We start from the raw sequence: 63,066 nt of genomic DNA on the forward strand, positions 1-63,066 counted from the left end.
GATAGGCTGGGAATATGAATTGACCTGTTAACATCCATGTTCAGTGGGGAAGCAATTACAGAAGCCAGACCTTCCACCTTCTGCACCCCATAATAACCCTGGGTCCATACTCCCAGAGTGATAAAGAACAGAAAACTATCAGTGGAGGGGATGGGATACAGAGTTCTGGTGATGGGAATTGTTGTACCCCTCTTATCCTATGGTTTTTGTCAGTGTTTCCTTTTTATAAATAAAAATTAAAAAAAAAAACTCACAATATTAATTACAGAATTACAACCTCTTCTCATAGCTCCCTGTTCAGAGTAAACCCCACTTTCTTGAACACAAGCCTATATCCTCAACAAGACTCTCAGAAGACTTCATGATGAGATGTCCCATGCCTCGCCAAAGCAATCAGTTTCCCTTTCTGCCACAAACATCAATAAACCTGAGTTTGTTGCATATACCCAGTGGTTTCTGATTAATAGACATCAAAAAGAGGGAACTTTTAGTTAGGATGGCCAGGGAAGTCTTCAGTGAAAAGGTGTCCTTGTGCCAAAATCTAATGGGTAGGGAGAAAGCCATCTGAATATCTAAGGGAAAGAGCATTTTCATCACAGCGAAAAGAATGTGACTTTTATTTTTTATAACTTTAGCTCCCTCTAGCTCTCCCTTCCGTCTTGATTTCTGGCTGTCTCTATCCAATCAGTAAATAAAGATAATAATAAAAAGAACAATGGCATTGAGCATGGGAGAGACTTGGGCTGATGTTCAGTGCTCAGAAGAGTTTACACCAGGACTCCCCCTCTCCCATTCCCACCCAGTAATCTCTTCTCTGTTGACTGTGACCCAGTCTTCCCTCAGGTTTTCACAAATAACAACCGATAACAATAGATTTGCTAACTATCTTTTTGGGAATACACTTAAGAAGAAATTCCTTGACAATAAAAAAAAAAAAAGTTAAGAGCTAGTATTGTCAATAAATGGAATTCAAGGTCCCTTTTAATACTGGACTAGACATTTATACAATAGGTGACACAGTTGATAAGGCATTGGACTCTCAAGCATGAAGTCCTGAGTTCTATCCCAGGCAACACATATACCACAGTGATGTCTGGTTCTTTCTTTCTCCTCCTCTCTTTCTCACTAATAAATACATAAAATCTTTAAAAAATAAAAAAGTTGTACAATATTGACCTTAAATTGTCACCAACATGAGGCAGAATGTTAAATGGTGTGATGGCTATTAAAAGAGTACTCCAGGAATTCTACAAGATTTTAGGAAGTGTATATGAGGGGGAAAAATCAAGTTCTTTGTAAAAAGCTGCTTATTATCCTCTCTCAAGATTTACATTGCACATTAGAATGTCAAGAGCTTCAACAATATTTATACACCTTTCCCCTATCAGGGAGCTACTCTCTTCCCTGATCCACCTTTCTGGTCCTTTTTCCAGCCATGACATCATCTCTCCAAACAATAACTTGGGTCCACCTGCATATCAGATGTCAGGCTCAGAGGGAAAAAAACACACAACAAAAACAAACTAGTATAGCCACAGGCCCTTTGGAATATAACTAAAATATGCCTACTAGCTATCTACAGAACAGACCCCCCCCCCCCAACTCTTTATCTGCACGATTCCAGCCTTTAGGTTCATGAGTAGTCAACAATTTGTTTGGCTTTATGTTAACTCTCTTTTTAGCCACCAGGTTCATGATGCTAGCATGATGCTAACCAGACTCCCTGGACAGACAATCCCACCAATGTGTCCTGGAGCCCCACTTCTCCAGAGCCCTGCCCCACTAGGCAAAGAGAGAGAGACAGATTGGGAGTATGGATTGACCTGCCAACACCCATGTTCATCGGGGAAGCAATTAAAGAAGCCAGACCTTCCACCTTCTGCATTTCACAATGAACTTGGGTCCATACTCCCAGAGGGTTGAAGAATAGGGAAGCTATCAGGGGAGGGGATGGGATACAGAGTTCTGGTGGTGGTAACTGTGTGGAGTTATACCCCTCTTATCCTATGGTTCTGTCAGTGTTTTCTTTATATCTATAGAGGGGGGAGAGAAGGAATGTCAAGAGCTCTGAGAAATGTGACATAAAATTATGAGGAAGTTTTTTTTTTTTTTTTTTAACAATGATGATAAACTAGACACCACAGAAGACACTCCTCTTCCCCCTTAATCACTTCATACTTGAGAGACTGATTTCTAGAATATATGCATTTGGACACACTACTGGGACATCAACCACTGCCTCAGGGATTATTAAAAGAGTTTCACGAGAGTCGGGCGGTATCACAGTGGATTAAGTGCAAGTGGTGCAAAGCACAAGGACCAGCATAAGGATGCCGGTTCAAGCCCCCAGCTCCCCACCTGCAGGAGAGTCGCTTCACAGGCAGTGAAGCAGGTCTGCAGGTGTCTATCTTTCTCTCCCCCTCTGTCTTCCCCTCCTCTCTCCATTTCTCTCTGTCCTATCCAACAAGAATAATAACTACAACAATAAAAAAACAAGGAAAACAAAATGGAATAAACAAATAAATAAAATAAAAAGTTTCACACCTTAAGTTAGTGCAGGTACTTATTTCTGAAATGGGAATTACAATTAGATTGGTGCTCTAAGTTTCTTTTCACCTCATTCCAGTATAGGTAAGCTCTATCCTCTCTTAGGCATTGTCATTCCATTCCTTCAGACTTCCAAAATCAAGAAAATGTTTGGTATCATGTTTCTTGTTTTCTTTTTTCCTGACTACTACTTATATATCTGACAGCTAATTTCCCATTATCTGTAGTGTTACTTATGGTGACATCATAAAACTCAAGGATTTTCTCCTTTTCCTATACTTGCTAATTTTTACTGTTTCCTTGAGTTTATCTCTGACAGATCTTCCCCATAGAACATATTTAATAATCACTATGTTTTTCTTCTTTTGTACCTTTATCATTTTTGTTTTTCTTTCCTCCAGGGTTATCGCAGGGGCTTGGTGCCTGCACTGTGAAACCACTGCTCCAGGAGGCCATTTTTGCCCCTTTAGTTTTATCATTGTTGTGGTTATTATTATTGTTGTTGTTACTGATGCCATTGTTGTTGGATAGGACAGAGAGAAGTCGAGAGATGAGGGGAAGACAGAGAAGGAGAAAGAGAGACACCTGCAGGCAGGGCTTGAACCCGGATACTTACACCAGTCCTTGCGCTTTGTATCATGTGCGCTTAACTCAGTGTGTCATTGCCCTGCCTCCCACTTTTTTGGTCATAACTGTTCCAACTGTTGCCCATGATATGAATAAATGGCACAGGGAGAACCAATAGCCTCAGCACTCACTGGCTTCTCATCTGTCCCGCTGCCTTTCACTAGCTAGGAGAAGATGAACACAGAGAACAGAAGAACTCATTATTAGTACTGTGCACACTTTCTTTCTTGATTATTTAAAGACATGTTTCCCTGAGAATAATCTTTCACAAACAAACTACTGTTAAATTAACACTTCATGGGCAGAATTTACCTGTTAATAGTTCTTGTTCACCAGAATCCTGGAGAGGTAGACACCAAAATAAGATCCCATACCAAGCAATTTCTTCCTACCATTTTATTAGAGGGTTAACGTTTTATGCTACAGTTGTTGCCACAAATACAATTTCTTGTCTCCCTGCAATAGGTACCTGCAAAAAACTTTCAGTCACAGTTTGGGTCCTTTTCAAAAGTCACGCACCAGGACCCCAGAGCCCCAGCACCTCTCCCTGTCCCCCTTTCGAATCCTTGGTTTCACCACTGCAATACAAGAAATGCAGTCCAAGTTTGACTTTGTGTTTTTTACTTCTGTCCTTCTTTCTTTCTTTCTTTCTTTCTGCCTCCAGGGTTATCACTGGGGCTCCGTGCCAGCACTAGAATCTACTGCTCCTGGAGGCTATTTTTTCCCCGTTCTGTTGCTCTTGTTGTGGTTGTTATTGTTGTCATAGCCATTGTTGCTGTTGGATAGGACAGAGAGATATTGAGAGAGGAGGAGAGAGACACCTGCAGACCTGCTTCAGCACTTGTGAAGTGACGCCCCCCCCCATAGGTGGGAAGCTGGGGGCTTGAACTGGGATTCTTATGCCACTCCTTGCACTTTGTGGCATGTGTGCTCTGCTGCGCTACTGCCCAGCAACCCCTAAAGTACTGCCTATGAGTGAGAGCATTCACATTCATCCTTTTTAGCTTTTCTCACTTAACACTATTCATTCACTGAGGGAAATATGTACTGAGAGTAAAAGAAGGGGATGCCTGAAAAAAAAAACAGGGAGGCTTTGGACAGATATAAATCAGACTTTAAATTAAAGGGAGGAAAAATCCCAAAAGATGGGGAAGATAATATGACAGGCATGGAAGTAATTCTAAGGAAAGTTCATTGAAGGAATGGTTTGTCTCCAGGAATGGACCTCCTTGAATCTTTCTGCCTGGCTTCTTCTGGCTGTTCTCAGAGCTGAGGAGTTCAAGTACAGTAACTGGGACTCAGCCAATTCCTCTGCCTTCTCTCTAGGATCTTGAGATGTGCTTTCTTAGGGTCATGATACAGAATTGTCAAACTTTAATGTTGCTTACAAATCACCCCCAAGACTCTTAACATATAGACTCAGTAGCTTTTGGGATGGGGTATATGCTTTTGTATTTTTTTTGGGGTGTGTGTGGTTGTTGCAAGACCTTTGTGATTCTACTGTTCCATATGGATCCCCCCCCCCCCCTTTCTAATTTCAGAAAGAGGCAAAGGTAGGGCAGGGGGAGGCTACAGCACAGCCCTATCTTTCATGAACTTCTCCTTGTGACTTCCATGGTATTCCTGTGTAGTGCTAGGGTTCGAAGCAGGGTTCCCATGCATGGTAAAACTCTATCAGGTGAGCTATCTTCTGGCCCCCAAGTGTTTCTTTTTTAACAAGCTATATGATAATATGCTGCCTTTGTCCACAGACTGCACTTAGAGTAGATAGAAATCCTAGAGAATATTTTCTGGAATATTTGTATTCAAACTAAACAGGTTTGATACATTTCCCTTTATTTGACAGCCACTTTTTTGAATATGGGCCCTAGATCAAATTGATGGGGTTTACAGTCAACAATATTTATATACCCTTCCCATATTTAGGAGCTACTCTCTTCCCTGATCCAGCTTCCTGGTCTTTTTTCCAGCCATGACATCATCTCCCCAGACAATAACTTGGATCCACCTGCAGAAACTAATAAAGTCATGGGCCCTTTGAACTATACCTAAAATAGACCTACTAGCTATTTCCAAAACGGAGACCCCAAATCTTCATCTGCAATATTCCAGCCTTTAGGTTCATATTAGTCAACAATTTGTTTGGCTTTATATGTCAACTCTTTTTCAGCCACCAGGTTCCAGATGCTAGCATGATGCCAACCAGACTTCCCTGGACAGACAACCCCACCAATGTGTCCTGGAGCCCCATTTCCCCAGAGCCCTGCCCCACTAGGGAAAGAGAGAAGCAGACTGGGAGTATGGATCCACCTGTCAACAACCATGTTCACTGGGGAAGCAATTACAGAAGCCAGACTCCATAATGACCTTGGGTCCATACTCCCAGAGGGATAAAGAACAGGAAAGCTATCGAGGGAGCGGATGGAATACGGAGTTCTGGTGGTGGGAACTGTGTGGAGTTGTACCCCTCTTATCCTATGGTCTTGTCAGTGTTTCCATTTTATAAATAAATACATTTAAAAAAAAGGAATTTGGCTTCAAATCTTCTCTTATATTCAAGTCTGTTACTGATCTGGGCGGGAGCAGATAGCATAATGGTTATGCAGAGACTCTCATGCCTGAGGCTCCAGAGTCCCAGGTTCAATCCCCCGCACCACCATGAGCCAGAACTGAACAGTGCTCTGGAGCTGTGTCTGGTAATAACAACAACAATAATAATACAGTAAATTTTTTTTTTAAAATAAAGATTACAGCAGACACCCTCCAAACCCTGCCTTGAGGTGCAGCCTGGAGTCATGGGCAGTGGTCGCCATCTGTTCCGGGCAAACATGCAGAGGGTTTCGGTGGTCAGGAGGAGCTGGTGGGCGGGTGGCAGCGCCTCCCCGGCGAGGGCCGGAGCCCGAAGGCAGACGGTGTCCTCAGCGCCCCAGGGAGATATGTCTTCCTCCGAGTCCAGCGGAGCCGAGGAGGAAACATGGCACGACCTCAGCAACAAGCTCGCAGCATCTCTGAGGGCACGGCCCCTAACCCGGAAGCAGATGCAGCGGTGCAGTGCGACCCGGATGCAGTCCTGGATTTGGCACCGCTGTGCCCGTTGCTTTCTTCCTGGCTGCTGCGCCCCGCCCCCGCAATCTGGACTGGGCTTGCGGCTGCCGCCGCGGCGCTGGGGCAACATGGCTGAGGGGGACACAGGCAGCGACCAGAGGCAGGTGAGGCCCGGGTGGGCGCCGACCTCCGAGCTCGGATCAGCCTGGCCTCGCCGTCCCGGGCCTCCGCCAAGGGGCCCACGTGGGGCCTCCCCGAACCCCGTCTTCGTATCCCGCGCCGCCAGTCCCGCCGGGTGTCAGTCTGAGGCGCTGCTCGTCTGCGGGGAGCTCCGGGGCCGCGGCTCCGCGTGCTGGCCCCCCCTGCCAGGGGTGTCACGGTGCTGGATGCCCCCCTTCCCCGGGGTGTCACGATGCTGGATGCCCCCCTTCCTTGGGGTGTCACGGTGCTGGATGCCCCCCTTCCTTGGGGTGTCACCGTGGTGGCCGCCACCCTGCCCGTGGGGTCACTGTCCACCTCGGGCAAGCGATTGAGCATCGAGGGCCCAGAGAAACTGGGTTGTGGTCGCCTGCGGGTCACCTGGGACCAGCCACCTAAGTTCTCAAATGGGCAGAGCTGATAACTCAGTTCCCACTGAAACGTGTTCCCTTGGGTATTTGAGCTTTGTCCAGTGTCTGGTTCATTCGGGCCAGCCGCCTAAAGCTTTGACTGCTGCGTTTGAAAGCAGAATGAAATGATGAAAATTGAATGCGATTGTTGCTTCCCATTATTTCTCTTTTTCCCCTACCCCAAACCAAAAGAGTTAAGAATGAAATGTGTTGAGGATTTGAGTAACCCCGGCCATCAAAACAGTCACACAGCCCCATGCCCAAATTATGAGAGTCTATAGCTTGTGACAATGCAACTGGCATGGTTAGGGATTATTATTGTTGTTGGGGAAAATATCAACAGCAAGGAAGTGGAAGGGACAGAAATTTATTTCTCCACTTTATGAATCTCAATACCGGGCATTTGTGATTTGACTCAGGAGTGACCAAAATCACTGTCATGTAGCAGCAAGTCTGGTTGCAATTATTATGACAGTGGCTACCAACCATCCACAGGGTAGGTAGAGTGTGATGACCCTCAGTGTTCATTCAGGGGGGGTCCTTTATTAGCACTAGTATTTTTAAATGCAAATAAATAAATGGAATAAGGTTTGGGGTATATGCAAATTGATTGATTCTCCTGCCCCCATCATGATCTTTCAGAATGAGGAAATTGAAGCAATGGCGGCTATATATGGTGAGGAATGGTGTGTCATTGATGACTGTGCCAAAATATTTTGTATTAGAATTAGTGACGATATAGATGACCCCAAGTGGACGCTTTGCTTGCAGGTATTTTTTCCCCTTCTCTCTAGTCACTTTCCAATTATAGCATTGACTCTATGTGATTGCTGTTTTGTTCTTTTAATGATTATTGTGTGATATGTTCTACATTTTCACTGTACTGTTAATCAGTTATCAGAACGTACTCATTAAATCTCAGGTCACTCTCAAGAGGTAAATGTTACTTGATAGCCTCAGTTAAATCTTTTTTTTATTTATAACATTTTATTAATTTTTTTAAATGAAAGAGATACAGAGGTAAAGATACAGGGAGAGGGGCACCAGAACACTGCTCAGCTCCAGTTTAGGTGGTCCTGGGGATTGAACCTGGGATATCCAGAACCTCAGGCATGATAGTCTTTTGTCTGACCATTATGCTGTCCTTTAACCCCCTAGTCAATTCTTTTCTGTTCTTGTAGTTACCTAATTGTTCAATAATTTTCCATTAATTCTCTTGAAATTCCACATTAAAAGTGTTGAGTTGCATGCATATATATATATATATATATATATATATATATATTCTTCATTTTAGAGGACCTTTTATCCCCCCTTACAATATCTTAAAATACTGGACCTGTCAAAATAACACATGTGGTTAGATTTAAGGAATATGTGTAAAATGAGGAGAAATGTTTTTCTTAAGATTTAATAAAGTAATAGCATTACTTTTTATTTGGCAAGTTAGACATTTGTTCAGTGACTAGCTTTATAAAGTTATTTTTATGTCATGGTGAAATATATGTGTTTTACTGCCTTGTAGGTAATGCTGCCTAATGAATACCCAGGTACAGCCCCACCCATTTATCAACTCAAGTAAGCTATATTTCTATATTTGTAAAGAAGTTCTATTTTACAAAAAATATATTTTCTATATTGTACATTTTGTTTATGTAAAATGCTCTTTTGTCAATATGTTTATGTTGGTTTGTTACAAGTGGCTTTTGGGTTAGCATAGGATATCTAAATTAAAGAATTAAATTACCTGGGCCAGGTGGTAGAGCACCGAGTTAAGCACACATAGTGTGAGGTGCAAGGACATGCTCAAGGATTCCAGTTTGAGCCCCCGGCTCCCCACTTGCAGGGGTATTATTTCACAGGCGGTGAAGCAGGTCTGCAGGTGTCTGTCTTTCTCTCCCCCTCTCTGTCTTCTCCTCCTCTCTCCATTTCTCTCTGTCCTATCCAACAACAATAATAACAGCAACAACAATGGAAAAAGGAAAGATAGTTTTCTAGGATCAGTGGATTCATAGCACTGGCACCGAGCCCCAGTGGTAACCCTGGAGGGAAAAATAAAAGTTAAATTACATAAAATACACAGAAGCTTAGTAAAAAGAATCACAGGATTCATAGAAGTAGAATAGCTATAGAATTGTCTTTAGAGGTGGGAAAGGAAACTCCTCTTTTAAGACAGCATAGTAATGTAGAAACTCTGGGACTTCATGTGTCTCCTCCACTGGTTCTGCTGACATAGCTACAAAAACCTACACACCTCTGCCTGCATTTCAGGAACGACCCATTGGTGTTTCTGATGATTCTCCCTGGCCGCTGTCAATATTCTGGAGGAAGCAGCTCTTCATTAACCTAGTTTAGTCTTTATGAGTTTTGTCCTGCTGATTGATCTGTGATCAACCTTGTCCATTAGTTAAACCTACTAAGCTGTTTAAAATTTCTGGAAGCAAGGTTGCATAAAAATCTCAATTACTGAAATTTTGACCTACTGGTGGGATGATATTTTACTCGTAGACTTGGATCCTTTTTTTTTCTGAGTTTTTTTTCCTTCATTTTATTGGGGGTTAGTGGTTTATAATATCATTGTTGGCATGTGGGCAGTTCAGTACTACCCCTGACCCTTTTCACCCCCTCCCAAACCCTCCCTCCCTAGAGTCTTCTGCTTTTTGCAGTTACACCCAGCCCAGTCCAAGGTTCACTTTGAGTTTTCCTTTTTTGGTTTATCCATACAGTCCACCTATAAGTGAGATCATCTTTTTTTTTCTTTTTTTTTTTTGCCTCCAGGGTTATTGCTGGGGCTCAGTGCCTGCACCATGAATCCACTGCTCCTGGTGGCCATTTTTACCCCTTTTGTTGCCCTTGTTGTTGTAGCCTTGTTGTGGTTATTATTATTGTTGATGTCGATCATTGTTGGATAGGACAGAGAGAAATCAAGAGAGGAGGGGAAGACAGAGAGGGGGAAAGAAAGATAGACACCTGCAGACCCGCTTCACTGCCTCTGAAGCGACTCCCCTGCAGGTAGGGAGCTGGGGGCTTGAACCTGGTTCCTTAAGCTGGTCCTTGCGCTTTGCGCCACATGCATTTAACCCGCTGCACTACTGCCTGATCCCCAGATCATCTATTTTTTGACCTTCTTTTTTTGACTTATTTTACTTAATATAATGCCTTCAGGTTCCATCCAAGATGAAGGAAAGGAGATGATTTCATCATTTTCATCTGAGCAGTATTCCACTGTGTATGTATTACCACAAAATTCTTAGCCATTCATCTGTCCTTGGATATCTTGATTATTTCCAAGGTTGAGCATTTACAGATTGTGCTCCTATGAGCACAGGTGTACACAGATCTCTCTGCATGGGAGTGCTTTCTTCCTTGGGATAGATCCCCAAAGGAGGAATTGCCAGGTCACAGGGTCAATTTTTAGTGCTCTGAGAAGATTCCAGACTTTTCCACAGAGGTTAGACCAAGTTGTATTTCCACCAGCAGTGTAGAAGCGCTTCTTGCTCTCCACATCCTTGTCAACATTTGTGTTATGGTCACTGAAGTCAGTAAATACTTGTTTTATTTACATATTTATTTATTTAGTTTTTATTCTTTTATTGGGGGGGTTAATGATTTACAATAAATATCCTTGGTACATGTATAACATTTCTCAGTTTCCTGTCTTTCCTTTCCTTCCTCCCTTTCTTTCTCTCTCTTCCTTCCTTCCTTCCTTCCTTCCTCTCTTTCTTTCTTTCTTCCTTTCTTTTTTTCCTAATGAGTATAGTTTCCCACCTGCCCCATAACCACTATAGCTCATCCATAGTTTTACATATGAGTTGACTATTTTTTTACATTCATGTGTTCAATTCTCTATATTCTACATATGAGTGAGACCATTCTGTAGTTGTGCTTCACCTCCTTACTTCACTGAGCATAATTTTCTCCAATTCCATCTACTTTATTCCAACAGATCTTTTTATTATTATTTTATTATTATTATTATTTTATTATCATCTTTTTTATTGCTGAGTTAATACTCTATTGAGCATATGTCCCATCGCTTTAAAAAAAAAGTTTTATTTATAAAATGGAAATATTGACAAGACCATAGGATAAGAGGGGTACAATTCCACCGCCAGGAATTTTGTATCCCATCCCCTCCCCTGATAACTTCCCTATTCTTTATCCCTCTGGGAGTATGGACCCAGGATCATTATGGGGTGCAGAAGATATAAGGTCTGGCTTCTGTAATTGCTTCCCTGCTAACATGGACGTTGACAGGTCAATCCGTACTCCCAGACTCTCTCTCTCTTTCCCTAGTGGGGCAGGGCTCTGGGGAGGCCGTGCTCCAGGACACATTGGTGGAGTTTTCTACCCAGGGAAGTCAGGTTGACATCATGGTAGCATCCGGAACCTGGTGGCTGAAAAAGAGTTAAGACATAAAGCAGAAGAAATTGTTAACTAATCACGAACCTAAAGGCAAGAATACTGCAGATGAAGATTTAGGGTCTCCATTTTGGAAAAAGCTAGTAGTCGGTCTATTTTAGGTATATTCCAAAGGACCCCGTGACTTTATGAGTTTTTGCTTGAGCTGACATCTGATATGCAGGTGGACCCAAGTTGTTGTCTGGGGAGATGATGTCATGGCTGGAAAAAGATCAGAAAGCTGGATCAGGGCAGAGAGTATATCCCAAATATGGGGAAAGTATATAAATATAGTTAACTGTAAATCCCATCGATCTGATCTGGGGCCCATAGTCAGCACAGGAGCCCATGTAACCACTGCATCCCTGTAAGTCTGAGCTCACATTTTGTGGTCATGGCTAGGAACATTCCAGGCTGCACTAATTTCAGAACCCATCTTCCTCAGGTGATAGGTAGAGGATGTTGTCTAACCTCCCTTCAGAGAATGGAACATTCCCTACCATTGTTGATCTGCATTGAGGGCAGTGTCCTATAGGGGCCCACAAAGGGGTCCATTATATAATGTTGTTCCTAATGGAAATGACCAGTGACAGTGGCGAGAGGTGTCCGTTAGAGGTCTAGGTCCATCCTGTCTGTGGGAATCCCAGGGATTCCTGACTAGGGCCCCAGGTGGTCCCATCATATTTTTATCCAGTCATCTGTCAAAGGGCATTTTGGTTGTTTCCACATTCAAGCTATTGTGAATAATGCCGCTGTGAACTTGGGGTAGGGTACTTATATCCCTTCAAACCAGTGTTGCGTCTCGAGGGTAAATGCCTAGGAGTGGAATTGCTGGGTCATAAGGTATTCCCATTGTCTTTGAGGATTCTCCGTACTGTTCTCCATAATGGCTGTACCAGTTTACACCTTGACTCCCAGTATAGTGGAGTTCCTTTTTGTCCACATCCTTTCCAACACAGTTCTTCTCTTCTTTTGTTGATGAAGCCCATTCTCACAGGTGTGAGATGAAATCTCAGTGTGGTTTTATTTATTTTTTTTAAAATTTTTTTATTAATATTTATTTCCTTTTGTTGTCCTTGTTTTTTTATTGTTGTAGTTATTATTGTGGTTGTTACTGATGTCTTTGTTGGACAGGACAGAGAGAAATGGAGAGAGGAGGGGAAGACAGAGAGGGGGAGAGAAAGACAGACACCTGCAGACCTGCTTCACCGCCTGTGAAGTGACTCCCTTGCAGGTGTGGAGCTGGGGGCTGGAACCGGGATCCTTATTCTGGTCCTTGTGCTTTGCGCCACGTGCGCTTAACCCGCTGAGCTACTGCCGGACTCCCAGTGTGGTTTTATTTTACACTTCTCTAATGATAAGTGATTTGGAGCATTTCTGTGTTTGTCTGTGAACCAAGTGTATCTCTTTGTTAGAGAACTGTCTGTTGATACCTTCAGCCCACTTTTTTATTGGGTTGTTCTTTCTGTTGTTTTGAGCTGTATGAGTTGTTTATAGATGTTTGTTACTGATGCTGGTCTGCAGTGCAGTGTGCAAATAACTTTTCCATTTTGCTGGGCTTCCTGTTTATCCTTATGGAATTTTCTTTAGATATGTAGAAGCTTTTAAATTCGATGTAGTCCCATGTGTTCAACCTTGTTTTTGTTTCTCTTGCCCGTGGGGTGGAGTCTCCAAGTACATTTCTTCCTTTCTTTTTTTTTAAATTTTTATTTATGAAAGGAAACATTGACACACACTGACAAAAACCATAGGGTGGATGTGAGGGTGATCTGGCTGTGACATCTGTCACCCCATTTATCACCAGGGTTGATTCAGCTGATCTGGCTGGCTAGGCGGGTGTCCTGTACCTCCCTCACCACTCTATGTGTGTCACTCCCGAAGGGGCACGCTTGGTCGAAGAGGACCACCTTCCCTGAATAGAGACGGACCGGTCTTCGGTCGAGTGTATACAAGTAGCTGCGCTCCCCTGCTAGAACCTCCAAACAAGCTCTCAAAAACCATAGGATAAGAGGGATACAACTCCACACCATTCCCACCACCAAGCTCCGTATTCCATCCCCTCCCCTGATAGCTTTCCTATTCCCTTTGGGATCATGCACCCAGAATCATTATGCGGTGCAGATGGGAAGTCTGACTTCTGTAATTGCTTCCCCGCTGAACATGGGTGTTGACAGGTCAATCCATATTCCCAGCCTGTTTTTCTCTTTCCCAAGTGGGGCAGGGCTTTGGGGAAGTGGGGCTCCAGGATGTCTGCCCAGAGAAGTCTGATTGGCATCATGTTAGCATCTGAAACCTGGTGGCTGAAAAAAGAGTTAAAAAGAGAGTCCAGGAGTCAGGAGGTAGCGCAGCGGGTTAAGCGCATGTGGCGCAAAGCGCAAAGACTGGCATAAGCAACCCAGTTCAAGCCCCCGGCTCCCCACCTGCAGGGGGTTCGGTTCACAGGCGATGAAGCAGGTCTGCAGGTGTCTATCTTTCTCTCCCCTTCTCTGTCTTCCCCTCCTCTCTCCATTTCTGTCTGTCATATCCAACAATGAAGACATCAACAACAATAGCTACAACAACAATAAAAACAACAAGGGCAACAAAAAGGAAATAAATAAATAAATATTAAAAAAAGAGAGAGAGAGAGAGTACAGCAGTAGCACAGCAGGTTAAGCAGGTGGTGATAAGTGCAAGGATCCCAGTTCGAGCCCCCAGCTCCCCACATGCAGGGGAGTCACTTCACAATCAAGGAAGCAGGTCTGCAGGTGTCTACCTTTTCTCTCCCCCTCTCTGTCTTCCCCTTTTCTCCATTTCTCTGTCCTATCCAACAACGATATCAAGAATAACAACAATAATAACTACAACAATAAAACAAGAGCAATAAAAGGGAATAAATAAATAAATAAATAAATTTTAAAAGTTAACATATAGAGCCTAGCAAATTGTTGACTAATCATGAACCTAAAGGCTGGAATAGTTCAGATGAAGAGCTGGGGGGGTCTTCTTAATACATTTCTAATGTTAAGGTCCTGAGATGTTTCACCGACATGTTCTTATACCTACTTTATACTTTCAGGTTTAATACCCAAATGTTTGATATATTTCGAGCTCATTTTAGTGTTAAGTGGTAGTCTAGTTTCATTTTCCTACATCTGGTTGTCCAGCTCACCCAGCACCATTTGTTTCAGAGAATTTCTTTTTCCCACTGGGCAGTTTGGCCCTACTGTCAAATGTCATGTGCCTATGAGTGGCTTTGGTTCTAGGCACTTGGAGAATTTTGTCTGTTGGTCTTTTGGATCTCTTCTTTGGCCCATATCTTCTCCAAATTTTTTAAGATTTTTTTTCCCGGGAGTCGGGTGGTAGCGCAGCGGGTTAAGCGCACGTGGCGCAAAGCACAAGGACCGGCATAAGGATACTGGTTCGAGCCCCCGGCTCCCCACCTGCAGGGGAGTCGCTTCACAGGTGGTGAAGCAGGTCTGCAGGTGTCTCTCTTTCTCTCCCCCTCCTTTCTCCATTTCTCTCTGTTCTATCTAACAATGAACAACGTCAATAACAACAATAATAATAACTACATCAATAAAAAAAAGCAACATGGGCAACAAAAGGGAATAAATAAGTAAATATTAAAAAAAGTTTTTTTTCCCCGAGTTTGGTGAGCTCTTTATATATTTTGCTTGTTAGCCCTCTGTCTGATGTGTGACATGTAAAGATCTCCCTATCTGTAGGAAATCTTTCTGTTTTGGTCATAATTCCTTTTGTGGTGCTGAAGCTTTTCAGCTTGATGTACTCCCATTGGTTTATTTTTCCTTTTGTTTTCCTTGAGATTGGATCTGAGCCATTGAAGATGTTTTGAAAGTTTACATTGAAAAGAGTTCTGCCTCTAAATATTCACTAGTTTCTGGTACAATATCCAGATCTTTGATCCGTTTGGAGATTATGCTTTGTTCATGTCCACCCTGTTTCTTAAAAACTATTCTATTTAAATTGAATAATGTTGGCTTTGCTATAATTTCCTTGGAGGATTAGGAGGATAAGTGGCCATGAAAGCGTTTTCAGAACTGTATAGGTTCATACAAATATTGTGTATTATTTTAATCAGGATATATTTCAAAAAGTTAAAGCCAATTTGTGATTCTACAGCAGTTTTTATTTGACATATAAACACAGATCTTGAATAATCTTTGTGCTTTATTTAATTTTAGTGCCCCTTGGCTGAAAGGACAAGAACGTGCAGATTTATCTAATAGCCTTGAGGAAATATATATGTAAGTGACGTGATTTAAAAAATAATTCTACTAGTGATTTTATTGATTGCTTTCATTAGATGTGTTTTGTGTTAGTCCCTTTTTATTAACTTTGTGTTAAGAAAAGCTGTTTTTCCATTTAATGGAAAGAGTCCTTGAAAGAGTGACGAGAGGGTCCAGGTGGCGTTGTGCCCAGGTGAGCACACACAGGTGCAAGGACCCAGGTTTAACACCCCCCACACCCATATCCTGTCCCCATTTGGAGGTAGGAAGGAAGCTTCATGAGGGGTGAAGAGCTGCATGTGTCTCTCTCTCTCCTTTTCAGTCTCTTTCTCCCCTCTGAGTTTCTCTGTTTTATAAAATAAAAAGAGAGAAAGAAAAAGCTTGATTATATACTTTTTAAAAAATATTTATTGATTGATTTATTCCATTTTTCTGCCCTTGTCTTATTGTTGTTACTGATGCCATTGTTGCTGGATAAGACAGAGAGAAATGGAGAGAGGAGGGGAAGACAGAGAGGGGGAGAGAAAGATAGACACCTGCAGACCTGCTTCACTGCTTGTGAAGCGACTCCCCTGCAAGTGGGGAGCTGGGGGCTCAAACCTGGATCTTTACTCAGGTCCTTGCGCTTTGCGCCACATGCGCTTAACCTGCTGCGCTACTGCCCTACTCCTGGTTATATACTTTTATATATACATTTAGATAGCTTACCTGTAGGTTGAGTGCACTGTTCATCATTAATGAAGACCGTGGCTCAAGCCGTCAATGCCACATGTGAACACCATGGGCAGGGGAAGCTTCACCAGTGGTGGAACACTACTTTAGTGACTCTCCTCTTTCTTTCGATCTGAGATTAAAAGGAAGAAAGAGTTCTCCAGAAGCAATAGAATCATGTAGGTATGGAGTTAGAATGATGCCACAGTAACAAAGAGGAAGAAGAAAAAAGAATAGGTGCAGGACATTAATTAAAAGACTAATAGTGGGGGCCAGGTGGGGGTGCACCTGGTTGATGGTTGAGCACACACATGTGTTACAATGCTCAAGGATCCAGGTTCAAGCCCTTAGTCTCTACCTGCAGGGGGAAGCTTCACAAGTGTTGAAGCAGGGCTGCAGGTATCTCTCTGTCTCCCTCTCTATTTCCCCCTCCCCTCACAATTTCTGTCTCTATCCAATAATAAAAATAAATTTAAAAAAAGTAATTACGCAAAATTATTTTAAAAAATGCCAGGGGGTTGGGTGGTGGCATACCTGGTGGAGCAACACAGTACAGTGCTCAAGGACCCAGGTTCGAGCCCCCGGTCCCCACCTGCAGGGGGGAAGCTTCACGAGTGGTAAAGCAGGGCTGAAGGTATCTCTCTGTCTTTCTTCCTCTTTCTCTCTCAATTTCTCTGTCTCTATCCAAAATAAGTCAAGATTTAAAAAAAAAAATGATAATAGTAATCCAGAGAAGATAAGACTGTGATTTGAATTAACTTTAATGAAATATTGTTAATCCCATAAGAAATAATGGGATTATTCCACAGGCTGGAAGGGTTGTATCATATATCATATATCCTAGGTAGCCACCCCATTTGGGTAGAATGCTTCCTTTGTGCTATGTTCATTTTGTTCCCAAAATATGTGATTAAAAAACAGCTATTTTTCATGAAATCACACCGATTTGTCCTTTATGATAAGTATGGTCCTATTTTGAGCCTTCAGGTTCACACTTGACTTGAATAAACCAATAGGGCGTTCCATGACTTAGTGATTCTGTCATGCTCACCATACATATTATTAGCTTCCTCAATTGAATGTTAATCTGTTACTAACTGTTCCTAGAAAACTGCTTTTCTGTGACTCTGTGCTAATTTATCTGCTCATCTTCCCCTTTAAAGCAGAATAAGATCAATGTATCCTAACTTTGTTCACCGGTAGTTTTGCAAACAGACATGCTATGGTTAGTCTTCAGTTCTTATCTTACTTGACTTGTGTAACTTTTCGTGGCATTGAACACTTCCTCTTTCTTGTAAGTCTCTCCATACTTGACATCCATCTTGTTAATCATTGTCACCAGGTAGGTTTCTCTCCCACCTTGTGTTCACTGTCCTGCACACTGAAATAACCTGTCGCCCACATTGTCTGTTTTCCAAAGACCCTCCCCTTATTAAGAGATGCTCTCCTGTAGGATTTATCAATAGCTTGCTGTTCATAACTCATTCATTTGAGGTATCTGAGGATTAGGAAGAACTGGACACTAGGAAGCAATACTAAATATAAGATATGGATCACGCTCTTGTTTATTAAAAATGTTGAAGTAGGATCTTGGAGAGAGCTCACGTGCTTGAGTTCACAGGCCATTGCATGGGAGCATCATACACAGGGGACATAGCTTCATGAGCAGTGGAACAGATCTGTGGTGTCTCTCTTCTCCTTCCTTCCTTTTTTCCTTTCTTACTTCCTTCTTTTCTCTTCTTTCACTTTTAGTTTAAGAGACAAGAAATATGTAGAAAGACCAGAGCACTGCTCAGCACTGGCTTATGGTAGTGCTGGAGATTGAACCTGGAACCTTGGGTCTTTCGGCATGAAAGTCTTTGCATAATCATTTTACTGTAACTATTTTGGTGGGGAAAAAAAATTCCCTTGTGAGGAGCAGAATTACTTGGGTATGAAGGCCCAGCAAAAAAAAGCCCTGGTGGAAAAAAAAAGAACAAAAAGAAGAGGGGTGGGGAAAGGAGGAGGAGGAAGAAGAAGAGGAGGAGGAGAAAGAGGAGGAAGAGAAGAAGAAGAAGGAGGAGGAGAAGAAGCTTGAGTGACTCCAGGCCAGTGGTGTTATTTTCACACATGTGGTCTAAATAGAAATAAAAATTCTGCTTTTAAAAATGTGACTTTAGTCATGTATTTCAGTGTAATCTAAGCAAAGGGCAACAAGTGAGAAATATTACTGATCTTTAAAAATTAATTTAAGTAATCACAAAATATACCAACTAAATATCAGTTTTTTAATTCAAGTTATAATTTTATTTAACTTGAAAAAAAATTATGTCAAGCATATTTACTTATTTTATATAAAATGTGTGAATTTTTTTTTCTTTTTGCCACCTGGCTTATCACTGTGGCTCAGTGCCTGCGCAATTCCACTATATTTTGTTTTCTTTCACGAAGGGTAAGAGACAGGAAGGAAAGAAAATGAAGAGCTACAACACTGTGGCACTGCTTCATCACTTATGAAACATCCTCCCCTCCTGCTGCAGGGGGGGAACCTGAGTCTTGAACTCAGGTCCTGTTGCATGATAACAGGTGTGCTCCCACCTGGCCCTACTTTAATTTCTTTTAGAGATCAAGGAAAGACACTGTAGTACTGTTCCACTTTTGTGAAGTTTCCCCTTGGTATAATGGTCCCAAGTCCCCTAACAAGGTAAAATGTATGCTCTAGCAAGTTGAGCTGTCTCAGGGACCCCTCTTAATTTAATTTTAGTAGAAGTTTTATCATCTCGCCTTATAGTGAGTAGTTCTCATATTTTGTACCAGAGCCATTAAGATTCAGTAGAGATCCTGCAAAAGATGAACACTAACTATTATCACAAGAGCAAGTACAAATATAATTGGATTATCAGGAACATTAAGGCATTAACCTCCAGCGAAAGAACTTTGAGGCCCAAAATAAAGAATACTTACAATTCAGGAGGAGACTTACTGACTGAAGCAGTTGACTTACAAGCATGAGGCACTGGGTCTGATACTTGGTACTGCTAACCTTCAATTTGTAGGGGCAATGCACCTGAGCTTTGGGATAAGTCTGTTCACATTCTGGATCTGACCTTTTTGTTGCTCATAATATTCTCTTAAACAAATCAACCAATTAATTATGTCTGATTTCTCATTTGCACAGTGGAGATCTCATACTCCATTAGATAAGAATGAGGGTATAGGTATGTGTGTACATGAATGTGGTAATAGACATGCATGCTTTGGGTTAGCTTTTGTCTTCCTCTGTCTCTATGACTATTTACTTACTTATTTATTTTATTTAAAAGAGTGTGGGAGTGTGAATCATTTTAAAGAAACTGAATAGAGAGTCTCAACCTTTAATAAAAGAAAAGGTTGCAGATGAGCACAGAGAATTGTTTCAATGCCAAGGATTTGTGGGTGAGATGGGGATGACTCAGTGATACAGAAATACTTGAAAACAATGTTTTTTTTCTTTCTTAAATGTGTTTTGCAACTTTATTTTGGCAACTGCTGATGAGTAGTGATATAAAGAGGTAGTGGCTTCAAGGGAAACTTTTAGAGGAAGAATGTAAGGTGTCATAAAGTGGTACAGTAATTTATTTAAGCACAAATTAAAACATAACAGAAATTTCCTGTTATTTCCTGAAAATACATACTTGGACCTTCATTTTATTGTTAATGCCATAATTTTACATAATTCTGTGGACAGAAACCAGAACAAGTTCTTTTTCTCAGTGAATTTTGAGATTGATTTAGTTACCTGAAACAGCCAGATATTTGGAAGCAAAATGAATCAATTGGGTAATAGGAATTTGAAAAAAAATAAAATAAAAATATAAAATTGTTGAGTTCATTGTCTTTTAAATCTTATAAATTGTTTCTCCAAGTTTGTCAAATGACTTGCTTGAATTCTTTGTTGGAATAAGTATGCCACTTGATATATGTACCAAATAGTGTTTGAAATTTTTAAGAAATTTTAGTTAGCGAAACAACCAGTAATTCATCAGTGGTAAACTAATACATCTGTAGAAATTAACTCACATTTATACCTAATGCATCTAGTTCAATTTTAGACATTATCATTTTCTTCTTTGATTGCTATGCTTATGCTAACCCATGTTAATTTGGAGCCAGTAGGAATATTTAATGTTGATATAAATGATCTATATCATTCATTCATTAGTGAATCTCGTGTTTTCATGACTTTAAAAAATTATGACTATATTGCATGTAATTTCTTAGACCACAAATATACCTTTTTTTTAAAAGAAATTTTCCTGAGAAAAATTTAAATAATAATCTCTTCAAATTTTATTTAGACAGAATATAGGTGAAAGTATCCTTTACCTGTGGGTGGAGAAAATAAGAGATGTTCTAATACAGAAATCTCAGATGACAGAACCAGGTAGGAATGAAAAAATATTACTGGTACTTTTTCAAATCACAGACTTAAAATTTCATATAGATTCTATAATTGAAATTTTTCATGAAAATATTTTATGGTTATGTTTGATAAAATTTATGTTTCTTTGTAAAGCTTATTTGCTAATGTAGTCACGATTATTTCTTTAAGGATTCACCTTGTTGTAGCTGTGCTTAGATATTTATGAAGAACAAGAGGAGAGAGAAGAGGAAGAGATTGATTTTGTTTTTAACAGGAATTGTCTCACAAGATTATAGAGGCTGGTGAATTCAGATTTTGCAAAGTAGATAGGAAAAAAATGATGTTACAACTCAAGTGTGCCTGCTTAGTGCTTAGCTGGCAGAATTTCCTCTTCCTCTACGTCATTCAGTTCTTTTTCCTACTAAAGCTTTGACTAGATGAGGACCACACAATGTAGAGTAGGCTTTACTAAAAGCAGAATAATTTAAATGTGAGTTCCATCCAAAATAGTAACTTCCCAGAAGCATTTGGAATAGTGTTTGACTAGACATCTGGGCATTGTGATTTAGTCAAGTTTTAAGCACATAGCATTAATTATCACAGATACTATCTTTCCTTTTGTAGTTGATAAGAATCTTGGAGGAGATAGTTTGAGACTATGCTAGCATCCTATTGCTTCTTCATTTTCACTTACTAGTTTTTTTCTAATTTTTATTTATAAAATGGAGATATTAACAAAACTACAGGATAAGGGGGATACATTTTCACACCATTCCCACCCCAGAACTTCGTATCCTATCCTCTCCCTTGATAGCTTTCCTATTCTTTATCCCTTTAGGATCATGGGCCTAGGGTCACTATGGGGTGCAAAAGGTGTAAGGTTTGGCTTCTGTAATTGTTTCCCCGCTGAACATGGGCATTGGCAGGTCGATCCATACTCCCAGCCTGTCTCTCTCTTTCCGTAGTGGGGAAGGGCTTTGGGGTGGCTGGGCTCCAGGACACATTGGTGGGGTTGTCTGCCCAGGGAGGTCTGGTTGGCATCATGGTAGCATCTGGAACCTGGTGGCTGAAAAAGAGTTAAGATATAAAGCAGAACAAATTGTTGACTAATCATGAACCTAAAGGCAAGAATATTGCAGATGAAGATTTGGGGCCTCCGTTTTGGAAAAAGCTAGTAGGTCTGTTTTAGGTATATTCCAAAGGGCCCATGACTTTATTGGTTTTTGCCTGAGCCTGACAGTCAGTATGCAGGTGAACCCAGGTTATTGTCTGGGAAGATGGTGTCATAATTGGAAAAAGGACCAGAAAGCTGGATCAGGGCAGAGAGTATATCCCAACATGGGGAAAGTATATAAATATTGTTAACTGTAAACACCATCGATTTGATCTGGGGCCCATAGTCAGCACAGGAGCCTATGTAGCCTCTGCATCCCTGTAGGTTTGGGTTCACATTCTGTGGTCATGGCTTGGAACATTTCAGGCTGCACTAATTTCAGAACCCATCTTCCTCCAGTGATAGGTAGAGTATGTTGTCTAACCTCCCTTCGGAGAATGGAACATTCCCTACCATTGTTGATCTGCATTGAGGGCAGTGTCCTATAGGGGCCCACAAAGGGGTCCATTATGTTGTTCCTGATGGAAATGACTAGTGACAGTGGCAAGAGGGGTCCGTTAGAGGTCTAGGTCCATCATGTCTGTGTCACTAGTTTTTAGATCTATTAGTGGCTCTTGCCAACAGTGTTTGTGTAATGGTGATTCTCCATTTCCTTCTGTATTTATAAGCTAGAATTCTGTTGTGAAGAAGAGATGTTTCTTTTCTTATTTTATTTTATCAGTGTGAACTCTTATATTTTATTCGAGCCCATGGAATAAAATTGCATACTATTATTAGTTTTTACGCAAATCATTCCTGGCTTGGCCAATCCTTCAGGTTGACTTCTTTCAGCAGTCTGCCATCTTTTGTTCTTAGCATTTCATTACTTTCTGGACTCACAGGGTGTTTCAGGATCATTTTGTATTTTCTTGTTCCTGGAATCAATCACTTTGAGGTAGCCTTGCTCCCTTTATTGAATGTTATTTAGCCAAGACCTCTGATAATTTAAGTGTAATTTCCTATAGTCTTTGTTGCTTACTCATAATGTCTCATGTTCACATAGGCCCGGACATAAAGAAAAAAACTGAAGAGGAAGATGTTGACTGTGAAGAGGATCTCATTTTAGCTTGTAAACCAGAAAATCCAGTGAAAGCATTAGATTTTGCTGTCAGTAAAAATCCAACAGGTATAATGTTAACCAATTAATTTCTTTTGAGGGTATTGGTATGGTGGTATTATGTATTGTTTCTGGAATGGTAAAGAAATTTAACAGGCTCTTCCATATTAGAAATTAGCGATTAATTTATAGAAAATTGAGTTTTTTTCCATTTGGTATTTATGAGGGCTATCAGCTTTCTAGAGTTTTGAAAGAAATTGTCATTTTCCACAGGTCTCTTACTAAAACGTAATAGATCACGGAAGGTAGTTAATTATTATTTCCTGATAAGATTACATCCCAAGTTAGGCAGTGGCAGCTTCCAGGGTGGTTAGTAAGCTTCTCAACAGAGTTGAGGGTAAATGAATGGTTTATAAATTTGTTTAAGAAATTGTGATAATGGGAGTTGGGCAGTAGCACAGTGGGTTAAGCGCATATGGCACAAAGCGCAAGGACTGGCGTAAGATCCCGGTTCGAACCCCCAGCTCCCCAGCTGCAGGGGAGTCGATTCACAAGCGGTGAAGCAAGTGTGCAGGTGTCTATCTTTCTCCCTCTCTGTCTTCCCCCTTCTCTCTTCATTTCTCTCTATCCTATCTGACAATGACATCAACAATAAAACAACAAGGGCAACAAAAGAGAATAAATATCTAAAAAAAAAAAGTTAAAAAAAAGAAATTGTGATAATGTCTGGAATACCAATTTGATATATTATTGATATATTTAGTTCACTTGTATAAAGTAGGTCCAGTTCTATTAAAAAGTGTATTGGGCAGAGGAGATAGCATAATTGTTATGCAAAGAGATTCTCATGCCTGAGGCTCCAAAGTCCCAGGTTCAATCCCCCACACCACCATAAGCCAGAGCTGAGCAGTGCTCTGGTTAAAAAAAAAAAAAAAAAAAAATATATATATATATATATATATATATATATATATATATATATATAGTGTATGTGTATTATATTATAGTCATACAAAATAAAGACATGTTTCCCAACACAATAGTCCATTAATAGTTGAATGAATAAGTAGCAGTTATTACTCTTTTTACTTTCAAGATTCCTTTATATATATTTTAAATATTGATATTATCTTTATTGAATAGAGACAGCTAAAAATTGAAAGGAAATAGGGTGATAGAGAGGGAGAGTGACAGACACCTGCAATGTTGCTTTACCACTCGCAAAGCTTTCCTCCTGCAGGTGGGGGCTGGGGACTAGAACCCTGGTCCTTGCACATTGTAACATGTGTGCTTAACCAGGTGTGCCACCACCTGACCCCGTTTCCTTTATATTCTTAAAGATTAACTTTTGATTTATTCTATTTTAATAGCCCAGAATTTAAGTATCACGTTTGTGGCTGACGTTGACAGGTGAAAATCATTTCAAGACAACTAGTTATGTCCTATATACTAGGATGTACCTGGGCACTTTTAACTTAAATTATAACGTAGCTTATTTTTTAATGTCTTAGTACTTGTTTACAATAATAAGGTGTTAAGAATGTAGTTTCCAAAAGCTGTCATGTGTTTGTGTGTTCAGCTCCCCTCATCATCAAAGTTCTCATGCCTTCACAACAGTTGGAATCTGCCACCTATTTCCATACCCACCACCCAATTCAATTTACTTTAGTAAGCAGTGATTAAAGAGTGTTTGAATGAATTTGCCATGTAATTTACATTTAACTCACACTCCCATCACAAAATTTTCACTTAAGTTAGGAATTAAAAAAGTAATACAGTTTTTTTTAAAATTTGTAGAAATAGAAGAAATACCTCCAATTGATCATGGCGTTCCTATTACAGACCGAAGAAGCACTTTCCAGGCACATCTGGCTCCAGTAGTTTGTCCCCAACAGGTAAGGCCACTGTGTCCAGCTTACTTGCCAAAAGTAATTCATGGAAATTACTTTGTCTTGCCAAAGTAATTCATGGAAATGAATTGCAAAAATTTTGTTTTATTTCTTTCTTTCTTTTTCTTTTTCTACTTGGAGCAGATTTCCTTTATTTTTTAATTGCTGGGGTTAATGCTTTATAATGTAATCATTGATATATGAGTACAGTTTCACAAGGACCCACAGATATCTTCCGCCACTCCATTCCTCTCCTTTCCCAAAGTCCTTTGCTTTGAGGCAATAGAGCTTCCCCAGTTCACATTTCATTTTGTGTTCTCCCTCTCTGTCACTCTTTATCACATATTGCTTATAAATAAGATCATTTGGTTTTGTCTTATCTCAGTTAACATGATGTCTTCTAGTTTCATCCAAGATATCTCAAAAGTGATGACCTTTTTGTTTTTAACAGATGAGTAATATTCTTTTTTTTATTGGGGGATCAATATTTCACAGTCAATAGTAAATAACGATAGTTTCTACATAACATTTCTTATTTTTCCACACAACAGTAGGAAAACAATAGGACCCCCACTAGGTCCTTTGCCATCCTGTTCCAGGACCTGAACTCCCTACCCATGCACCCTAGAGTCTTTTACTTTGGTGCAATACACCAACTCCAGTCCAAGTTCTGCTTAGTGTTTTCTCTTTTGATCTTCTGCCTGTGAATGAGATCATCCCATATGTTTTTTACTTATTTCACTTAACATGATTTCTTCAAGCTCCATCCAAGATGGGCTGAAAACTTCTGCCTGTGAATGAGATCATCCCTTATATTTTTGACTTACTTCACTTAACATGATTTCTTCAAGCTCCATCCAAGATGGGCTGAAAATGGTGAAATCACCATTTTTACTCTGAAAATGTCCCATAGTTCTAGTTTATCTTCTCTTCATTTAGCTTCTTTGTTTCTTTGTTGATTTTATGCCTGGATGATCTGTCAAGTTGAGAGAGTGTGGTGTTGAAGTTTCCTACTATGACTGTGTTGCTGTTAATATATTGCTGTAGCTCTTTCAGTAGATGTTTGTTGTATTTAGATGACCTCTCCTTGGGTGCATAGATGTTTATAGTCATTAAGTCCTCTTAATTGATTGATCCTCTGAACACTAAGTAATGTCCATCCCTATCTTTTCAAATGTTATGTATTTTAAAGTCTTCCATGTCAGATATGAGCATAGCTATTCTTGCCCCTTTTTTGGTGTCCATTGGCTTGTATGGTAGTTTTCCATCCTTTCAATTTGAATCTGTGTTTGTCTTGTTGAGTTAGGTGGGATTCCTGGTTGGGCTGTGTTTTCTGATCCATCTTTCTACTCTGTGCCTTTTAATAGGTGAATTCAGGCCATTGATATTTATTCATATTATAGATTGAAGATATTTTAACACCATTCTTGTAGATTTTTAGAGTGTTCTGATATATGGCATATTTATGGTGGTCTGACTGTTTATAGGAGACCTTTCAGAACTTCTTTTAGGGCAGGCTTAGTGATAGTTGATTCTTTGAACTGTTGCTTGTCTGAGAAGGTTTTTATGCTTCCATCTAGTCTAAATGACAATCTTAACAGAATACAGAAGTCTTGGTTAAAAGCCTTTCTCAGGAGTGGTAGCTCAGCGGATTAAGTGCAAGAGACGCGAAGCACAAGGACTGGCTTAAGGATCCTGGTTGGAACCCCCAGTCCCCCACGTGCAGGGGAGTCGCTTCACAGGGGGTGAAACAGGTCTGCAGGTATCTATCTTTCCTCTCTCTTCCCCTCCTCTCTATTACTCTGTGTCCTACAATGATGACATCAACAACAATAAAAACAACAAGGGCAGCAAGAAGGAAATAAATAAATAAATAAATTTTTTTAAATGTTTTTTTTTTTTAAATCCTTTCTCATTGAGCACTCAATAGATTTCTTGCCATTCTCTTCTGGCCTGTAGTGTTCGTGTGGAAAAGTCTGCTGCTAATCTTATGGGTTTTCCTCTGTGGTGATCTGGTAGGTTCCCAAAGTAGTTCTAGTCCTGTCTTGTTGTAGTCCCAGGTAGTCTCCTTTAATATTCTTAGTTTACCGAGGAGAAGAGAGAAATGTAGCTGTTGCTCCTGAGTAATATTCTATTATGTCTTTCTTATTTATTTATTTATTTATTTATTTAAAAAAATTTTTTATTTAAGAAAGGATTAATGAACAAAAACATAAGGTAGGAGGGGTACAACTCCACACAATTCCCACCACCCAATCCCCATAACCCACCCCCTCCCATGGTAGCTTTCCCATTCTCTAGCCCTCTGGGAGCATGGACCCAGGGTCGTTGCGGGTTGCAGAAGGTAGAAGGTCTGGCTTCTGTAATTGCTTCCCCACTGAACATGGGCGTTGACTGGTCGGTCCATACTCCCAGTCTGCCTCTCTCTTTCCCTAGTAAGGTGTGTCTCTGGGGAAGCTGAGCTCCAGGACACATTGGTGGGGTCTTCAATCCAGGGAAGCCTAGCCAGCATCCTGGTGGCATCTGGAACCTGGTGATTGAAAAGAGAGTTAACATACGAAGCCAAACAATTTGTTGAGCAATCATGGATCCCAAGCTTGGAATAGTGGAGAGGAAGTGTTAGGGAGGTACTCACTGCAAACTCTAGTGTACTTCTGCTTTCAGGTATATATTTTGCAGTAGTTTATGGATACGTGTGCACATAAGCTCTCTCGCACAGAAACTGGTGTATATCTAGGTTATGGGACTTTGTTAGAAAGTGAACTACCTGAGATGAAATTAGAGTGTACTATAAAAGGAAAGGTCTCACCCGAGTAATGAAGCTGAAGGGTTGTCATTCCACACGTGAAGTCTCTGGATACAGTCTGAAGTGAAGCATGTTGAGGTGGCAATCGTTGCCTTGGTTAGGTTGTGATCGGCGGATGCAATATTATTTGGTTTGGATTGGGAGATGCATACGGGAAAGTGGGCCCTATCCAAGGGTTCCAGGACTGGGGGAAGTAAGGGCTCTATAGTGGAGATGTGAGGTTCCTGCTGTCTTAGGGTTCAAAAAGACAATTGATAGTTAATGTTATCATCACATTGTTTGGTAATTGGGTTAACTTTGAAAAGTCCCTTTGTTATGGTTTGCTGTACAGTATCCAGTATCTTGTATATAGCTGTGCTATTGGATGCTTCTAATCTACTTGGTCTAGGCTTTTGAGAGAGTCCGCATATCAAATACATAGCCTATATATTAAAAAGATTCAGTTTGTCTTTTGAGAAACTTTGAGACATACAATGATTCAGTTTGTGTTTTGAGAAACTTTGAGACATACAATTGATTTTCCCCCTCTCATATTAATTAACTACTGATTTATATGTCTACATTTTGCTAGGAGTGTACATAAACACCATTCTCACCACCAAAGGACTGTGACCCATCCCTCCCACCCACTCCCACCCCCCACTGGCCCAGGAAGCTGCATGTGTACCCCTCACCACTGGGTTTTTACTTTGGTGCCCTACTTACAATTTGATCAGGTCCTGCTTTTAGTTTCCCTTTCAGATCTTCTTAGTCAGCTTCTGTTGATGAGTGGGATCATCCCATAGTCATCTTTATCTTTCTGACTTAGTTCACTTAACATAATTCCTTCTAGCTCTGTCCAAGATGGGTCAGCGAAGATGGGTTCATTGTTTTTGATACATGCATAGTATTCCATTGTGTATTTATACCACAGCTTTCTCAGCCACTCATCTGTTGTTGGGCACCTGGGTTGCTTCCAGGTTTTAGCTATTATGAATTGTGCTGCTATGAACATAGGAGTACACACCTCTTTTTGGTTGGGTTTTATGGAGTCCTTGGGGTATAACCCCAGGAGAGGAATTACTGGATCATATGGAAGGTCCATGTCTAGCCTTGTGAGAGTTTTCCAGACTGCTCTCCACAGAGGCTGGACCAATTTACATTCCCACCAGCAATGTAAAAGGGTTCCTCTGTCCCCACATCCTCTCTAGCATTTGTTGCTGCTGTCCTTTTTGATGTATGCCATTCTTACAGGAGTGAGGTGGTATCTTAGTGTTGTCTTAATTTGCATTTCTCTGACAATCAGTGACCTAGAGCAGTTTTTCATATGTTTGTTAGCCTTTTGGATCTCCTCTGAGGTGAATGTTTTGTTCATATCCTCTGCTCATTTTTGGATGGGGTCATTTGCTTTTTTGGTGCTAAGTTTGCTGAGCTCTTTATATATTTTGGTGATTAGTTTCTTGTCTGATGTCTGGCATGTGAAGATCTTCTCCCATTCTGTGAGGGGTCTCTCTGTTTGTTTAATAGTTTCTTTGGATGTGCAGAAGCTTTTCAATTTGATGTAGTCCCATTGGTTTGTTTCTGCTTTAGTCTTCCTTGCAATTGGGTTTGATTCATCAAAGATGTCCTTGTGGGAAAGTGTTTTACCAATGTTTTCCTCTAAGTATTTGATTGTTTCTGGTCTGACATCTAGGTCTTTGATCCATTTGGAGTTGATTTTTGTTTCTGGTGAGATAAAGTGGTTCAATTTCATTCTTCTGCATGTTTCAACCCAGTTTTCCCAGCACCATTTATTGAAGAGAACCTCCTTTTTCCATTTAATCCTTTGGGCCCCCTTATCAAAGATTAGATGCCCCTAGGTGTTGGGATTTACTTCTGGGCTTTCAATTCTGTTCCACTGGTCTGTGTGCCTATTTTTGTTCCAGTACCATGCTGTTTTGATCATGATGGCTTTCCAATATAGTTTAAGGTCTGGGAGTGTGATGCCTCCATTTCTGTTTCTTTTCCTTAAGATGGTTTTGGCAATTCTAGGTGTTTTCAGGTTCCAGATAAATGATTGTAGTGTTTGTTCTATTCTCTTAAAGAAGCTTGGTGGAACTTTGATGGGTATTGCATTAAATTTGTATATGGCTCTGGGGAGAATATTCATTTTGATGATATTTATTCTTCCAATCCATGAGCATGGGATATCTTTCCATTTCTTGGTATCAGTTTCTATTTCCTTGAGTAGCGACTCATAGTTTTCAGCATACAAGTCTTTCACTTCTTTGGTCAACTTTATTCCTAGGTATTTGATTGATTTTGTTGAAACAGTAAATGGGAGTGATTTCTGGATGTCTTCTTCTTCAGATTTAGTGTTTGCATAAGGAAATGCCACTGATTTTTGTACATTGATTTTGTACCCTGATACTTTGCTATATTGCCTAATAACTTCCAGTAATTTTCTACTGGATTCTTTAGGTCTTTCTATGTATACTATCATATCATCTGCAAATAGTGAGAGCTTGACTTCTTCCCTTCCAATCTGTATCCCTTTGATTTCTTTCTCTTGCCTGATTGCTATGGCAAGAACTTCCAATACTATGTTGAAGAGTAACGGTGACAGTGGACAACCCTGTCTAGTCCCCGATCTGAGGGGGAATGCTTTCAGCTTCTGTCCATTGAGTATGATGTTGGCTGTAGGTTTGCTATATATGGACTCCACTATCTTGAGGAATTTCCCATCTATTCCTATTTTTTGTAGAGTTTTGAGCATGAATGGGTGTTGGATTTTGTCAAAGGCTTTCTCTGCATCTATTGAGATAATTATGTGGTTTTTTGCTTTGCTTTTATTGATGTGGTGAATGACATTGATTGACTTACGGATGTTGAACCAGCCTTGCATTCCTGGGATGAATCCCACTTGGTCATGATGAACAATCTTTTTGATGTGTTGCTGTATCCGGTTGGCCAAGATCTTGTTTAATATTTTGGCATCAGTGTTCATCAGAGATATTGGTCTGTAGTTTTCCTTTTTTGTTCTGTCCCTATCAGCTTTTGGTATCAGGGTGATGTTGGCTTCATAAAAGGTGGAAGGGAGTATTTCTGTTTCTTCAATCTTATGGAATAGCTTAAGAAGTATGGGTATTAACTGTTTCCTGAAAGTTTTGTAGAATTCGTTTGTGAAGCCATCTGGTCCAGGACTTTTGTTGTTGGGGAGATTCTTAATAACGGTTTAAATTTCTTTGTCTGTGATTGGTGCATTTAGATTTTGTAGTTCTTCTTGGTTCAGTTTTGGAAGTGTATAGGTTTCTAGGAATTGTTTCATTTCTTCCAGATTCTCTAGCTTGGTGGCATATAGTTCTTTATAGAAGTTTTGCAGGATTCTCTGGATTTCTGTGGTGTCAGTTGTGATATCTCCTGCATCGTTTACAATTCTATTAATTTGAGTCTTCTCTCTTTTTTGTTTGGTGAGTCTGGCTAGGGCTTTGTTAATTTTGTTTAATCTTTCAAAGAACCAACATTTGGCTTCATTGATCTTTTGTATGTTCTTTTATTTTCGATGTTGTTTATTTCTGCTCTAACTTTAGTGATTTCTGTCCTTCTGGTTGCTTTAGGGTTCCTTTGTTCCTCTTCCTCTAAGTCCTTGAGGTTTGCAGTAAGGTCGTTCATTTGGGCTTCTTCTTGGTGTTTAATATGTGATTGTATGGCTATAAGTTTCCCTCTCAGTACTGCTTTAGCTGTGTCCCAAATATTTTGATAGGTTGTGTCTTCATTTTCATTAGTTTCCAGGAACATTTGAATTTCCTGTTTGAGTGAGTCTCTGACCCAGTGGTTCTTAAGGAGCATGTTGTTTAGTTTCCAAATTCTATGTCTTTTAATAATTTTCCGTTTGTTGTTAAATGTTAGTTTTACTCCACTGTGGTCTGAGAAGATACTTGGGATGATTTCAATGTTCTTGAATTTATTCTTTGTGGCCTAACATGTGGTCTATCCTTGAGTATGTGTTATGTGGATTTGAAAAGAAGGTGTATTCCAGTTTTTTGGGGTGGAGGAGTCTGAAAATGTCCAAGAGGTCTAGTCTGTCAATCTCTTCATTCAATTCTCTTGTATCTTTATTGGTTCTCTGCTTTGTTGATCTGTCTAAGTGTGAGAGTGGGGTATTGAAGTCTCCCACTATTATTGTATTACTATTGATGTATTTTTGAAATTCTTTCAGTAGATGCTTAATGTATTTAGATGGTCCCTCGTTGGGTGCATAGATGTTAATAATTGTTAAGTCTTCTTGGCTGATTGATCCTCTAATCATTATGTAATGTCCTTGCCTATCTTTTATTATTTTATTTAATTTAAAATCTATCGTGTCTGAGATGAGAATGGCTGTTCCTGCCCTTTTTTGTGGACCGTTAGCCTGTATGATAGTTTTCCATCCTTTCACTTTAAGTCTGTGTTTATCTTGTTGTGACAGATGGGATTCTTGCAAGCAGCATATGGTTGGGTTATGTTTTTTGATCCATCCCCCCACCCTGTGCCTTTTGATGGGTGAGTTTAAGCCATTGACATTTATTGATATTATGGATTTAATGTATTGTAGTGCCATTGTTCTAAAAAAAATTGGTTTACTCTGATATATTGCAAGTATTATAGTGATGTTCTTGTTTATAAGAGGTCTTTTAGTACCTTTTTCAGGGCCGGCTTGGTGATGGTTGCCTCCTTTAACTATTGTTTATCTAAGAAGGTTTTGATCCCTCCATCTAGTTTGATTGACAGTCTAGCAGGATATATTATCCTTGGTTGAAACCCTTTTTCATTCAGGGCTCGATAGATATCTTGCCACTCCCTTCTGGCTTTTAGAGTTTGAGTGGAGAAGTCTGCAGATAATCTTATGGGTTTTCCCTTGTATGTGACTTTTTGTTTCTCTCTTGCAGCCCTTAGGATCCTTTCTTTATCCTTACTTCTTCTCATTGTGACTATGCTGTGTCTTGGTGTCTTCAGGTCTGGGTTGATTCTGTTTGGTACTCTCTGGGCCTCTTGAACCTTGATATCCTTTATTCAGGTCTGGGAAGTTTTCTTGTATTATTTCCTCTAGAATGTTTGCTTCCCCTTCCTCTCTTTCTTCCTCTGGCAGGCCAATTATACGAATGTTACTTCTTTTGATATCATCCCATATGTCTCTGTTGTTGTTTTCAGTGTCTCTCAATCTCTTTTAAAGCTCTTTCACCTCTTTCTTAGTTTTCTCTAACTCATCCTCTGTCTGACTAATTCTGTTTTCTGCTTCTATTAGTTTGCTTTCCCTTGCCTCAGCTTCTTTCTTCATTACAGCTATTTCAGCTTTCAGTTCTCTAATTGCCTCAAGATAATCAGTATTTTCCTGGGGGTCTCAACTGTTGTTTCCCTAATACTGCCATTCCTTTCCTCCAATGTTGTTTTCATTTCTGTGATTAATAAGTTTATTATTGCTTGCATACTTTTCTTATCTATGGTTACTTCTGGCTGATTTGAAGTTGCTTCTGGGCTCTTGTCTTCATTCATTGGGGTAGCAGTTTTATTTGTTTTTAATCTACCCATTTTTTTTTATTTATGTGTTTCTCTTTTTTTTTATGCTCTGTTGTTCCTCAGTTGTTGTGTCTTGAGTACAAGTAACACTGTACTAAATACCTTTATGACAACTGCACTCACCAACCTCAGGAATTACAGTAGCAACTGAAGTAAGTATTGAAGTAGTTTAATTGTTACCAGTTAGCCAAACAATTTCTCCAGTCCGTGAAAAAATAGTAACCAAATCCCAGTGAAGAAAGAGAAAAGAAAGAGAGTATAGCAAGAATAGACAGTTATGCAAATCTACTATCCACTGTATATTCTAGGGGTAACAAGAGGGGAAAGGGAACTAGAGCAGAGATACACACATAGAGAATCCACTCTGAGTCAGATTTCTTCCCCAAAGTAATTCACAAATTCAGAAAGGCAAAGAAGAAAGAAGTGTATGACAAGATTTAAAGAAAAAAAGAGAGAGAGAGAGAGAGAGTGAGAGACAAGAGAGATAAAAGGGAGAAGATAAGAAAAAGAGTTGTAATTAAAGAGCAGTGCAAGGAACTTCCCAAATGTGTTATCAGTGAATTCAAAAAAAACACCCTGTTTGGTGGTATGGGGTGTCCTGCTAGGAGCTAGTCCCCAGGGACTGCTTATGGGGGGGGGAAGGATGTATGCTTGAAGATTAAAAGGAAGAAAAAAGAATTTTTTTCCCCTACTCTAATTCTTAACCCAAATTAAGTTATAGTCACCTCTTTGGCATCGCTATGTCCTCTTATTGCTGGCCTGCTAAAGGCAGAAAATCCTATTGTTTCCAGGGAATGTGTTTGGAGCTCAGGGGCTAGCAGCTTCTCTGTCCGCCATCTTCCGGGAAACCCCCCCCCCCCAGACTTTTTTAAAGGATTTCTCGAATATGAAAACTAGCTCCAAGTCCTTTGATCCAATGAGAGCTATACTCAAGAAGTCTTTTGATCCGCCCTCAGGATCGCAGTGGTCCCTGGAGACTCCCAAGAGAAAGCCCTCGAGTTAAAGTGCTCTCTCTGGGTCCTCTGCCGGCTGCCCAGCAGCGCTCTGCAACTGGCTGGCGGAGGAGCCACCTTCCCGGGCGGAGGACAATGCCCAGCACACTCGCCTTGCCCGGCACCGCCTGGGAAGTCTGGAGCAGCCCGCCCGCTAGTCCGTGCCACCTTTACTCTAATTCTTAACCCAAATTAAATTATAATCACCTCTTTGGTGTCAGCCCTTATTGACTGGCCTGCTAAAGGCAGAAAATCCTACCGTTTCCAGAAGATGTGATCAGAGCACACGCTGTTAGCAGCTTCTCAGTCCGCCATCTTCCCCCTCCGTCCTATTTATTTATTTTCTAACAGCATATACAAGGCTCTGTTCCCTTATAACTTGACTGCTTCAGGTGGCCATTTTTTTCTCTTTATGATAAACGGTGGGAGAGAGAGAGCTAGAAAGGGAGACAGAAGGAAAGACACTCAGCACTGCCCCATCCCCGAGTGCCTGCAGCTTCTCCCCTGTAGGCGTGCCCATGTGGTGGCTAGGGGCTCAAATCTCGAACCTTGCTCATGATCACCTGTGAGTCCTGTTAGGTGAATTATTGATGAACTTCCTTTCAGCAGTATTTTTTAATTTTATTATTATGTTTAATTTTCATGCAAAATGGAAATTATTCATGTACTTGTGATTCCAGTTTAATTGAGTTTTCTTTATTTCCTAAATCTTATATATTTGTATGCTATTTTCCTTGGAACAAAATGACACTTCTTTCTATCTAAACCTGTTTTCCTTTTTGATGTAGAATAGTCAGTCATTCATCTTTCAAAACCTGACTCATGTTATCTCCTGAAAGAGTTTTTTTTTTTTTCTGAAAGAGTTTTCATTGACTTTTTTTTTTTTTTTGCCTCCAGGGTTATTGCTGGGGCTCAGTGCCTGCACCATGAATCCACTGCACCTGAAGGCCACTTTTTCCCTCCTTTGTTGCCCTTGTTGTTGCAGTCTTCTTGTGGTTATTATTATTGCTGTTGATGTCGTTTGTTGTTGGATAGGACAGAGAGAAATGGAGAGAGGAGGGGAAGACAGAGAGGGGGAGAGAAAGATAGACACCAGTAGACCTGCTTCTCCACCTGTGAAGTGACTCCCCTGCAGGTGGGGAGCCGGGGCCTCGAACTGGGATCCTTGCTCCTGTCCTTGCGCTTTGCACCATGTGCACTTAACCTGCTGTGCTGCCGCCCGACCCCTTCATTGATACTTAGAGAAGGTTTTGGTTGTATCGCACTGTTGGAAAACTCATGACATATTTTTTCCTGCTTTTGTAGGCAAAAACGTGTCATGACTTTTCTGGTAACCCAGTAAAATTTGGAAGATTACCTGTCACAGTGGATATGTACATATGATAAATTTTCAAAGCTCATTTTCAAAAATTCTCATCTACATTAAAAATTCTCTAAAGACCACCATACCAATGTGTCCTGAAATCTAACTTCTCCAGAGCCCTGCCCCACTAGGGAGAGATAGAAACAGGCTGGGGCTAGAGATTGACCTGCCAACATCCATGTTCAGCGGAAAAGCAATTACAGAAGCCAGACCTTCCATCTTCTGCACCCCATAAAGAAAGTTTTTGGTCCATACTCTCAGAGGGATAAAGAATAGGGACACTTCCAATGGAGGACACAGAACTCTGGTGGTGGGAACTCTATGGAATTGAACCCTGTTATCTTACAAGCTTGTTAATCATTAAATCACTAGTTTAAAAAGAAAGAAAGAAAGAAAGAAAGGAAGAAAGAGAAAGAAAGAAAGAAAGAAAGAAAGAAAGAAAGAAAGAAAGAAAGAAAGAAAGAAAAAAAGAAGGAAAATAAGCATCAGGACCTCACAGCTAAAAAAAAAAAATCTCCATGGGCAAAATTTATTCATAGACAGGTACCTTAGACATGGTTCCTGCCCAAAGATTTCCTGATAATTAGTGTTCAAAAATAGCATGTTTTTTTTTTTTTGAGGACAAAACTTAATGTTTTCTTCGCCTTTATTTAAAGTTGTAGATAAATCTACTTTAATTAATGTCAAGGTAATAGTTTTCTAATTTATCAGCTTTCACAAGTAGATTCTTTCTCCCTCTTCTCTCTCTGGGTCCTGATGAAATTAGAGTTCAGGGTCCTCTGGTCATCTCCCCCCTAACATCCTTCATCTTTCCTCTCTCTGGGAGCATGGACTCAGGATCATTATGGGGTGCAGAAGGTAAAAAGTCTGGCTTCTGTAACTGCTTCTCCACTGAACACGGGCATTGGCAGGTCAATCCATACCACCAGTTTCTGCATCTTAAAAAGAGTAGAAAACTTTTGAAAGTGACTGTTTCACAGTTACTCTCTTTAAAAAAACTATTTCAATATAATAGAATTTGTATCAGTTTGCTTTAAAATATTTTGCTAACATTTATTTACAGAACAAATATGTTTTATTTTTTATTATTGCTTTTCTTTCTCTCATTTTAGGTAAAAATGGTTCTTGCCAAATTGTATGAGAATAAGAAAATAGCTAGTGCTACCCACAACATCTATGCATACAGGTGAGTGATCACCACAGTTGTAGGAAAGTGTACTTTGTGGGGAGTGAGGGGGGGGCTGGCAGATGACTGAAAAATAAAAGCTCTCCTGTTTTCATTATAAAAATAATAATCATACATAAAGAATTTGGGAACTGCAGGAAAGGAAAAGAGAATTGGAAGAAAAACCGTCCTTTTTCTGTCATTAAATGTAGCATATTTTGATATATTTTATTTGTCTTTTCTATAAAACTTTTATTTTTTCAGTACTCTCCCAGTACCCTGTATTTTCTTAATTTAGCAAAAGCCATTGTCTGTGTTATTAGAATTGTTTTATAAAAAATTGTCGTTGTTTAATCTTTGAGACTTCACTGTAGAATTGAGTGATTTTGTTTTCTGCTTTCATTTTACTTACATAATTTTCACTGTTGTGAAAAATAATCCTGGAAACATTTCTATACATTTCTTAGTTTTTCTAGGATAGGTTTAGGGTTGCTGTCAATTCTATTTTGAATGAAATGGAGGTATAATTAAAAAGGAAGAAAGAATAAGTCCCTAGAAGTAGAATCATAAAAAAATGTCTGAACATTTTGAAACTCTGGATACATAGTTGTAGACTTTGTTGAAAGTTACTTTTTAAAACCAACTGTACTCCTATTAACTTTAAATATACTTTTACTAACCCTAACCTTTAATTTTGAATAGGGCTTTATGCAGATATGTTAAAGAGATAAAGGATCTATTTAACAGAGGCAAACTAGCACAGACTTAAGTCAGAACATAAGCTTAGAAACTGGGTGCAAATTCAAAATGTGACTGAGACTGTTTGTTAGACTGTCCAATCTGAAACTCAGAAACAAAAGCATCCACTACTTTAAAGAGGTACTTTTCACTATTACTAAGACATGTCCCTTAAGTTCCAAAACCCGCAAAAGACTTATTTGTTATCCAATTCTCCACTTAATTAGAATGTCAGTGAATATAATTTTGATATTTGCTTACTGTCATCAATATGAAAATAGGGATTATCTTGTAATTTCAGTGATTAATGTAGGCTGTAAAGGTGTTATTGGTCACCATTCTTTCACCCCATGTGTTTGTTGAGTGACTACTATTTATCAAGAACTTTGCAGAATTCTGATTATTTCAGTAACTCTGCTCAATAACAAAAGTGAGCTTAAGATAACATAATTGTTAAGTGTTAGAGTCGAATTTGGTGATACAATTTAACTTATCTACTTGTTTCTATATGATTGCATGACTCTGCCTTCAATAACTGTTGTACATAATGTTGATCTTAAATTGTATTGAGCCAGAGATTTTATTTCAGGAATCCAGGTTTGTTTTTTTGTTTGTTTGTTGTTGTTGTTGTTATCACTGGAGCTCGGTGCCTATGCTAAGAATCCACTGCTCCTGGAGGCCATTTTTCCCATTTAGTTGCCCTTTTTGTTGTTGTTATTGTTGCCATTGCTGTTGTTGTTTCTGGATAGGACAGAGAGAAATAGAGAGAGGAGGGGAAGGCAGAGGGGAAGAGAAAGACAGACACCTGCAGACCTGCTTCACCATTTGTGAAGCAACCCCCCTACAGGTAGGAAGCTGGGGACTCAAACTGGGACCCTTGTGCAGGTCCTTGAGCTTTGCGCCATGTGCGCTTAACCCACTACACTACTGCCCAGGCCCCTGTTTTTGACTTTTTAAGTTCATTTGTTTTTGTGGCCTTGCACAGCAGTAAATAAATTATCAGTCTCACAGACATCAGCTTAGATTGTAGAATTTCTTACCAAGTAAGACTAGAAAGGCACAAAGGAGGGTTGGAGGGCCCCTCTGGGAGTAAAGTGTTAACAGATGACCTTTTCTTGGTACATAAACTTTATGTTGTGTACTTTGAATACTCAGGGTCCTTTTAAGGCTACTTCCCAGTTCTGGGGCAGTGTTCTCGCTTTGGACTTATGGGGCCGCTCTTCAGATACTGCGTGTGAGGAAAGGGTTACTGAAAATGGCCGTGATTTCATTTTTATAAAGTACCGATTTTAGAGAGTCTGATTTCCTTCATAAAATTATAGTCTTAAATAAAATGATAAGCCTAATAGAAATCAGCCCTGACTTCTTTTTGCCTTATACAAGTGTTTTAATAGCACTGACTTTTCCTTAAACAAGGTCAACTCTTTTTTTAAAATGTTTTTATTTATTATTGGCTAGAGACAGAGTGGAATTGAGAGAGGAGGGGGAGATAGAGAGGGAGAGACACAGAGAGACACCTGCAGCCTTGCTTCAATGCTAGTGCAGCTTTCTCCCTGCAGGTGGGGACCAGAAGCTTGAACCTGCAACCTTGTGCACTACAATGTGTGTGCTTAACCAGGTGCTTCACCACCTGGACCCTAGGTCAACTTTTTTTTTTTATTCCCCCATCTAGGTCAACTCTTAATACTAAAAGTCATGGTATGTGGGCATGATACATATGGATGGATGAATGGTTTGCTGGAAGGATGAATGAATAACTATGATTACTTTGTATAATTAATATAATTGACTTAGGTGTATAGTAAGTCAGATGAGATCGGGCGTGTTCAGGGTGGTATGGCTGTAGACTGAATGTAAATCAGTATTTGACTTTTTTTAAAAAAAAATTATTTATTTCCTTTTGTTGCCCTTACTGTTTTATTATTGTAGTTATTATTGATGTCATTGTTGTTGGATAGGACAGAGAGAAATGGAGAGAGGAGGGGAAGACAGAGAGGGGGAGAGAAAGATAGACACCTGCAGACCTGCTTCACCACCTGCGAAGTGACTCCCCTGCAGGTGGGGAGCCGAGGGCTCAAACAGGGATCCTTACGCTGGTCCTTGCGCTTTGCACCACTTGTGCTTAACCTGCTGCGCTACTGCCCGACTCCTGGTATTTGACTTTTTATAACCATACTTAGGAAGACATTTTTGTGATATTCGACTAAGTATTTTTTTAAATCTTTATTAGTGATTTAATAGTGGTTCACAAGATTATAAAATTACAGGGTCACCCACCACCAAAGTTTTGTGCTGTCACACACTCCCCCCCCCCCCTTCCCGTGATCACTGTAGTTCTCAATAAGTCTCAGGAATGGTTTACTCCCCTGATTCTAGATGGTGTCATTTGTAGAAGTCAAAGAAATTAACCAGGTGTCTTAACAGGAAGCTCATTTATTTATTCATTTCTTATTTGCCAAACTTATTTTACTATAATGTAGCCTTACATTATTATTCCAAATGTTACCTTTCTAGAAATTTCAGTGAGTGAATATGCCATTATTTATGTCTGATATTGGTAATTATCAAAGGGGGAAGATTAAAAAGATATCTTATAATTTTTACTCAGAAATGGGGAAGGTAGAGAATTGCTTGATGCCTAGTGTAAGATATGAGGAAAATATAAAATATTAACTTTTGTTGGCTTGCTCTTCATCATGTACATATGTTTGTTTCACTAGATTTTAGGCCCTTTGAAATATGAATACGTTTATTTGTTTATTTATTTAGTCACCAGGGCTATTTCTGGGGCTTGCTGCTTGCACAATGAATCCATTGCTCCTGGTGGACCATTTTCCCTCCTCATTTCTGTTCTTTTCTCTTCTTTATTTGATATGCTAGAAAGAGAGGAGGGGGAGATAAAGAGGGAGAGAGACAGGAAGATACCTGCAGTACTTGCTTCACCACTCATGGTTTCCCCCCTGTGGGTGGGGAGTGAGGGACTAGAACCCGAGTCCTTGCACATAGTAATGTGTGCACTTAACCAGGCATACCACTGCCTGGCCCAGTAACACTTTTTTTTTTTTTTTATCATTTTGTAGTGCTTATAATGGATGGCATTTTTATATAGTGTATTCTTAGTAAGCATTTTCCAATGACAAGTCTCTATAGCCTCATAGCTTCAAGGTGTAATGGGGAAAGTGTCAGATGTGTTATCACCTTCTTATAACAGTAGCATTCTGATTTCATGAAGGCATGTTTGCTTCCTAGCTTTACCAAGTACAAAAAGCAAACCATGCTGGATTGTCAGTCTCAGTGAAAATAAATCCAACATATAGTTTAAGAAGGATTTGTAGAACAAATATGCTGCTTTTCTAAATAAAAATTGACCATTAACATTGCTAGAGTGAATTATAATATTTCAAACTAACACTGGTATATGCATTTCTAGAATATATTGTGAGGATAAACAGACATTCTTACAGGACTATGAAGATGATGGAGAAACAGCAGCTGGTGGACGTCTCCTCCATCTCATGGAGGTAAGTATAAGTTAAGTTGTGCTAATTCTGTCCTGTAAGCTGTAGAAGTTCTCAACAAAATTGAAGCTATGTAACATAGGCTTAATTAGCAGTTAGATCTTAAACACTGAAAGAAAGTGTTGAACACTGGATATGGGGTAGGAAGCACAGTATTAACAGCAAGTGTTATGTTTTCAGATTATTTCAAGTCATAGACAGTAGAAGATTGTCTTCAGATCTAGAAAAAACTTCATTTCTTGGGATAGTGTCTTCTGTTTTCTCTGTTCTCATGCAACTTTTATTAGGTAGATGTTAGACCTTCTAGATTAATCCAGAATATTTCTTTTTTTCTTCTTTTTAAGTTGTCCATCTCATTGGTCTTATGTTCTGAAAAAATTATCATGACTATCTTCCAAAATTTCTATTGAATTAAAAAATTTTTAGCAGTTTTGTTTAATTTTTAAGAGTTATTTCTTATTCTAGATCTTTCATATTGTACTCCTCTGGTTTTATGAATGTAATATCCTCTAAGATTATTCTGAGTATACTACTTAAGATTTTTTTAGGACATCTTCTTTCTTAATTTTTTTACTGATTCATTTTAGTTCATATTGTCCTTTCTCTTTCATGCTGCTGGATTTTCTTCATCTGTCTGGTGATCATTGATTGTCTGTTGATTTTAAGAATGGATTTTTCCCCTCCCCCCAAGGTAGTTGTTGTAGTTAATTTACTTTTTTTAATGGGAGGTTTGTTGCTTTCTAACTAGGCCATGCCCTTGAACTCTGTGTGTGGGTTATGGCTGTAGATTGATGGGCTTTACACTAACAACAGCATCACTTGACAAATGTCAAACTGAGACATTCTTAACTGGTTGGCACTAATGCAACCCCATTTCTCTGTAGAGTTTGCTCAGAAGCAGGTTTTATGTTCCTTTACTTAATGGATTAAAGACTATGCTATACAGGTTGAAGGCAGCAAGAACTGGAACCCTATCTGCATGGTGTCCCCTTCACTCTACCTGGCTGAACCAAAGTTTGTAATTCAAGGACACTAGGGAGCACAGTGTTTTGGTTTTTTTCTCCTAAATTCCTTTCCCATTCTGACATTCTATCCCCTACTCTCATTTTGCTTATTTATGTAATTATGCCATTATTGTCCTGGGGAAATTTTGTGTGCAGTTTTAAAAAATAAATTTGATTACTTTATTTATTTAACCAGAGTGCTGCTCAGCTCTGGTTTATGGTGGTGCCAGGGATTGAACTTGGGACCTGGGTGCCTCAGGCATGAAAGTCTTTTGCGTAATCATGATGTTGTCTCCCCAGCCCTTTGTGTGTAACTAGGTCACTTCACTCTCCTTTAAACTCACATTTTTTTTTTTTTTAACATGGCTATGTGTATATATCTAATGGTGCTTCTGAAAATGGCAGATTCTGAGTGTGAGGAATGTCCTGGTGGTAGTGTCGCGCTGGTATGGAGGGATTCTGCTAGGACCAGATCGCTTCAAACATATCAACAACTGTGCCAGAAACATACTAGTGGAGAAGAACTACTTAAATTCACCCGTAAGTGGCTACTGGTACTTCGTATAGTTTTTCACGACCTATGGAATTAAAAAAACAACAACAACAAAAAAAAAAAACTAAGAATGAATCATTTCCTCTGTGACACATTAGAAAAACCTGTGGGCTATGAACCTGGAGACAGTCTTTGGGCCAGTTATGTGACCTTGGTCAGATCATGTCATGTCTTTTAGCCTAAATCCCATCAACTCACCAATTTTTATAATTCAAAAAAGTCTTTGAAGACTGATTAGTTTCCAGTTTCTACAGCTGAGACCCAAGAAGTTATGACTAGTGTTACACTGAACTGTATGTTCTTTAAATATTACAGTTATTGCACTCTCTGTTAATGTCAAAGGATTTCTCTATCTCCTAGCAAACTTTAGGATGCTTTCTTTTTATTCTTTGAATGATTTTTATTTCATGTTTTCTGTTAATATCTATTTTATGGAAATTTTACTGTCCCACTTTGAAAAGTAGATAATATTGTAATTAATAGTGTAAGTAAATAATATTGAAATTACTATTTTTTAAAAGAATTTATTTATTTATTCATGAGAAAGATAGGAGGAGAGAAAGAACCACAAATTACTCTGCTGGTGCATGTGCCACTGGTGATCGAACCCAGGACCTCATGGTTGAGAATCCAATGCTTTATCCACTGCACCACCTCCCGGACCACAATATTGAAATTATTATAAATCTCGTGGATTAATAAGAATTGTCCTTTATGATGCCTGATTATTTTGAAAAAATCAGAATATGCTATAACTGAAAGTATCTTCCTGTTAAACTGAGAAGAAACATATATTCCCAGTACATGCTATATTAAGTTTCTGTGTGAGTATATTCATATCATGAAGAAATACAACATTGATCTGTCTTTTTCTAGGAGGACTCAGCAAAAGCTTTGGGAAAGAACAAAAAAGTAAGAAAAGATAAGAAGAGGAGTGAACATTAATATCTGAAACTCTGTGAAAGGTTGATTCCCTATCATTGTGTGCACAGTCCATCGTCATCAAGAATGTATTGTGCAGAGAGTGAATCCTTGACTGCTCAAGTGGGCCAACTCATCGTGGACACAGCATTATCTATTCCTTTTTAGTCACAGCAGCTGCCTAAAATAGAAAACTTATAACATTCATATGTGTTTCAGGCTGATTCAGAAGAATTAATTTGAACTTAATAGCCTCTCCATCTAATTTTTTGGAAGGTAACAGTGGCCCTGGGCAGTACCTGAATTAACTGTTCATTACAGTTCATGTCAAGTGCCTTTGTTAGGAAGGGAAGAAATGTCTCTAGAGGGATATAAATATTTGATTTCATGTCATCTAGATTCTCATTTTCTTAAGTGAATATTACCTTTTACTGCTCTTTATGGCTTATTGGAATAGAAACACATTAAAACTTGATCTTGGAGAGTTTATTCTTGTGATTTTACTCATAAGTGTGTCACCTTTCATTTTATAGTGTTCATCAGTTAATGAATCAAATGAAAATACAGGTATATCCATCTGTAGTTACATGCTGAAGTGACAGTTCTATACATTTGTTAGCCTAGTTATTATGCCTCAATTTCTGTTTCAAATTGGTAATTGTGGAGTTTCAAAAAGTGATTTTCTTGTCTTACCATTTTGTATAATTCTCATGATATAAAGCAAGAACTATTGAAGTATCAGTAGGCTTTCCTTTGCCCCTGAAATGTGTTGGTATATTTGGTTTCTTTTAGCACCCAGAAAGTTATGATCTTCATTGAAAAATTAGAACTATGTTGGAAACTATGTTGTGTAGTTGTATAAACATGATGAACATTTTCCACCTGTACTCCAGCCATTTTCCTTAAACCCATATCTTCTTTGGTGAGAAGAAACAAACCCTTTTAATTAGAAAAACAAAATGTCTCCCTTACTCCTCACCCATTTGTATCAGCCCTTTCTCATCAGTGTTTGTGTTTCTCCTTTCATGTAAGTTGTGCCTTTTACCTCTAAGCATCTAGACAATAAATTTATCTTTAAGGTTTGTGACAATAAATCATAAACTGTTCCCTTTCAGATATCATTGCAAACAATTGTTAACAGTTTGGTGATGGGTGAAGTGTGCTGGCACCTATTTGGGGGATTGTGACTCCATGACAATACCAGTATATAAACATTTACCTCAAAAAAAAAAGTTACTAATTAATCATACATTTAGCTGAGATGTTTCCAAAGGGAAGGGGGAATAGAAATTAGATGGCAATTTGTAATGGATCTGAGCATGGAAAACATGTGAAGGAAAGTGAACACAAACACATATGGTTTTTTCTTTCTGACATTTTACATGTTAAGGTTCCATTATTTTATTTGACATTTAAATTTTGCATTTATATTTACTATTATTTTACAATAGTACTGCTCAGCTCTGGCTTATGGTGGTCCTGGAGATTGAACCTGGGACCTTGGATCCTCAAGCATAAAAGCTTTTGCATAAACATTATGCTGTCTCTCCAGCCCAGAATTTAGCAAATAGCATTAGACTAGGATAGATTCTGAGAACTAAAACTAAATCATATTTGTTATGTATTTAAGAACAGTCACTTCAAATTCCACGAAAAGCTAAGTATGTCCTATATATTGTTAAAATTATTAAAGAAGTCAGAGATTATTAGTTAACATTAACATAATTTCTTTTTTTTTTTTTTTTTTTGATAGAGACAAGGAGATAGAAGAGAGTGAAAGAGAGCACCAAAATTTCCATCAGTGTGGTAGGGGCCAGACTTGAACCTGTGTTACACACATGTCAAAGCAGCATACTGTCCAAGTGAGCTGAGCTGTTTCACTGATCCCACTCCACAATTTGTGCGTTTCAGACTCGTGAAGGAAGGTGTGAACAATAGGGCTTTGGTGCTGGGGGTGGGAGGAGAGTTTATTTTTCTGCTGTATCAAATTTAGATTTTTGTCTTGCTCTTTTATCCAATATTTACTGAGATCTGTACAGAAAACGAAGGTATTTTATTCTGTGGTCTAATTTTCCTGACTCCCTCCAAAAAAAAAAAAAAAAAAGGCCTAACCTCCTTTCCTTAGAGTCAGTCATCTAATAAAAAGGAAATATCCGCAATTCTTAAGTGAAGGAACTTGACTCATTTCACACTTTACAATTTTGGATCCCCTACCTACAGATAGTGTCTGTTTTCTCTCTTTAAAACTTACCTCAACTAGAGGCATTTTGGATCCCCAAAATTCTTTTCTATAGCCAGATCTATGCTACGGCAAATTTTTTTTATATATAATTTATTTATAAAATAGAAACACTGACAAGATCTTAGGATAAGAGGGGTACAGTTCCCACCACTAGAGCTCCATATCCCATTCCCTCCCTTCCCCTGATAGCTTTCCTATTCTTTAACTCTCTGGGAGTATGGACCCAAGGTCATTATGGGGTGCAGGAGGTGGAAGGTGCAGCTTTTGTAATTGCTTCCCCAATGAACATGGGCATTGGCAGGTCAATCCATACTCCCAGGCTGTCTGTCTCTTCTTTCCCTAGTGGGCTGGTGCTCTAGGGAAGCGGAGCTCCAGGACACATTTGCATTTTGCTGCAGTGAAGTTTATAGTCTACTGCCTCCTGTATATGTCAATAGCACGATGATTTGGAGGACAGTATGTATCATGAAACAGAAGCTGCTTGAAGAGAATTATAACTAAACACAACCAATAAAGAATTATATGAAGTTGCTACTGTCTGAAAGGCAGGTGAAATTTATTGGGAAAATTGTACAGTCTCTGCTGCCACAATTTAGAGATAATCATCCTTAACATTTAGTATGTACATCCTTCTATTTTTCCCTATGCATGATTTTGTACATATGGCTATTTTTATTTCCATAGAAATGGTATTAAACTGTATATAATGTTTTGTATCTGGCATATTTCATATAGTATATTATTAACATTTTCCTGTGTCAATAAATATTCTTCTATGGCTTCACTTCTTATGGCTGCATTGTATTCTGTCTTTTGGGTTTATCAATATACTAAAGAGTCCCAGCCAGTTCCAATTTTAAATGTTTTCCAAATATTTAGTATTATTAAGAGCTGGAAAGAAAGCTATCATTTAATGCAAAACTTTTTATATGGTTACTTTTGTAGGAAAGATTCTTAGAGGTAAAGTTTCTTGGTAAAAAAAATTTGCAGTCTGACTGCTTAATTGGTGAGGCCAAATTGTTCTTTTGGAAAGTTTTACCAGTTATATACCAATTAACATTGGTTAGGTATTCTTAGAATTCAAAAGACATGGAAATCCTGGCAGTTAGATAAAATGTGTGTGTGTGTAAATCAAAGAGACACAGAGATACTACAGCACCACAAGTTCAGCTTTTGCTGTACCACACATGACCAGGCACCTTCCCTTATCCATGAGTGCCAGGCTAGCGTCGCTGGAGAGAGAAGAGACCAGGAACTTGTGGTGGAGCAGGCACGCAAATCTTTATTCATGTGAAGGCTTCAGAGTTGGGTGTGAGCACAGTGGGTTTAGGCCACATGGACCTAGCAAAATGGCCGCCTCCCACTATGAATGCCAGCCCTTCTCCAGGTTGGGATGCGGAAGAGAAAGAGAGGAAACAAGTGACTTTTATAGAATTATGGAAGTGGTAAGTCAGGATGGAATTGGCTAGGAAAGGGGGTGGAGAAAAGGCACTCTGGGAAGGTAGAAAGCTTCCATAGCAACGGTTGCTAGGGTTTTAGCTGGTGGGAATGGGCAATACCCTGAAGGGGTAATGTGGTGGTGGAGGAGTCATTTTTAAAACAAGGCAGAAGATTGATATGTAAATAATAATACTCTCACGGAAATATGGTGGTTTGTGGGTCCTGCCTAACTTAACCACATCTGTACAGTATCCCAACACATGAGTGATTTACAATAGAAGTTGTAAAAACAGAAACTTTGTATACCCTGCAGTTGGGAGACAACTACTGCATATCACATGTCTAACAACTAATTGATATAAAATATCTATAAAGAACTACAGCTCAACAAGAACAAAAAACCAAAAAAAAAAAAATAGGCAAAAGATTTGAGCAGATTTTAAAGAACATACATACATCTGCCCCCATCGCAGACATATAGAAAAAAAATGCTGCATTTATCATTGAAGAAATGCATATTAAAACCACAGGGAGGGGAGTCGGGCTGTAGTACAGCGGGCTAAGCGCAGGTGGCACAAAGCACAAAGACCGGCATAAGGATCCCAGTTCAAACCCCGGCTCCCCACCTGCAGGGGAGTCGCTTCACAGGCGGTGAAGCAGGTCTGCAGGTGTCTATCTTTCTCTCCCCCTCTCTGTCTTCCCCTCCCTCTCTCCATTTCTCTCTGTCCTATCCAACAACAACGACAATAATAACTACAACAATTAAAAACAAGGGCAACAAAAGGGAAAAAATAAAATAAAAACAAAAAAAATAAATAAATAAAATAAAACCACAGGGAGATAATCACCTCATACTTGTGAGAATGGCTTGCACCAACAAATTGAGAGGAAGTGTTGAGGATGTGGAAAAAAGGGAGCCCTGACTACACTTAGTGGGAGCCAACTAATACTGGGAAAACAGTAAGGAGAGTCCAACACTATCACTCAGGCATTTATCCAAAGGACATGAAATCACTAATTTGAAGGGACATAGACACAGCATTATCCACAATAGCCAAGGAGTGGACATAGGCCAAATGGCCATCAGTATATGACTAGGTAAAGAAGCTGTGGGGCATCCATTCAATGAAGTGCTATTCGGCAGTTAAAATGATCAGGTAGGAGGGAAAGAGAGGCTGGGAGTATGGATCAACCTGTCAATGCCCATGTTCAGCAGGGAAGCAATTACAGAAGCCAGACCTTCCACCTTCTGCATCCAACAATGACCTTGGGGCCATACTCCCAGAGGGATAAAGAATAGGAAAGCTATCAGGGAAGGGGATGGGATATGGCGTTCTGGTGGTGGGAACTGTATGCAGTTGTACCCCTCTTATCCCATGGTCTTATCAGTGTTTCCTTTTTATAAATAAAAATTTAAAAAAAGATCAGATAGTTTTCTCTGGGACAAGATGGATGGAGCTTGAGGTGACAATTCTTAGTGAAGTAAAGAGGTTAAAAACAACTAGTGGATGATTTCACTTGTGTGGAATACAGAAAACAAACATATGAACTTACAAAAATAAAGTAACCAAACTCTACGATTTTGTGAGAACTGTAATAATTACTGGGCTTTGTGGCTCAGCATAGAACTTCGGTGGTTTCCACAGTGTGGGACAATACCCCAGTAATTTTATGATCTTGTGAATCATTATTAAGTCACTAATAAAGGAAAGTAGACAAGAGACAAAAAGTTCCCTCATTAAATTACTTTTAGGCATAGTTGAAAGGGGCTTATTATAAATAACAAGGTGCTCTTTTTACCTTTATGGCTCTGAAGCTATACAGGAACCTAGAAGAAAATATAAAATAGTCAAAAGATGCCTCTAGTGTTCCTACCCTTGGACAATTCCTATGGCTTTAAGATACATATTAAAACATATAAAACCTTTTTTTTCTCTTCCAGGGTTATTGCTGGGGCTTGGTGCCTGCACTACAAATCCACTACTCCTGTGGCCATTATTTATTTATTTATTTATTGGGTAGAACAGAGAGAAATTGAGAGGGTAGAGGGAGAGAGGTGGGGGGAGAGAAAAATAGATACCTGCAGACCTGCTTCACTGCTTGTGAAGCAACTCCCCTGCTGGTGGGGAGCTGGGGGCTTGAACCAGGATTCTTGAGCAGGTCCTAGCTCAGGGACCAAACTATAATTTGCAAACATTTCATGGGGACCAGGAGGGAAGAGAGAGAGAGAGAGAGGAGAGAGAGAGAGACGCTAGCCAAAAAGTATAATGCTAACTGTCAGGATTTTGGATGATTCTAAGTTTAGAGGAGATGTGATATTTTTTCTTGGTCCTGATTTTGATGTACATGCTGTGCAGACATCATAAAATTAATTTGTAAATCAGAACTCACAAAATGGAAGCCACTTCAGTTACCAGGATCACATCACAAATAGAAATTTAGGTCAATCTGCACTTTAAAAGATGTATTTATGGCATTATATATATATTTATTTGAATATTATAATTTATGTTGATTATATGACTGAGGGATAATGGTTTACAGTAAAGTAGTTGGCATGCAGGTAGAATCTTTCATCTTCCTGTGATAGGTGTTTGAGTGTCTGCAAGACACTCCCCCAGCCTAAGTCCCCCCCCCCCCATCATATGCCAGGACACAAAGCCCCTTTCTCCCACCCTCCTCCTCTTCCCCTAGAGTACTTTTTTTCTGGTGCAATATACAACCCCCAGCACAAGTCTCACTTTATGGTTTCCTTTACTGCTCTTACACCTGTATTCATGAAAAACACCTCCCACTTGATCACGTTTATCTGTGTCTGCTGGTATTTTAGATTCTGCTGAGATTATTTTTTTAAAGAAAACCCTCTTTCATTATTATCTTTATTTATTTATCAGATAGACATGGCCAGAAATCTAGAGGGAAGGAGAGAGACAGAGAGACACCTGCAACCCTGCTTCACCACTTGTGAAGCTTTCCCTTGGCAGGTGGGGACCGGGGTTCAAACCCGGGTCCTTGTGCACTGTAACATGTGCGCTCAACCAGGTATGCCACCACCCAGCCCAGCTTGCTGACAGTCTCTAAAGCTTTTGACTACCTTTCCAGAACATCCCTAGAAATTAGCTTTCCTTTTTAAAAACCACTCTCCTACTATTCTCTTAGTCTGAAGCTTTATATGGTGGAAGATTCTAATCCTGGGTATTTTTCTTGTTACTGAAGATCCTTTCTGAGCTGAATTTTTTTTTTTTTTTTAGACAAGTTAAACACCTTGGCATGTTCTTTCCTGCACTTTTGATTCTAGTAGCCATCATTCTGTCCTCCTGAGGAACCCCTCATCCAGTTCATTTGGCAGGAAAGATGAGTACTCCTTGGTAATCACATCATCTCTCATCAGAGTCACCCGATTTGTTAACAAGTTGAAGATTCTGGGCAGTGGGGGTGGGTGGGGGGGCAGATAGCATAATGGTTATGTAAAGAGACTCTTTTGCCTGAGGCTCCAAAGTCCCAGTTCAATACCTTGCACCACCATAAGCCAGAGCTGAACAGTGTTTTGGTTAAAATAATAATAATAATTTAAAGATTCTTAGGCTCTAACCCCACTAAATTAAAACTCAGGTGTTGGCCATAAAACCTACTTTTTAAAAAAAAAAAGACATACATTTTTAAATAAGCTACAGATAATTTTTAAACTGAAAAGGTAAGAAAATGCTTTTACCTTCTCTGAATAATTTGTCTTACATTGTTTGTCTTTTGTCTCACTATTGTGTGTTTGACACATATTTGTGAATATAAAATAAAATTGCATTAAGTTATCTACTCAACTAAAAAATAAATAAAAGAGAGAAAATATTGTGACACAGTACAGATTTGGGGATGTAATTAGCAGCTTACAGCTCACATAAATCAAATTATTTAACTGCCAGGCAGCCAGTTTGTCTCTTTCCTGCTCCCTCACTTCCTGCTCACCTTGGTGTGACTCCTGATGCCACCATGGCTGCTCCTCCTGGGATGTGTAGGCCTCCTAGCCAAACAGCCTGTCTCTTCTATTTTTAAAAAATGTATTTGTAAAATGGAAATATTAACAAGACCACAGGATAAGAAGGGTACACTTCGACACAGTTCCCACCACCAGAACCCCATATCCCAACCCCTTCCCTGATAGCTTTCCTATTCTTTATCCCTCTGGGAGTATGGACCCAGGGTCATTGTGGGATGCAGAAGGTGGAAGGTATGGTTTCTGTAATTGCTTCCCTGCTGAACATGGACATTATCAGTTCGATCCATACTCTCTCTTGTCAAAAATCACCCAGGAGGAGGGAGAGCGTTCTGCTGCTGTGATGCATTGTACTCCTCTCCTCAGTGGATCATTCCCCCTCCAATGAAGGTTATCAACTCCGTTGAGCCTGTGACTAATAATCCTTCCTTGGAAGACTAAATTTAATGAGACAATGTATGAAATGCCAATAGTCTGGAGCCTCCTTACAGTTGGAGTTTGTTGTGGGTTGTATGTTTCTCTCTCTCTTTCACTTTTTAATTTTTTTATTATACTTATTTATTTTTCCTTTTGTTGCCCTTGTTGTTTTATTGTTGTAGTTATTATTGTTGTTGTTATTTATGTCATCATTGTTGGATAGGACAGAGAGAAATGGAGAGAGGAGGGGAAGACAGAGAGGGGGAGAGATAGACACCTGCAGACCTGCTTCACTGCCTGTGAAGTGACTCCCTGCAGGTGGGGAGCCGGGGGCTCGAACCAGGATCCTTATGCCGGCCCTTGCGCTTCTTTTACTTTTTAAAAATTAATTTATTATTGGACAGAGACAGAGAAATTAAGAGGGATGGGACATCAAGAAGGAGACAGAGAGACCTCTGCAGCTCTATGTCACCACTCATGAAGCTTTCCTCCTGCAGGTAGGGACTGGGGGCTTGGACTCAGGTCCTTGTATACTGTGTACATTTCTCACTGTAAAAAAAATGAAATCAACCTGTTGAACATGTTTCTTTGTCATAAGAATTAGTTTGAAGGGGCTGGACAGTAGCGCAGCGGGTTAAGCGTACATGGTGCAAAGCGCAAGGAACGGAGGAAGGATCCTGGTTGGACCCCCCCAACCCTGCAACAACAACAGCTATGACAACAATAGCAACTACAACAAGGGCAACAACAAGGGCAACAAAATGGGAAAAATGGCTTCTAGGAGCAGTGGATTTGTAGTACAGGCATCGAGCTCCAGCGATAACTCTGGAGGGAAAAAAAAAAAAGAATTATTTTGAGTTAATGGAGAAATCACAAAGTAGAACCCTTTGCAAGGGAAATGGACATCTACAAAAAAAAATTACACTAGAAAAGGGACCTGTACCAGAGGTAGTTTTCTTCACTTGAGAATTTTTTCTGCAGTGAAAAACAACCATTGGTTACCCAAGTTTTCCGTTTCTCAATTTCCAGTGCATTAGCTCTCACCACAACCTGAGACTGCACCCCAGCGTCTGTCATCAGCCTTTAGCTAAAGATGGTAAACAAGGGAGTTATAGCTAGGATGGGAGTGCTTATTTTATATTGGATAGAGACAGAGAGAAATTGAGAGTGAAGGGAGAGAGAGAGAGAGAGAGAGAGAGAGGAGAGAGAGAGAGAGAGATATGTCCAGGAGGTGGCGCAGTGGATAAAGCACTGGACTTTCAGGCATGAGGTCCTGAGTTCAATCTCCAGCAGCTCATGTAGCAGACTGATGTCTGGTTCTTTCTCTCCCTCCTCCTATCTTTCTCATTAATAAATTAAATGAGAGGGGGGGAGGGAGAGGGAGAGGGAGAGGGAGAGAGAGAGAGAGAGGAAGAGAGAGAGAGAGAGAGAGAGAGAGAAAGAGCGAGAGCAATAACACTGCTTCACTGCTTGTGAAGCTTTCCCCCTGTAGGTAGGAGAACTAGAAGCTTGAACCTGGGTCCTGTTCATTGTAACATCTGTTGTCAATCAGATGCACTATCAATCAGCACCTCTACCATGGGGGTTTTCTTTTTCCTTTTTTTGCAGATATATTAATTTTTTTCTACCAGAGCACTGCTCAGCTCTGGCTTATGGTGGTACAGGGGCTTGAACCTGGGACTTTGGAGCCTCAGGCATGAGAGTCTCTTTGCATAACCATTATGTTATCTACCCCATGCCTGGAGTTTTCTTATATTTCATGTCTATCTCCTATGCATATATGAGTATACATATTATTAAGTTCTGTTTTCCTTGTATTAATTTTTTAATTCTTTAAATTTTTTTTTAGAGAGAGAGATCCTAGCACTGAAGCTTCCTTTAATGCTATAAGGTAAAAGCTTGACATGGCAAGGCAGCACACTATCTAATGCACCCCTTCAAATTTTTTTATTTTAATTTTATTTTAATTTTATTATTATTATGATTAATTTTTACTTACAGGAAGTCCTGGTCAAGAATCAAGAATGGTAGAGGGAAAACTGATTTTCTTCTCCTGAAGTACAAAGAAATGTCAAAAGAAAAGCCAAGTTAGAGATGAGGGTGACCTGGATTGAGAAATTAATAGAGGAGATGAATGGGAGCAGGAAGTAAAATTGATAGAACTTGGCAAGTAGATGTGAGAGCATTCATTTTGCCCTGGGTGATTGGCATGGTTTGGTATTTTTCTGTGTATTTTAATCTTGTAGATTCTATTAATAAAGCAATGTGTTCCTGTCAACTTGTCAATCAAATGGATGTAATGAGAAATGTAAATATCCTTATAAAGATAGAACAAAGCAAAACAAACCTAATGTAGTGCAGTTCCTTCCTTCTTTCCTTCTTTCCCTCCCTCCTTTCTTTCCTCTTTCTCTCTCTCTCTCTGTCTCTCTCTCTCTCTTTATCTCTCTTTCTTTCTTTCTTTCTTTCTTTCTCCTCTCTTGTACCTGAGATACTGGGCCACCGCTCTGAGTCATTTTTTATTCTTTATTTTAGAGAGAGAAAGTAGGGGAGAGAGATGAGAAAGGGAGGCACTACAGTACTGCTCCACCTTTCCACGAGATTCCCAGTTTTATTCACAGCGCTTCCGTGGGGAGGGAAGGTTTGCTAGATGTGGGGGGAGGGGGCAGCTTTGGGGTCCCGGTACATAACAGTAGAGGGAGACTTAAGTTGGGGGTGGGAGTGTTTTTGCAGACACCTATCATGGGGAGGTAGAAACTGTACCCATGTGTCAACACCATTAATGCCCCAATAAATTGATTAAAAGAAAAGAATTAACTTGTCTTCAAAATGCTGAAATCAGTAGGTTAATGGACACCTTGCTCAACTGGTTAGCCATATATCTCTCTGAAATACACATCTGATCATTTGATTATTTTTTTTTCTTCAGAGCTATCACTGGGGCCCAGTGTCTGCACTATGAATACACTGCTACTGGTGGCTACTTTTTCCTTTAAAAAAAAAATTATTGGATAGGACAGAGAGAAGTTGGGGGGGTAGGTAGACATTTACAGACCTTTTTTTAAATTTTTTTTTTATTGGGTAGGACAGAGAAATTGAGAGGGGAGGGAGGTAGATAGACATTTACAGACCTTTTACAATTATTTTTATTAGATAGGACAGAGAAGTTGAGAAGGGAGGGAGGGAGATAGACTTTTACAGACCTGCTTCGCTGCTTGTGTGGAGGCTCCAATCGAGATTCTCGCACAGGATTCATTGTGCTTAACCTGTGCTTAACTGGGTACACCACCACCTGTCCTCCCTCCCGCCCCCAACCCTGCCCCATTTGATTTTTCTAACAGACAGAATGATCCATTTTAGTTTTATAAGTTTGGCCAACATGCTGTGTTTTGGTGGAACATCCACCATTAGTTGGCCACTTGCCTCCATTTCTGCGTTGTGATGCTGGAGATGATGGACCCCATACAAACATAGCTGAAGTATTAGAGCCAGGCCAGATATTCTTTGCTTATAAGTCTCTCTCCCACCCAACCCCCCTTATTCTGTCTGTCTGTCTGCCTTTTTCTCTTTACTTATGTGGCCTATTCTCTGCACATAACTGTTGCTAGCAGGATTGACAATATAAACATTATCATCATTACCATTAGTTGCTTGTCACCAGGATTTCCTAACTCTAAGCTAACTTTTTCAGATAGGATTAGAAAAAGAATGAGACAGAAACATAGAGATATAGGGAGAAAGAGAAATACTACAATGTTTTCTCCTAGTGTTCTGGGGCCTGGGCTGGAATCTGGGTGTGACACTATTCTGGTGCACTATTTTGCTGACCCTTCTAGTCTTTTTCTATTTAAAAACCAATGCAATACTAATTCGTGTAATATTAAAATCCCAGCTTCTAAACTAGAGGCTCTAGAGAGCATGTGTTGTGAAGGGAACATTCATGAAAGGCTGATAAATACCTTGCTGACTTTAATGTATAAGATATGGTTCAAAAGTAAAATACATGCCAGTAATCACAGAAGACAAGATTGTGGGGGGATATGGAGTCACTTAGTGGGTTGTTCCAGATTGTAAATGAGGCTTTGTTCTGTCAACAGTGTGTAGTAATGCCCACTTTTAAAGTATTTATTCATTCATTTTCCTTTTATTATTTGGTAGAGACAGAGAAGTGAGGGGGGATAGAGAGACAGAGAGACACCTGCAGCCCTGCTTCACAACTTTTGAATCTTTCCCCCTTGCAGATGGGGACCAAGAGTTTGAAACTGGGTCCTTGCACACTGTAATGTATGTGCTTACTGGGTGCACCACTGCTTGGCCCCTGCATTTTTTAAAAATAACTTCATATAAGACAGAAAGAACCCTGATAGTCTTGGGGGTATTGTTTGGTGGCCCTCAGTTGTGGGGGATTGTCTTATGGAACTGGGCTGTCAGATTTATGAGATGTAAATTTATTTGGTTTATAAGAAAGAGTGAGACCAGAGCACCAATTTATCACATGCAGTGCCAGGGTGGTTGAACCAGAGTCATGCACACAAAGAATGCATTCTAAGATTGAGTCACTTCCCTGGTTGTAGCAGATAACATTCAGGAAATAGAATGCTGCTGAAATACATCAGGCAGCATGCCACTTTCTCTACATGCAGTGGTTGTAGTACCTGATCAGCTACTCTATCTAAATTTACTCAAATGTCAAGTCTCTGTGTTATTTTCTGTCATACCTGATGTATGATATAATGTATATGTCTAATTATTCTTTTTAAATATTTATGACTCTTAAAAACCCAAGTTGCTTATTTCAACTGTTGCTTGTCTGAGAAAGAATCAACTATCACCAAGCCTGCCCTGAAAGAAAGTTCTATAAACAGCCAGATCACCATAAATATGCCATAGACCAGAACACTCTAAAAATCTACAAGAATGGTGTTGAAATATCTTCAGTCTATAATATGAATAAATGTCAATGACCCAAATTTACCTATTAAAAGGCAGAGTAGGAAGATGGATCAGAAAACACAACCCAACCATATGTTGTCTGCAGGAACCCCACCTAACTCAACAAGACAAACACATTCAAATTGAAAGGATGGAAAACTATCATACAAGCTAATAGCCCACAAAAAAGGGCAGGAACAGCTATTCTCATATTTGACACAATAGACTCTAAAATAAATAAAATTTAAAAAGATAGGGATGGACCTTACTTAGTGCTCAGAGGATCAGTCAATCAAGAGGACTTCACAATTATTAACATCTATGCACCCAAAGAGAAGCCATCTAAATACATCAAAAATCTACTGATGATATAAAATGTTAAGGAGGACCGGCAGGTGGGTCTGCTGTGCCTGCATTTCAGTAAACCTAGGGGACTAGAGATGTAACCAATCAGGATGAATCTTTTCCCTAATTAAATTGAATGCACTTGTATTTTGGCAGTCCAGATTGGGTGTGAATGTGGCCAATCCACCCCATCCTTTGTTTTACCTGATTGGTATACTTTGTAACCACTTTGTAACTAATTGAAATGTATCTTATTTAAAACCACCCTGTAACCAATTAAGCAACCCACACCCACCTTGAAGGGTACATGAGAGACTTTCTAAATCTGGCCAGAGATCTGACTCCGCATATGTAATAAAGTATCTCCTTGCCCTCAACTGGGTTTTGGTCTCAGACTTGTTCTTCAAATTTGCTACATCTTGACCTGTAACACCTGAAGCTGTATCACTCTTAAGTTGTAACACTCAGAATTGTAACACTTGCAGCTGCGAATATATTTTTCTGTAACACTGAAAGAGCTATAGCAATATATTAACAGCAACACAGTAATAGTAGGGGACATCAACACCCCACACTCTGAGCTTGACAGATCATCCAAGCAGAAAATCAACAAAGTAATGAGGAAGCTAAATGAGGAGACAGATAAACTGGAACTATTGAACATTTTCAGAGTCATTCACCCCAAGAATCAATTCCACATAAGTCATTCTCAAGGATAGACCATGTTACTCAAGTTCACATGTGTGATTCTCAAGCATATACCATATGTTAGACACAAAGATAGCATCAGCAAATTCAAGAGCATTGAAATCATCCCAAGCATCTTCTCAGACCACAGTGGAATTAAACTAATATTGAACAATCAACAAAAGCTTAGTAATAGTCCCAAAATGTGGAAGCTCAACAGTACACTACTTAACAACTACTGAGTCAAAGAGGAAATAAAGGAAGAAATCAAAATGTTTCAAGAGTTCAATGAAAATGAAGACACACAAGCTATCAAAATATTTGGGACACAGCTAAGGCAGTTCTGAGAGGGAAGTTCATAGCCATACAAGCACACATTAGGAAACAAGAAAAAGCTCAAATAAATAACCTGATTCCACACCTTAAAGACTTAGAAGAAGAAAAACAAAGGAACCCTAAAGCAAGCAGAAGGACAAAAATCACTAAAGTTAGGGCAAAAATAAATAATATTGAAAATATGAAAACTGGACTTCCGAAGGCAGGGCTACAGAGCAGCAGCAGCTGTGTTTCTCTCCTCTCCTCTCCTCTCCTCTCCTCTCCTCTCCTCTCCTCTCCTCTCCTCTCCTCTCTTCTCCTCTCCTCTCTTCTCCTGGGTCAACTAGGAATACCAAAGGAGACCATCTGGGAGTGCAACAATTCAGGACTAGAATGACTTCAGGAACCCACCAAATCACCAGTGTGGCTCATGGACAGAGAGGAGCCTAGGGAGAGATTAAGTGGCTGGTAACAGTCCAGCAGTTTATCAGTTGAGACACCACCTCCAGTCTGTTTCAACAAGAAAAACACAGCTGAAAGGAGGAGAGGACTCCCCTAAGACTCACCAAATGCAACTGTGAGTCTCCATTGCTACTGCTCTCAGAATCTGGAGCAGTGGGGTGGGGGGGAGGCCCTGTGCTGACACCAGGGGACAGAGAACTAACCAGGAAACTCAGGAAAGATCTATACCTCATGGCCTAGCAGTGGGGCTGTGAGAGTCTCTTTGCATAACCACTAGATTATCTCTTCCCCACCCTTCTTTATCTCTTGGTCAGGAGTCAGTGAATAAGGTAAGAAGCCTACTTATAGTTTAAAAGCCCTCAGGCTCCCATAGCTGACAGGGAAGAAAAAGAACAAAAGAGGCTATTAATCCACTGAGATCCAACTCAGGGATATTATTAAAATTATTATTATTAAGTATTATTAAAATTAAAATAAAATCAATCATTTTAATATTAAAATAAATAAATTATTAATTATTAATAATATTAAAACAATATTGAAACAACTGTCAATTTCCACAACTGTGAACCCTTTAGTTACCTTACTTAGACACAAGTGAATCCAGGCAACAGTGATAAGTAATTTGAAAAGTACTGAGAGAGAAACCTTATAACATACTATATAAAATGGTTAAACCAACAGGAAGAAATATTGGAGAAATGAACCAGGACAAGAGTCCAGCTAAAAGGCCCCCAAAGACTGAAGCATAAAATAATGAGGTCAACATCCAAACACTAGTTAAGGAAATAAAAACAGAAGTGAGAAAAGAGTTTGAAAGAATTGTCATCAGAAATGCAGAAACATCAAATAAGACTCTGAAGAAAACACTAATTATCTCAAGGTTATTAGAGAGCTGAAAGCTGAAATAGCTAGTTAAGAACACAACTAGCTGAACAAGCTAAAACAGTATCATGACAGGGTAACAAAATAGATGAACTCCAGAAAACAGTACAGTCCCCTGTACTGAGAGAGAATAGAATAAATGAGGCTGAAGACATAATTACCAAGACTGATGATGAATTAGAGACAACTAAAAAAGAAGTAAGAGATCTCAAAAAGAGATTAAGAGATACCGAAAACAACAACAGTGTCCTATGGGATGACTTCAAAAGAAATAATATACGCATTATTGGCTTACCAGAGGAAGAAGGGGGGGAGAAGAAAGCATTCTTCAGGACATAATAGCTGAGAACTTCTCTAGTGTAGACAACATCAAAGACATAAAGGTTCAAGAAGCCTAGAGTGTCCCAAACAGAATTAACCTAAACTTAAAGACACCAAGACACATCCTATTTAGAATGGAAAGGAGTAAGGATAAAGAAAGAATCCTGAAGGCTACAAGAGAAAAAACAGAGTCATCTACAGAGGAAAACCCATCAAATTAGCAGCAGACTTCTCCACACAAACACAACAGGCCAGAAGAGAATGGAAAGATATCTATTGATTGCTCAATGAGAAAGGCTTTCAACCAAGACTGCTATATCCTGCTAGACTGTCATTCAGACTATATGGAGGAATAAAGACCTTCTCAGACAAACACCAGTTGAAAGAATCAACTATCACCAAGCCTGCCATGAAAGAAGTTCTGAAAGGTTTCCAAATAACAGTCAGATCACCGTAAATATGCCATAGATCAGAACACTCTAAAAATCTACAAAAATGGCATTAAAATATCTTAAATCTATGATATCAATAAATGTCAGTGGCCTGAATTCACCTATAAAAAGGCACAGAGTAGGAAGATGGATAAGAAAACACAACCCAACACTATGCTGTCTACAGGATACCCACCTAACTCAATGAGACAAACACAGACTCAAATTGAAAGGATGGAAAACTATCATACAAGCCTATGGCCCACAAAAAAAGGGCAAGAACAGCTATTCTCATATCTGACACAATAGACTCTAAAATAAATAAAATTTGAAAAGATAGGGATGGATGTTACTTAGTGCTCAGAGGATCAGTCAATCAAGAGGACTTAACAATTATTAACATCTATGCACCCAGTGAGAAGCCATTTAAATACATCAAACATCTATTGAAAGGGCTACAGCAATATATTAACAGCAACACAGTCATAGTAGGAGACTTCAACACTCCACTCTCTCAACTTGACAGAACATCCAGGCAGAAAATCAATAAAGACATGAGGGAGCTAAATGAGAAGACAGATAAAGACATTTTCAGAGTCATTCATCCCTAGAAATTGGAATACACATTTTACTCAATTCCACATGGGTCATTCTCAAGGATAGACCATATGTTAGGCCACAAAGACAGTATCAGAAAATTCAAGAGCATTGAAATCATCCCAAGCATCTTCTCAGACCACAGTGGAATTAAACTAATACTGAACAATCAACAAAAACTTAGTAATAGTCCCAAAATGTGGAAGCTCAACAGTACACTTCTTAACAACCTCTGGGTCAAAGAGGAAATCAAGGAAGAAATCAAAAATGTTTCAAGAGTTAAATGAAAATGAAGACACAAGCTATCAAAATATTTGGGACACAGCTAAGGCAGTTCTGAGAGTTCATAGCCATACATCAGCACACATCAGGAAACAAGAAAAAGCACAAATAAATAGCCTGATTGTACATCATAAAGACTTAGAAGAAGAAGAACAAAGGAACCCTAAAGCAAGCAGAAGGACAGAAATCACTAAAGTTAGGGCAGAAATAAATAACATTGAAAATAAGAAAACCATAAAAAATATCAACAAAAGTAAATGCTGGTTCTTCGAAAGAGTGAACAAAATTGACAAACCTTTAGCCAGACTCACAAAACAAAAAAGGGAGAAAACCAAATAAATCAGATCATAAATGAAAGACGAGATATCATAACAACACTGTAGAAGTTCAGCATATCATTTGAGACTTCTATGAACAACTCTATGCCACCAAGTTAGAGAACCTGGAAGAAATGGACAAGCTCCTAAATACCTACAATCTTCCAAAAATAATACAGAGGAACTAGATAATATGAATAGGCCAATCACTGTCAATGAAATTGAAACAGTTATAAAAAACCTTCCCAAGAATAAAAGTCCTGGACCAGATGGTTTTACAAAAGAATTCTACAAAACCTTCAAGGAAGAGTTAATCCCTCTACTTTTAAAGCTCTTTCAAAAGACTGGACACAGGAACACACCCTTCTATTATCCATGAAGCCAACATTACTCTGACACTAAAAGCAAACAGGAACACAACCAAAAAAGATATCTACAGATCAATATCTCTGATGGAAATATTGAACAAAATTCTAGCCAACCAGATACAGCAGTATATTAAAAAGATTGTTCATTATAACCAAGTGGGGTTTATCCCAGGCATGCAAGGTTGGTTTAATATACATAAATCAATCAATGTGATCCACCACATCAATTAAAGCAAGACCAAAAACCACATGGCCATATCAATAGATGCAGAGACAGCCTTTGACAAAATACAACATCCCTTTACGATCAAAACACTACAAAAAATGGGAATAGATGGAAAATTCCTGAAGATATTGGAGTCCATATATAGCAAACCTACAGCCAACATCATACTGGTGAAAAACTGGAAGCATTTCCCCTGTCATCAGGTACTAGATAGGGATGCCTACTATCACCATTATTATTCATCATAGTGTTGGAAGTTCTTGACATGGCAATCAGGCAGGGGCAAGGTATTAAAGGCATATAGATTGGAAGAGAAGAAGTTAAACTCTCCCTATTAGCAGATGACATGATAGTATACATAGAAAACCTAAAGCATCCAGCAAGAAGCTTTTGAAAATTATCAGGCAAAACAGTAAGGTGTCAGGCTACACAAACATACACATACACACACACACACACACACACACACATACACACACACATCCAAGTTGCATGATGAAAAATAAATGAATGAAAATAATTTTCATCAGCTATTATTAGTAGAATCATTGTAGCACCACCATTAATGTGACAAAGGCTGTTTGATATACAGGGTCTGAAGAGGTCAGGCCTGAGCTCCAGAGTGCCTTTCTTTCTGATAGTCTCACACACACGCATTTTCTCTCAAGAATCAGGGTCCACTGGCAGGTAATTTCCTTGAAATCAGAGAATTAGAATTGGAAACCTAGCCTGAGTTTTGTGTGCTTTGCTTGTCACATATTACTACATGATCAGTTCTAATCATTGGGAGATGAGGTTTCTGGAGACCAGGTAAATACCATCAATCTCACCATTATAAATAAACAATATATAAATAAACAATGCTAAAAGCCAGAGAAAATTTCCCTGAAGCTCCTCACACCCATGGTTACATAGCAACATTTCTAGTCAACACAGATCATGCTACTTCAATTTACCTAATGTGTATATGTCTAGCAGAAGTAACTAAAGGAAAGAAGAAAGAACAGGAAGATATACACACTAATAACAACAGTATCTTGCTGGTACTTTAGCAAATCTACTCAGGTCAGTGCCAGGTATTCTGGGATTTTCTCTCAGTGTAAAGTTCAACTCCCTAGCCAATGATCAAAGCCTTTTTGAGATTCATTGATAACTCCTTTTTTTTTTTTTCTGGTAGCAATCAATTGCCTTAAAGCATTATATAATTACAGAGATGATCAAAATATACATTTTCCAGATAGCTCAAATAGCTAATAAGTGGTTGGTATGAATTGAAACAGATGATTGAATGATCCAAACTATTTGCACAAATAACACTTACTAACTTTAAAATTACTATATTGCCTTGACTTGGTCGTCTACATTTAAAGTATACATCTGTTGAGTTAGTGAGAATATTAATTATGTCATAAAGTCTAAATCTTTTTCAAGCTAATTTGTTTCCATAGGGATAGCATCATGAGGGATTTTCATTTACCAGACATTTGCGCAACCACCTCAGTTATAACATATTTATTATTATTATTTTTAATTTTTATTTGTTTTTTTAACCAGAGCATTGATCAGTTCTGGCTTTTGGTGGTACAGGG

At 39.3% G+C, this 63,066-nt stretch overlaps 1 protein-coding gene across 8 annotated transcripts; it reads left to right on the forward strand.

Annotated features, from left to right (window-relative positions):
- Positions 1–6,232: 6,232 nt before the first annotated feature.
- Positions 6,233–46,248, forward strand: IMPACT (impact RWD domain protein). 8 transcript variants are annotated; one of them, XM_060173623.1, is made up of 12 exons: positions 6,282–6,383; positions 7,470–7,503; positions 8,353–8,405; positions 9,993–10,056; positions 15,413–15,475; positions 20,485–20,570; positions 22,706–22,828; positions 24,557–24,654; positions 36,436–36,509; positions 40,657–40,747; positions 42,154–42,288; positions 43,178–46,248. In XM_060173623.1, exons 3-12 carry the CDS (start codon positions 8,366–8,368, stop codon positions 43,244–43,246), a joined length of 843 nt encoding a protein of 280 aa, XP_060029606.1. In that variant the 5' UTR covers positions 6,282–6,383; positions 7,470–7,503; positions 8,353–8,365; the 3' UTR covers positions 43,247–46,248. The 8 variants fall into 8 exon arrangements, with proteins under 8 accessions (XP_060029603.1, XP_007528484.2, XP_016046029.1 ...); XM_007528422.3 differs by lacking the exon at positions 9,993–10,056 and having other exon boundaries at positions 6,235–6,383; positions 7,470–7,598; XM_060173626.1 differs by lacking the exon at positions 9,993–10,056 and having other exon boundaries at positions 6,255–6,383.
- Positions 46,249–63,066: the final 16,818 nt, after the last annotated feature.

Source organism: Erinaceus europaeus, chromosome 15 (assembly GCF_950295315.1).
Source record: "Erinaceus europaeus chromosome 15, mEriEur2.1, whole genome shotgun sequence".
NCBI classification, from domain to species: domain Eukaryota; kingdom Metazoa; phylum Chordata; class Mammalia; order Eulipotyphla; family Erinaceidae; genus Erinaceus; species Erinaceus europaeus.

Excerpts from the sequence above, each read along its gene's own strand:
- IMPACT (XM_007528422.3), top strand. The coding sequence starts at position 6,237 with ATGCAGTCCTGGATTTGGCACCGCTGTGCCCGTTGCTTTCTTCCTGGC. Across the intron at positions 7,599-8,352 it reads AGTGGACGCTTTGCTTGCAG|GTAATGCTGCCTAATGAATA; the intron begins GTATTTTTTCCC and ends ACTGCCTTGTAG. Across the intron at positions 8,406-15,412 it reads CCACCCATTTATCAACTCAA|TGCCCCTTGGCTGAAAGGAC; the intron begins GTAAGCTATATT and ends ATTTAATTTTAG.